At 44.3% G+C, this 72089-nt stretch overlaps 2 protein-coding genes across 2 annotated transcripts; both read right to left on the minus strand.

Moving 5' to 3' along the window:
• Positions 1-1152: 1152 nt before the first annotated feature.
• On the minus strand, positions 1153-25294 carry TMEM201 (transmembrane protein 201). Its single transcript, XM_042883378.1, has 11 exons — positions 25191-25294; positions 20165-20285; positions 19420-19614; positions 18724-18900; positions 17747-18138; positions 17064-17267; positions 6739-6956; positions 6357-6428; positions 5411-5701; positions 4818-4949; positions 1153-4384 (listed from the first exon to the last, which is right to left on the minus strand). Exons 1-11 carry the CDS (start codon positions 25292-25294, stop codon positions 4287-4289), a joined length of 2004 nt encoding a protein of 667 aa, XP_042739312.1. The 3' UTR covers positions 1153-4286.
• A 3731-nt stretch (positions 25295-29025) lies between these two features.
• SLC25A33 (solute carrier family 25 member 33) lies at positions 29026-48054 on the minus strand. Its single transcript, XM_042883379.1, has 7 exons — positions 47977-48054; positions 39516-39695; positions 35381-35458; positions 34400-34500; positions 32522-32588; positions 30894-31177; positions 29026-30100 (listed from the first exon to the last, which is right to left on the minus strand). Exons 1-7 carry the CDS (start codon positions 48024-48026, stop codon positions 29898-29900), a joined length of 963 nt encoding a protein of 320 aa, XP_042739313.1. The 5' UTR covers positions 48027-48054; the 3' UTR covers positions 29026-29897.
• Between the last annotated feature and the right edge of the window lie 24035 nt (positions 48055-72089).

Consider the following 72089-nt stretch of genomic DNA (forward strand, 5'->3'; position numbering starts at 1 on the left):
CTGAGAAGTTACAGCAGGAGATGACTTTGCTTTAGCTGAAGGAAAGCTTTCAAAGTGTAACACTTTTCATTTCAGATCTCATCAGAGCAAAGAGATCAAAGCCAATCTGACCACAGACACACACACGAGCCCAAATAGCATCTCCCTGCCCCCCAAAAAACACTCAGCTCCCCAAGAAATCAAATCATTATAAGGTGAAAATTTTTTCCATTTTTATTTTTTAAAGAAAAATATTCCTCTTTAAACACAAAGTATGAACTAAAAACCTCCGAGGAACAGTTTCTCCCCCTGGAGTACAATTTAACTAAACTGTACAGTGTCAGAGCTCCCCAAACAAGTACACATACAAGACATACAGCGTTTCTGTCACAGGAAATAAAGTTTAGGACTCAAAATTGTCCTCCACACCCTCTCTAGATACCAATTCCATTCAAAACAGTGATGATTACTCTCTGTTGCTTTGTGCATATATTCATGTACATATATACACACACACACACGTGTGTATGTATATATATATATAAATACAATTTAACTCTCATTGGCCAAACTGGCCCTTTGTAGCCTTCTAACAGATGTGTGTGATAGAGGTTAAGACCACAGTTATTTCCTGGAATGGTACTTGGAAGAAAAAGAACATAGCAGCATCCACAGGCAACGCAAGCCCTCCATTTCAGCTGCCTTGTTTAAAGGAACCCAGGCAGTTCAGCAGCATTTAAAGATGTTCCCACTACCCAAGAAGAGAGTGAGAACAAAACATTCACAAGCTGAATTTGTTGCTTGAGCAGACAGGCAAAATTCCAGTGAATCTGGCCTATGGATGCCAGCAATAAGTTTTACCACATTGCCACAGTGACCAACTTCATGTCTAAGCTTTTAGGTAAAAGATGTGATGACTTTCAGAAATCAGCAACTCGTTCCATCCATCCCATCAAATAGGTGTGTGGATAACATCTATGGCATCTGCCAAACCGAACCCAGGCTGCAGAACTGGAACGAGGTTCTAGAATCCAAATCCTTCCTAATTCAGAACAACAAAATCATTAAAAGTCTTCGCCAAGTCTCATAACATAACTAACAAGCCCACACCCAAAGAAGTACAATGTTCCGAGGAAGGCAGAGAATGGAAATGGAGCTCATTTATGTTCCACCTTAAGATTGATTGTGGTTTTTATTAAGTAGCACTAAAATCTTTATCAGACAGTCCATTTCATAACGATCTTTTCAGTTCCAAACACTCCAACAGTTTTTTACAGTAGGAAAAACATTAGAAAAATAAAATTTCACCCCCAAACAACACTGTATGAAGATCAGCATCACCAGTCAACAATATTTTACAGGGGAACCAGATGATCTTTCCTCTCCTCCAAACCAGCTTCATACAGAAAACAGCAGCAAGATAGACACAGTATCTAGGAGCTAGATTAAGGCCAACAATATAAAGACAAACGTGGGTTCAGATCTTTCAAAATGAAGAAACCCTCCAAATGTTGTCATACATATGCACACACACACATACACACATATACTCTTGTGTACTACTCAAGCAAAGGCTTCACATCTGTGAAAGCACCACTGGAGAGTATTCTAGCACCAGAATGAGAAAGTTGGTTGTCTTCCCTCTTCAGCAATAAAATCCAAAGTCTTTATATTGCTTTGGACAAGGTCTCCAAATGCTCATCTAAGAACAGCTTCAGTGAGTGGATTCAGAAGTGCAGTAACAGCTTAAAGCGTTCCTGCTCTGGGCAACAAGAGGTGCATTCAGAGGGTGCAGCTCCTTCGTTGCTGGAAAGGAGGGGAATTTCTATATTGCAATCTGGTAGAGACAGAGACCAACTTGGGCCCCAGGTGAGTGTGATGGTAAATGAACTCAGCGCAGACTGGGAGGTGAAAGTAGGAAGTTTGCATACATGAAGTCACAGTGCACTTCTGTCAGCATAATAAAAAGCAAAACCACTGTATTTTCTGGCAGGCTTGTCTCTGCATAGGCAGCCCCTGGGTATGCTGGAAGTCAGGACAAGGATCCACAAATGGGATGTCACACATTACACCTGGACAACATCAAATGCAAACAGCACAGGTCTAAGGAGAAGCTTCTATGTTGGTTTTCTAGCATCTTTCCTATACACATGCTTGTGTGAGCCTGCACAAGTCTATAAAGGGGATAAAAAGCTCATAACAGCAACGCTGTGGGTCAGGTTCAGCTATAAGTAACAATTCATGCAAGTTACAAAAGAATTAACCATCAACCCGCCGCACATCCAGTTATTTGTGCTGCAGGTATTCATCCTGGATCTACACCTCTGCACAGGGGTGCTGGCACTCAGGTCTCTGCAGTCTCTCAATGAGTGCATGGCCAGAGGTCTGTCCTCTGCATGTAAGATGCAGAGTAGGCAGCAACTAGCCTCACTAACAAGGGAGGATGGGGAGCAGTGGCTGGAAGTGGGCTGCTAAAACAGTGCAGGAAGAAATGGAAGAGACAAAGAGAGGTTTAATTTTGCAGAGCTTGAACCAGCAGCAGTAAAGCCCTGCTCACTTTGTTACATGGTAAGGGCCTGGCTCATGTGAGGGACTAAGTGAGGCTGTGGTAGGATCTCAATAAAACATGCAAGTAAAAAAATTAAGTGAAAGGAAGGGTGATCATCACTCCAGGGTGTGAATTTCAGGGTAGGGCAGAGAATTATCAGCAGAGGGATGCTGTGTTTCTGTGCACGTGCAAGAGTGCAATAAAGGGAACAAAATCAGGACCAAGAGGAAGACACAGGAAGGTTAACTGTAATTCAAGATGCAAACACAGGACAATGGGATGAAGAGAAAGGAAAGAGAAAGGATATTTGAGGTAAAGGAGACCAAAGGAAGAGACAATAAAAAAAAACCTCTTAACAGTGTGAGTCCTGTTTCAGAAAATACACAGCTAATATGCCAGTTGGCTGTCTTTTCACCAGGTATCCTTGGCATGTTGGTAGTTCTCTCTGTATTTGGGATTTAAGAATCAAGGCATAAAGATTGGTTTTTTTGTGTTTTTTTTGTATTAAACAATTTTGAGTGCTCAGCATGACGCTCTACATGGCCCCTGAACTCTAAGCCATGCTGATGACTCACCCAGAAGTGGAAGCACTCAAATTATAAGCTGCTTTTGAGAACCTAACACTACTTTCTTTGGGTTAGAAAAACTATCTTTCCAGAAAGCTGCACTGTCCAGAAGCAGCTCTGGCATCTCTCACTAAGAGCACCGTGGTATTTATTTATGAAATATCTTAAATAATTACTTTGCAAATCCCAGTATCAGATAGAGGAGCCAGTTTAACACAACACATACAGTCAGACAGCTCCTCAAGTACCTCCCAGCAGATACATGCAATTTACAGCAAGAACAAGCTATGCAACTCCTGCTTCAGTGAAAACACCACAGCTGGAGTTGGGAGCTAAAGCCCTTAAGTGGGGATCCCTTCTTATTACAACAGAATTAATGTCTCCTACATAAAATAAAATTTAGGTTTTGTCTTTCTAATGCAGACCACAAAAGGATGCCTGTTTTGGATTTGTACATCCCTACAACAGCACTGGTTGGAGGTATGCACCAGAGAAGTTTCTGGGAACAATGAGATCAGAATGGGAGTTGGTGAGAGTAGCCTCAGGGCAGAGCCTGGCTGGAAGCACACGGTCATATAAGATGCAAGAAATATGACAGAGCAGTCAGGGTAACCAATGTGATCAGGCAAGCTTAAGACAACCAAAGAAAAGTTCATGGATAATTGAGAAGAGAGTGTCAAAGGAAAGGGAAAAGAGGAACCACTGACCAAAGAGGCTGAGAATGCTGTTACTGTAGACAAAGCCCAGCACCAACTACTATGCCGTGTCCTCCTCAGCTCATTTGTTCTAATTCTAGTTTTAACAGCACCGTCAGCATGAGGTTAGTATGTCAGGACAACGAGCTGGGGGGACATTCCTTACAGTGCAGCTTACACCTTTTCAGGCTCATGACTCAGATCAGTTCATTTGAAAGAAAGCGTATGGAACATTTGAACAGCCTCTGGCTTTGAACTAGGGCTTTCTGAGAGTTCTGCTCACCTCCAGGGACAATCCTGGAAGTGATGGCAGCAGCCAATAGGGTTCCTTGTCATGACAGCTGACTAAACAGTCGTTATAAAAACACAAAACAAAGAAAACCAACAGCATGCACCAGTGGCACGGCCATTAGAGATGAAACCGTGGTTGAATTCATCTGGTCAAGGAGTCTTCTTGGAAGCAGGTGGGACCAGTAAGAAAGGAAGTGCTGGCACAAATCAGCGCAGGCTCCGGTAGACATAGGCTGATGTGAAGATAGCATTGAGAGTCAGACTCACTGCCAGCAGACCTCGGAGAGCGGAGTTACCAAAATGACCTTGGTGGAAAAGGAGAATACAAAGAGAGAAAGGAACAGTAGGAGGAGGTGTTAAAAGAACTGATGAGATAAATAACAGAGAACACATGCGGCATTCTCTCTTTGCCCAGTGTTTTCACTGCAAGCAGAAATTTCTGAAGCACTTTTCCTGTTAGGAAAGATTCCACTGCACTCCTTAGCTCTATTTTCATCTTGTCCCTCTTCTGAACACCCACATCCCCACCCCTTGCCCTCTGTCCCAGTTGAACACTCTGGCTGTCACTACTCTTCAAACGGCCCAAAGAATGGGAATAATCTTGTTAAGGGCTTAAAATAGCAGAGAGGAACTGCTTTTGCTACTTATTTCTTTCACCTTAAGATCAGATCACTACCACAGGAAAGATCTCAGTTGCCCTCATAGGCACAGTGAAGTGCCCATGAGACTTGCACTTACCTCTCCAGCCCACCAAATCTTCCCCTTTGGTAGTTGTATCTACCACACAGGTAGATGAGTGTGATGAGTGATCCTCCTTTCTGATGGAATTATTGCTGCAAACACTGCCTCCTTCCACGGCAGATCTCATATCTGCAAAAGGAGATAAAAAAATTCAGAAGGCACCAGCGGAAGTCAAAAGCAGTACAATTTAGCAGCCTAAAGGTGGTTGTGAGTAACGAACGCTTGCCTGGTAAAATCATGAGAAGATTGAGGATTGGAGCTGGGAACAAAGGCCAAATTTGTTTCATAAGTTGTCCATGTCAGCATCACCAGAACCGTGGTTAAAGGACTTACCAAACAAGGCTGAGGGCAGTGGCAGGGTATTCCTGTGGCACCACTCAGTGAGAACAGGACTTCTGCTCTGGCAGAATAGTGGTTCTCCAGGCCAGTGAATTCATAAGGGAGCTTTGGTAGCCTAATAATCATCACCACCTGAGTCTTCCCTAAGGGTTTCCCATCTACTGTACGGCCTAGATGATGCACGACTTTATTTGCAATCCAACTCTATCCTACAAATGCATTTCCAGGAGTGCAGCAGGCTGCCAGCATACCATGCATTCCCCGCTCGCTGAGGTTCTTTTTCGGAAACGAGGACAGCTCAGTTGTAAAGATGTTGCTGTCTGAGTGGGTGTGCGCCTCTGAGCTGGTTGGGGTGAGCAGGGCCTCATTCTGAGATGGGAAAAGCAGCAGCTTCTGTCCTTTCAGGTTCAGTCGGGCAGGGCTGATGAGTGGCCGGCGGTACCGCAAGGAACCTGAGCTGGAAGTCACAGAGCCAGCCACTGATGGTGCTGGAGAGGGGATGCGTGAGGGAGCACAGCTGGCTGACAGCAGGGAGAAGTGCTCTGAAATGGAAATAGCCCAGAAGAGAAAAGAGATCACAAGTCCGATAAAAGAGGCACAGTTTTCTTTAACAACTGTTAAGGAAGAGAGAACAGGAATCGCAAACAACCAACAAACCTTGTACTAAAATCCATAATTCATTCAGTTTCTCTCTCTCACACATTGCAAAACACAGAGAAATTCCACACACATTTGGTACATTCAAGGATAAGGTATACTAGTTTGCTGCATTTGCAGCAGCACTAACAGCCCATGATCCATCTGGGATCATGAGTGCAACAGACAGGTTCAAAAGGGCAGAGCAGACAGCGTAGCTAAATTACCAGCTCTGTGGGCTAGGGAAGGAAAGCAAAACAGAAGAGTTCCCCTAAGAATAATTTTAAGTCTCATTTCAAAGCAATCTCAGCTACATATAGAGTAGAAAAGGGATCCTTGCTTCATCTCACTGATTTCAGTGTGAGCTCTCCCACGGAGAAGAATACCCAGGTCTTATTTTAATGCAATCTCAATCTTAGTAGAAACTATCTCTGCAGTATTTTCATCAGTGCTTTCACTGGGATGTGAGCAGGGAGGAAAGAATTAAACTGGGATCCCATGTTTCAATCCATGCACTGCAAATCCTTCAGAGATGCTTGTTCAGAAGCCTCAGTGCATTACCTGATGTGGGAGATTCCTTGGACTGAGATGACTGCGAGGCCGGTCGACTTCCACTGAACAAGTAGCCAGAATCTAAAAAGCAAAAACAAAATAGCTTGAACCTACATGGCTCAGCTACCAGGGGTTTATCCTTGAAAAAGGTAACTGCTTCATCTTGTCATCAACCTCAGAAGGGGAGGGGTTTTAAGTTTAGGCAAGAAAAAAGTCTCCATTTTCCTAAGGAGGATATATAAATACCAGAGTCAGAATAATGACCTTTTCCCAGCTGCAGTGGAACAGATCTGCCCAACAGTCTCTAAAAATAAAATAAGTGACCCTCCCCCAGAATATTTGGAATGAAAAGAATCTAAATGTAACGGGTTCCTTCTTTCCCTTGCCTTACCTGCTCTGGCCAAGGAGGGGATGGTACCCAGAGAGAGTGCTCTGTTGAGACGTCCAGGAAGAGAGGAAGAAGAAGTTCTGCGTGGGGACCTGAAGAGCTGCTGGTTTGTCAGCTGGAGAATACTGGGTGGTGTTGGGACAAAGAGAGACGTAGTAGAGGAAGGGAAGCCAGCCCCAGTGCCATTGGGAAACAGAGTGAATGAATCCCCGGAGAAGTACCTGTAAATGACAGGCATGACAAGCATTTAGGAATGGATAGGTTCCAGTAACTCCCTCTCTCAGTTACAGCCAGGAGACCCAGAATGCAACAACCTAAATAGAACAGAAAAGAATTTGTGGGATTTTTTTGGACCAGAACTACAACGGTGGTTGTGTTCTAGCATAGGAAAACTTGGGTGTGTTCCTAAGTTTGCATTAATTTTTCGGTGCAGGAGTACAAGAATGCTTTGAGTTTATGGGCACATTTCTATACCTTTGCAACTGGGGAAGGAAGAAATGCTCAACCTTAAATTGTGCACTGACCTGTTCTGCAATACAGGCTGGAATAAATGGTGGGACAGTTTAGTATCTCAGGTGCTTAGACTTCTCCCCTGAGAAGATCACTCTGATATAAATCATCAGAATGTTTTACAAAGTCCTAATGCACAGAACACCAATAACAGAGTGTACTTGATATTTGCTATATGCATACGTAAAGTACATACTTAGAAATCTTGTGTCTGTGGGAAACAAGCAGTTATCTGCTTGTCTTTACAAACCAGAATCAGTATCTTACCTCTGACGCCAGCACAAAGGAGAGTGTTTTTATGAACAGTTAGATAAAGATTTAGGCACATTTCCATTTTAAAGCCAGCATTCAGGCCCCTTTGATACAATTGCCTTTGTTATATTTCTGTTGGACTCATCACCATCATCTTACAGATAGGAAGAAGCAAAAAGAAGCTAAGGAAATTGTCCAGGGTCACACAAAAACCCTACAATAGAACAGAGATACAAACCTGGCTTTCTCAACCCTAAACTGAGGCTGAAGCCATTAAATTTTCCTTTCTTCATATATCACAATTAACCACTAATATGTACCATTATAGTCATGCAGAGGGAACCGTGCTCCTGCAGCACACTCTCCAGACAGTGTCTCACTTCTAATGTACAAAACACCATCTCTATCACAGCCTCTGGGGAAATTTCAAATTGGCAATAGTAATGGCAACTGTATTCCTAGATCTTTGTTTCCAATAGGTTCTTTGCAAGTGAAAGGAGGGAGCTGTAAAACAGTGATACCAACCTGAGAACACAAGATGAGAGACAAAATGCACTTAAAGATACCTGCATCAGTCAGCTTGGTTTTTAAGTACCTCTAACTTCTACTGGCAATACAACCATCTGACAGGACTGGGCATTTTATGCCGTTGTTGCAGTCAGACTGCCACAGCATATAGTTAACATGCAAATAAATCTGCAATTAACTTCTGATACTCAGATTTTGTGCTGTACCTTTGCGGCGGTTCACGATTTAAGGATCAGCCCAAAGTGAACCATCTCACAAAATGACACCAATTTCTACCTTCTTCCCATTCCTCCTCGCAGACACATCAGTACCCATGAGTGCGGTTCCATTCATCACATTACCCCAGCAGAATCTGCTTTGGAGTCTCACTTGTGTTCTCATAGCCTCTAAATTATTGTTTTAAGAAGGGTGAAATGCTGAAAGCATGGGAACTTTGTTTTACTTTTTAACAACTGAGTGACATACATGAAAAAGAACCTCCCCTTGAAATTCTTTAATTAGAAACAGGCAATACTCTTGTCAAATAAGCAATGACCAAGTACTAACAGAATATGAAGGGAATATACAGGTACATTTTTAAATGGAGATACCAGACTTTGCAGCCTGTAATCAAACAGCAACATTTGGAGGTTTAATCTCACTTCTGATGAAAACACTGAGACAGATGAGAATAGAAACCTGGTTTTTCATCTGTCAGAGAAAAGCCAGTAGTAAGACAGGGAGTGGAGGAATACATCTCAGTGCTGTCAGATGATTTACGCACGTGCCACTCTCATGGAGATGAGAGATGTGATGCAGCGATGTTACACAGTGCTAGTGCACGCAGAAGCAGTTCAGATTTAAGATCGTAATTTAAAATACCTTATAAAACTACTTATCTGCTAGTATGAGGCAGACATCAACAATCCCGACCAGCTTAATCAGGCTGAACAACATTTGAGCCAATCAGCCTCTGGTGCTTGCAAGCAGGCCATGCCTTTAACAGCAGTTAGGAACTCGTCAATCTTGCAGCAGAAAGTGCCCAACCTCTTCAGGTTCCAGAGGACCTGGGAAGGGTGTCACGCTTCGCAAACGTGCAGAGTCCTTGGGTGCACATCCAGAGACATTTGCCTCACCACACACACAGACATGAACAGCACATGGACACACTGACCTCCAAGAGGGAAAGCGGATTTGAAAGGAAATAAGAAGTGCAGGTCAGAACGGACACAGCTCATCTCAGCAATATCTGCCACTCAGTGTCTATGAAAGGTCAAATCAGAGCATCACTTGTGAACATCACTCTTTTTTCCTAACTTTGTGCCTTTCCTACTCCTGTGCAAAAGGATCCAACTTTACACAGCTCCCTGCTGCACAGAACAGCATTTCTGACTTACTGACTTTTGGCTGCTTTTCACTGAAAGAGAGTGGGATACATTACAGTCTTTCATCACTTCCAACTACAATCTTGTCAGTAGCATTTTTACTTTTTTGGATTGGACTTCCAAAGCCTCTTCTACTCAACAACCCCAAATCTCAACCTCAGCATGTTAGTGCCGTCCAATCCTCTGGGCAGCCAATTAATCATCCAGAAAACTACTTTTCTATTTACCAAGGAAGAGTTGGACAGTCTTAAGGATAGCACAATACCTTAGGATTAAAGGCTGACCAGGAATGGCTTACGTGTAGCTCTACTCTGAATAAATTCTTGCAACATGCACAAAACTCTCATCCTTCTCTATGCACTCTTCTCTAGTGTTTGCTACTGTTGTGCCAAGAGAACTAGATGCTGCTAAGAGGCAGGGGTGCTGTCATGGGATGGATGAGATTGGTCAGGAGAACTAAAACTTCCAGAAGAAAATGGAATAAAGCAAGAAAATCAAGAGGGTCAATAAGGCAGGAACAGTCAGATCACAGTCCTTTGCTCTCAGATGACTGCATTTCTCCAAGCCATTTGTGTACATGATAAAAGTGGCTCTGGCAAGTGGAAAAAGTAACCAAGTAAGGAAGAGGGGGAAAAAAAAGGCTCTGGAGTCAGATGATTTGTGGAAATAGGGCCCGGAAGCCATTTATTTCAGAACTTAGTATTGAGAACATCAAAAATCGGTATCTTAATTAGTGTTTACAATGATCACAGCGTTACTAGACAGTTGGGCACAATTCCTCTACACAGATACTTGAGAAAAAGAAAAAAAAACAACAGAAAATTAAAGAAGTGCATTACATGGCATGGGACAGTACACTGCCCTGAAGAAGCACCTCCTGCCTGTACAGCCTCCTCTCTCCCAGTATCTCCCCCTCCTACCAAAGTTAGCATGTGTTTTTAATTCACATTTTAACTGCAGATATGCTGCACCACCCACAGGATAGAGAGAGAGACAGGGAGAGAGCATGGATCAGGTCAGACTACAGACTATAAATGGGTCCCTTCACGCTAACAGGTAATGTGAAGAGTCAGGCAGCTTGCTGTACGTATCCAGGCTTGTTTGCCTGGAATCAGTCAGGGTACCACTTGTCAATCATTAGGTAAAATGTTTCCTTTGCAATCAAGTTCCCGCCATAATTTACCTACAAGCTGTCCCTGTGTAACTGCACTACCTACTGCAGACAGCAAGACTGCTGCTGCACAGACTGCAGAAGCAGCTCACTGCTGCCTTGCTCATTGCTAGCTGCAAAACAAGCAAGTTTCTGTAAGCTGATGCACAGCCACTTGTCTGTTCTGCTGCATTACATCAGGCCACCAGCCAGTTCCATGTCCTGTGCCTCTGGTCAAAGCGATAGAATCAGGAGTAAAGAGCGATATGGCAAATAAAAAACAGGCACGCAGGGACAATAATGTTGAGAAAGCACAGGTCCCAAATACATTAAGATTTTGATGCCAGAACAGAGCTAGGAATTTCATCTGCTCAGTCTAAGAATTGTTTTCTCCTACTTGTCACTCTGCTTTAGGTGAAAAGGGAGGGATGAACTGCAGCTGAAAAGGCTCCAGCTGCCAGGTCCTGCACTGATACCTTTTGGAATACAGATGTGATGTTTGGCATCAATTTGAGCCCCCCCCCATCTGGTGGCACGAAGGTGTGTGCACATTCCATGTCTGCAAAACACAGACATTGGCAAAATTAGAAGGTTCAGAGGACCTCTTCCCTGCCTGAGTACTCGATAGCTTTGGTCCCATATGAGGCTTTACAGGGTACTCCTGGTACGCTTCAGGACTGAGTACTGCCCCTTTCACGTGAGAGCATTTGCTGAGTCTCAAAGGAGCTTTAGGTGCACATGCAGGTGATGGCACACCTGGAAAGAACTGACAAGTTTACACGCGAGATCACACAAGTTCAACGGCAGCTATTTAAAACCTGAAAGCCATGTTCTGCAGCTCCCCACTTTCACAAGCAGAGTCAGTCTGGAGTAATGAAACCAGCTATTAATTTGATCAGTTTATATAAGTATAAATAATTTGACCACAATACATCCATACATGACTTCTACAGTATTTAAGCATGATTATTAGCTTCACATCATTTCAGCTTACTCAAAAAATACTGAAGTTAAAATAAAACACTACTACACCATTTCTACATTCCTCTCCTGTCCTCACCCTTTGACACACCCAAGCTCAGTTCACTAGGGCATGCAAAACACAGACGTAGGAAAGGAGAAGTCATTAGAAAGAAAGGAATATAAATATAGGGTACCTAAAATTGTAAAAGGTCAGGAAGGGGTCAGTTGGCATGCACAGATATCAGGGAGGGCTTCAGGAAGACCAAAAGCAGCAGCAGCAGAGATACTTACTCAGGTGCTAGCTTTGGGTTCTCACTTCAACCCTCATAGTGTCTGCAGAGTCAATGAAAATCCAAGAGTATAGTCCAAGTACCCTCATATTCCCACCCACACTCACTGGTGGTAAATGCAGGACAAAAGCATGAGCCTGCCAGACGTGCAGGCATTGCTGTCCCAAGCTGCAGCTGCAACAGTTCCACTGAAGCAGAGCAATGTAGTGTTGTCAGAAAGTTCATCCAGAGAAAGGCACTTAATAAAATCACCTTGAGCCCTTTATGCATCTCACTCTGCTGAGCAGGGCACGAGGTGTTTTGGAGCTGGAAGGCCAGGCATGGCTGCCATACGAGCTAAGAGAGTCAGCCATGTTGGGCTGGAGCAGGCTTGATTTTAAGTGAGGCACATACTAAGAGTTCCTCACCAGCTCAGCTCCACTCTGTAGTCCCCATCCTCTGGTTCAGACAACAGCATAAGGCCAGGGTCAAAAAGCAGCACCTAAAATGAGAGGCTTTGGGGGCCCAATACCCCCTGATTCTGCTGAGTTATGGTGTTGGCATCCTCTAGCCTGCATGGCTGGGAGAACCCTTAGGCAACAGAGCTGTATCTGGTGACCACAGGTTACTTACCACCTGTTTCTCTGTAGCTCGAAATATAAATACCTCCAAGTGAACACAAGAGGCTCAAAGCACCAACCAAGTGGTTCTGGATGATTTCTTATCAGTGGTTTCTTTGTATGTTACCAGCCCTTTGGTAGCTATTATTTCCCTCAGCAGAAGGAAATGTGTCATGCAAATCAACATCTCAGACTTGCAAGGACAGTGACACCATGCTCAGATGTGGGGCTTGCACCAGAATGACTGAGCTGCTGGCATGCACTTCCTTCTGCTGGAGCCTGAAGGGGAAAGAAATCTGCCACAGTCAGATGGCATTTCTAACTGCTGAGCTATTTCTTAACAGAACCCCAAGGCCAGGACATGAGATTGGTAAAGCACCTTCCTTACAGAAGCTACAGCATGGCATATTGTTTAGAAGAGTCTATTTGGCATTGAAATCAGGTACTATAGGAACAGTGTCAGAAAAGGCAGCAATAGTTTCCTTAACTAGAGTTCTATTTTTTCCAGAAAGAGTCAACAGTAAAACACTGATAACTGAAAATCATCTTCTTCAGACCTAAATGTCTCAGGAGGAGCTCCAAGGACACAATTGGTACAGATCTAATATTAGCAGTTTATAAACCACTGGGAAAACAAACATCCTTTTCTTTCTTGCTTCCCTCTCCTCCTATTCCATCAGCCCAACAAAACATGTAAGCAAGGCAAAAAGAGAACTTCTAAGAGACCAGAAATGCAATTGCTGCATATTTGTTCCTAACGCTTTGAGGTTTTTCGTTTTTAGAAGCAGCAGCTGCACCAACTTGCTCAGGCACCAAATACTGGGAAAATAAGCTCAAGTCTGAAGCAAAGACAGCTTCTTTGGCATGAGGAGTCACACTCCAACATCTGCTTTGTTATTTTGTTTTGCTTTAAAAGTTTTTCCAATTAAGAGTCCAACAATTCTTCAACTGTAAGGTGAAGAAAGCACCGCAGAGACCAAGGCTTCAGTTGTACAGGCTGGCCAGAGAACGAAGCAGTTTTCTGGTGTTCTGACATGCAACATTACTGCAACCTGTAAGCATACTTCACTTGTATTAATTTGAATAAAGTGAAGACAAAGAGTTCTTGCTTCAAATATTCTTTTAGTAACATTATTTGGGCTTCACGGTACAAACCCCACTCCTTCCCCCAGTTCCACTGCCTGCTCAAGAGATTTTGGGCACAGCTCCCCCCCCCGTTCCATCATACCACTGCGTGGGAAAAAAGGCAAGAGAGTAAGAGAAAGGATCAGGCACAGAAGAATGATGTAAAACAACAGAATAAGTGTAAAAAGTGCCAGAGCTCAGAGCGCAAATACAGAGCATATTTAAATTGAAAGAAAAAAATTACATTCTGCTAAAAAGAAGAGAACAGCTTCTCAGACTTATGGGGCCACAAGAAATAGGACCTGACACAGCCCTTTCAGCTCCTGAAAGTAAAATTTCTGAAGAGCCTGACCAGCACCTTTGGGTGCTGCCACCAAGTTTCCCTGCTACAGGGCAAGAAGATTCAGATTAATTTTATTCCTTCTAAAGAAAAGGACCTTGCCATTAGAAACCAGGCATGATGTTACTGAGACCATTCCCACATACCTCAGCAACTTGTCAGCTGCTTTCCCTCACCTCACCCTTTTCTCCTCTTCTAAAAGCATGGTTCCTCCCACTATTTGGATATATCCAGCAGTAGAGCAGCAAGGGGAAACTTTACCTCTGCAAGACCAGCTGCTTGCAATCTCACATGCTAGAAGGATCCTTCAAGTTCTACATGCAAACGCACAAGACAATCACAACTTAATATAAATGAGTACCTTCCCACATTTCATTTCAAAAACTGGAAATACTGAAGACGAAGGGAGCAGAAAAAAGGCCAGAGGTCTTATTTCAGTAATGGACATAAGGTCATCTAGGTCTTTCATGCAGGTAGTTTAGAGAATGACAGAGCTGGCACTGGATTTGGTTCCACCATCCATTTCATTAGGTGGATTTGTCCACCTGAAGAGACTCTCAGAAGAGAAGATGACTGCAGGAAAATTGTGTTGGAAGGACAGCTGCAGTAAGGAGTTTTCAAGGTCTGAAAACACTGCAGTGATCACTGCACTGGAGGGAAGGCTGAGCAGACAGTGGTAAACCATCTATCTACAAAAATATATGCAGTTGTTTGCTATTCCTATCTTTTCACCAGCTTACTGCTGTTTCTATTAATACTGCTCCCTTCTTCCACCAGCTGACAGGACAGAGGAGCCTGTGGTCTGGTACAGACACCAGATTTTTAAGGCACACTTCCTACTAAATCTCCTAATAGTGAGAAAAAGGAGCCAGAGTGACTACAGAAGTCTAAGTCAGTACTAAGGACTGTGCATATTCCAGGCTTTTTTTCCTGCTTTGATGAACTCCCATGGCTCCTTGTAAGTACTTACTTTAGAGGAACTCTAAACTCAATAAATATCCATTGCCCTCATGGAAAATAAGACACAGTAGTTGTTATTTAGCATTTTAGAAGCCTGAGACTGGAACAAGGAAAACTGGAGTTTGGAGTTGGAAGACAAAGCCTTTGGGTGGGGATTGCAAAGCACCAGGAAACAGAAGGGCAGAACCAGGCTCCAAAGATGCTGGTTCCCTTTTGTGCACATGTAAATAAGCAGCCACCTGAACAGCATCGTTTGTGAGCACCAGAATGGAGAAAGGTGTTGTGCTGGCTTGGAGGTGGATACAGCAGTTGTTTGAAGGCACCATTAAAACTATTTCTAAAGGAGAGCACACATGGGAAGTAGGTTCCCGTGTCCCCTTCCAATGCCAGCTGCTATGTTACAGGCACAAAGGCTTTCATCCAGGAGCTGTACCTGCCCATGACACACTCAGCTCACCTGGCTTACTGCCAATGGATCTCTACAGAGTTTTTTGTTAGTGCTACATTTGTGCTTTCACAGTGAGTATTGGCTTGAAGAACAATAACTATGAAAGCTATGAAACATATTTTGTTTCCTTAAATAGTGTTCTTAGCATTTCACCTGCATCTCCAGTATCCAGGAGCATCTGGATCTTTCAGTGGGAGATGCAGAAACTTCACAGTGAGAGCTCCATTCTGATTATTTTAGAGTTTATGCATAGGAAGATCAAGACATCCAGCTAACATATCAGACTATCACCATGGCATGTCCTGCCTGCTATTCTGAATATAATAGCAGATTTCCTGGGACAGTGCTGTTTTCTCTAGAAAGCCCACCTCCAACTGCAAGACCTGAATTTAGATGGGAAAAAAATCAGTGGAGTGCCTTACAAAAAAATGCACAAGATAATCAGACTGCTTACCCATCAAGGACCCAACAAGCTCAAGCTTCATTCTGTGAATGCAGTAACCCAACCATCCAAGCTTTCAGCAGAGGACTGCTAGGCTCTCAATTCAGAAGTTACAATTTCCAGGCCCCGTTCTTTCGGTGCATTAGTACCAATGCCAACTTCCACTAAGACACCCCACATTCCCTCCAGTAACAAACATAATCCATTTCTATTGCTATGGGTCCTGCAGCAGAAGCTCCCCCCCCCTTACTACAGCATATTCTCCTGTGTTCTCAAGAACTGTGCGTTTCTTTTAAGTAAAACATTAACTGGATAAGCAGTGACATACAGCAGAAGTCAGCCATATAGCACAGCACAGCATTGCAATACTGTATACCTTCTCTTTCTAAGGCCACAGGAGTAGAGGAACACAGCTTCATCCAGTTGTGCTTTCACAGAGGCTCCTCTTACAAAAAAGAAAACAACCCAAACAAAGAAGACTAGCACAGAAAACAACAGCCACTGGGAGAGCTGAAAATTAAGCCTAAAATATTTTCAGATATCTAACCAAGACACTCTGAGCTACATAACCTTTTAAAGCACCCTTTAAAATAAATTATTGGAGTTCCAGTCAAAAGGACTTCAAGACTCCTTTTCATTTAAGATAGGAATCCCAGAAGAATGGCAGAGCAAGACAGCATGCAGTTAAGTGATGCTACACAGTGGAAGGCAAGAAGAACAATGTTATGGACTACATGTCCCCTCCTTGCATGCCCACACACCATGCAGTGTTACTACAGCACACGCCAGGAGGACTCAGAATCCAGAGGCAAGTTTCCATCAGTTTGAAATTAAAGCGACCAGCACCATCAGAAATTGAATGTGGCCCAGGCCTCATTGAGTATCAAGGAAGAGGATTCCTCTGTGACTGGCTAAGGATGGACAGGCAGTGAGAAGAACCAGAAGGACAGGAGAAGCCAGAATCTCTTTGGCTGGAGAAGCAGGATGGGAAGGAGTCTGCATTTATGGAGCAGTTTGTGAAGCAGTTGCTGGAAGAACTGGCTTTGGGAAGGTTGGATATTTGCACTGCTGACGTAGGATTCAGAAGGAAGGGAGAAGGGATGCAGCAGGAGAAGCTTCCTTGGCTAGCACCAGCAGTGGGAATGCTCCAAGAAGCTAACACAGTGGGAAGCAAGGATGGCAGGAAAAAAAAATATATATAAATATATAAAAGAAGGAAAGATCTTCACTGCTTTTCTAATTAAAAAAATAATAATAAAAGGGAGAGAAAATAAAAGGAGGAGAGAGAAACACCAGTCGCACAGAGTTCATAAGGCTTTTTTCCTCCTTCCCCCAGCGTCACTGCTCTGGCTCTGACCTTCGGGGCCGGTATCTCCGCTGGCCCGTTGATTTCCGCGTTGCCACTGCTGCAGTGAAGCCCACCAAGCAGCATAGGGACGTGGTGCCAAATTTGGCCGTATCTAGCCAGCTGGGTGTTTCCATCTTCAGGTACCTCTCAGCTAAATGCAGGCTCATCACTATGAACCACAAGACTGAAGCAAATGCATCAATTCTTCGGAGCCTGCAATGTCAAAAAAAACAAAAACAAGCAGTGAAGATACAAGGTAAGAGCTGAAACTTCAACAAACCCCATCCCATAGCTGTGAGGAAGGGGTGGGAAGGGAAAAGCTGGGGAAAGAATGGGGAAAGTTCAAAGGCTGAGCAGGCCATGTGCTGTGGGATGTATCACCACCAGCCTTTCCCACTGCTGTGCTAAGTACCCCCAACAGATTAGTTTTACTCTCCAACAGATGGCACAGTTGCACTGGGAACTTTCCATTCACTGTAATTCCAGCTTAAATGGAATGAATCAAGGCATAGAAAAGAAGTAAGCTCTGCTGTTAAACTTGCTAGAAACCCAAAGAAGAACACGGAGAACAGTGCCAACCAGTACTATTGCTACATTTGCCATTCTGGGGCTGCCCCATGTCTCACTGAGTCAAGACAAAACTGCCAATGCAGTTTTTCTTGAGTTGGAACAGAAGTAAAGAGCACACCCACCTGATCCGCCCAGCCAAGAACATTGCTAGCAGGCAGGTGAACAACCCAAGAACAGCAACTGCCATCTGATGATTCTTCCCGTAATCCCATGCAGCGCTCAGGTTCTCCACCATCTGTTCTGGGAGCATGTGGAGCAGCTCCTGCCAGCCTGCCACCGTTATGGAAGTGTCATTTCCCAAGTCTGCATGTGAGCTGGTGCCAGTCCTGTTCTGAACAGATGCTGGACTAGAAGAGACAGGAGCAGGGACTGCAGCATTGAGCGAGAAGGGGTCGCCTGATCCATACAAGGCCAACAGAACCAGGAATGCACAGCTGAGGAAGGCCAAGAACCGCAGAAATATCACCTGAGCTGGTGTAGTTATGGAAGTAGAGGAGGAAGATGAACACAAATTCTGCAGAGGAAGGGAAAAACTTCTTGTTAGAAGCTGAAAAAAAAATGCAGTAAGGTTTTGAAATGGTGCTTTACTTAGACTGTATGGTTTACTGAACAGTTCTGTCCTTGTCCATCTCTGTACTGGACTGATGCTGGATGGGATGTGGTAGGGTAGCAAAGAGCAGAACTACAAGCAGAAGCCAAGGTCTGCTGGGCACTGAGCCAAAGAGGTCATAGATCACCTTCCATCATACTTATTTCTTTTTTCCTGAACCCCGTAGTTTCCTGCACTGTGCTCATGACTTAGCTTCCCTATCTCCCCTTTTCTGCCTGTCCCACCGTTCCAATTCCACTCTTTCATGATTGCATTTCAGGCAATCTCCTAAATGACACCAACAAGACAGAAAGATCAAATTAACATCAGGGAGTATCTGTGCAAACTATTCCATATCTTTCTAAACTTCTGCTAAGCACCCATGGTCCAATTTGGAAAGTCCCATGGCAGCCACCAGCACTGATATATCCCCCAGCTATAAATTCAGGTGCAGAGGCACTGAGTTTTCTGTACTTTCCCCTAAATTCCCTCCTCTCTCCTGCCACATACCTGAGTATAGGTCTTGTCTGTCTCACGGCGTTTGAAGTGGTGGCTGAGCAGCAGAGCCCGCAGCTGCCGATTCTGATGCTTTATGTAATATTCCACAGCAGCCTGGCATGGACGACACAGTTTGTAGGTCTGCTCCAGATGGTGCTTATACACCTCAATCTCCTCATCATATTTGCCCTGACGATAGGAAAAAACAAACAGGTAGGTGAGCGCTGCAGATCCCTTATCAGTCATTATGCTCACTTGTGACACATGAATGAGGCATGTTTCCAGACTCCAGAAAAAGTCCTGAAACTAGATCTGAAGAATGACTAAGCTGGAGGCAAGCCATACAGTCAGCTTCCCATATAGCTCACCAAGCCTCCATATACCAGAAGAGACACATACAGCACTCACAGAAAGCTTCTGCTGTTCTTATGGGAATCCCCAACTTGTGGCCAATTTTTCTATAGCCAGTTCTGCTGTTTTTGTTCACATCTCATGAACACAGATGATAAGACAGAAAACTAGACTAGCCTTTGCCCCCAGCAAAGCACATGGCAGAGGGGCTGGAACTGGATGGTCCTTTGGGTCCCTTCCAACCCAAGCCACTCTATGACTCTGTAGATGAAGGGCCACAAAAGACACACAGCCCTGCCACGTGGAAAGCAAAGGATGAATGTTCTTCCATGATGCCAGTCCCTAACCAAGACTCACCTCCTCCCTCGGTGAGAATGAAGCGAGCTGTTTGATCTTTGTAGTTTGATGGTTGTTGCATTTCTTGCAAAGCAGAATTTGGCTGCTCACCCACTGCTGTGGTTTGGTGGGATCACAGAAAGTTGTAGCACCTGAAACAACATGGTTAAGGTGTTCCATGTACTGAGCGGGGATGGGCTTGTTGTAGTCTCCATTCTGAAAAGAATCAAGAAGAAACCAGGAGGAAAAACAAAAGTGAGATCGTATAAAACAAAGCTAGGTGTTCTCTAGCTGACAACAAAATCCTCCAAGCTCTGTACTCCATAACTAAGTAACAAAAATAAAAGTGAAAAAGAGATAAAAACACTTCAGATCTTCTCCTCATCCACTGTTCTATACATCCAATGTGAGCAGTTGTTGGCTTTTGGTTTAAGAAAGGCCTTGTAATTTGACACCCTATGTGACACAATTCATCTATTCCAAAATACAAAAGAATAATCATTCCATATTAAAAAAAAAAAATAAAAATCTTCAGAGATACAGGTGAAAATGACAAACTTTTTTCCCCTGTTTCAAAAGGCAAAGGCCTTGCCATCACCACTCCATGTCAGCACATCCCCGTGCACGCAGATGCTCTCTCAAATGTGAACAAGTGTACTGAGCAGCTGATTGTAGGTGCTCAGCACAGAGCCACCAGCTGTCAATCTGCTGGATACTCAGCCAAGAGCACCTCCCCAGCCACCCTCCAGGCAGCTCATCACTGTACCTCCTGGAAGCCGTTGTACTGCTCGCAGTTGGGGCAGTCCCAGCAGTTGCGATTCCCATACGGCACCACTGTGTCCTGATTACAAAACCAGCAGTTCACTGTCACATGTGTGGGCTTCTTCCTGTTAGGAACAGAAACGTGTCAGGCATCATCATCAGACCTGATGTGAAGGAAAGCAAAGGCTTTCAAACAGGGAACCGTAAGAGAGCCTGGAATAACAGCCAACCTTCCCATTCAGTATGTTTGACTGTCTGACTCACAGTAGTTATTTTAGCAATGAAAAGAAGAACAATTAGAGTAGAAATAAATTCCTGCCTGATGCTAATATCTCTTTGTGCTAGTACTGTGGACATGCCAGAACTTTAATAACAACCTTGTGAATAAACCACTTCACTAGCTTTTCCAGAGGTACATTTGGGAATACAAGTTGTGTTCATAATCACCAGCATTCATATTCACAAAGAGCTCAGTAGAGTATCTGCTCAACATACAAGATCCTGGGAACATCATACACATAAAAACTGTGTATGATGGTATTCAGAAACCCAGGAAGTGAGCTCACTGCTACGGTGCTACCTGCCTTGATTATGATGGAATTTTTCAAGGACAAGTGCTTATCAAATTAGCCCAAGGTGCAGGCACTGTAATTAGCTGTTTCTTCTAACAGCTCAAGCTAAAAAGAAGGAAATGAGGAATCATCAGGCCTTCCCCAGTTTTTACATTCTGGAACTGAAAAGATGAAGATCAATCTAATCATCTGGACCATAAATCCCTTGTTTTGTTGTTGTTGTTTTTAAACAGTTACTGCAAGAGAAACAGCTGTGACATAGTGCCATTAGAGGTTTTGACAAATGTTTGAACAAAAAACCTCAGTACGTTGGCCCTTGAGCCTGTCTGCTCAAGAAGCTCTGCATTTGTCTTCAAGTCTGGAGCAATATCCAAGGGGAAGCTTCACATCAACACAGCTCAGCTGTCTGGACTTGATCATAACCTGCCACAATCACACCTCCAAGAGAGGGCAGCTGCTCAGGCAGAGCCCAAGCAGGGACTGGCCTTGGTGGCCGTGCAGACAGACAGGTCCAGCTGCTGCCTGCCCCATTTGCTGCCCAGCTTCGTGAAGCTGTGAGAGCCAGACAGCTTTTACAGGAGAGTGTCCATATAGGGCACATACATAAATACACCGCTGTGACAGATGCATGTTTGCTAAAAGTTGGCCCAGTCAGAAAAAAAAACCAACAGGACCCCACACAGTGATCTGTGCCCAAAGGGACAGGGCTGCTGGCAAACATCAAACATCTAGAGCAGCACTAAAATCAGCAGAGCAAGGCAACTCAGTGAGAACCTAGAGAGCAAACAGCAGGAGCTGAAATGCCCAGGTTGGGAGTAGCTTCCTTTCTCTTTGCCCTCTAAAACATTCCCTGCTCTTGCAGTGTTCTGTACAGAAACACTTGAATGCTGAAGAAATGTGATGTGGAACCCTGCAACCAAACAGGCAGGTGGCTCTCCCTTAGTTACACAGGCTTTTATCACAGCAATCACCCTTGCGGCTGGATGCCTATCATTAAGGTTCTTCCCAGCTCCCATTTCCATAGACCTCGTCTTGAAATTTGGTTTGTAAAACATCAAATCCTTGAGCATCCTGTTTAAGTATGAATTACAAGGATAAACTTGAAACAAAGCACCAAAAAGAAGCCTGCAAAGTCACAAAGAGTGCACAGAGGATTCCCTGCCAGATGCTGAAAGGAAATGGCTGGAGCTACTAGGGTGACAGATTCTCTTCTCAAAATAGATGTACACTCCCACGCCCCTCCTAAGATCAATGTTCTCCACTTAATTCTTTGCTTGATTGCCAACAGGGTTCAAAACAGTAAGCAATCTCAGATAAAAATACAACCACTGAAGCTGACAGGCATGAGAAAGAAGAAAAAGAAAAGAAGCACAGAAAATTAAGTGGCTAGTCCACATTACCCTTGAGCTGTCACTACTGAAGATCCAGGTAAAAAAGCCAGGCAATGGATGGACTGCAACACCTCGTGGTGCCAGTTTCATCCCACTACCTTAAGTTAAAAGCTGTCAACGTATAATGCAAAGGATTTAGCATGCTAGCCTAGTACAAATCCTACTGTGCCTTGAGCATAGACTTTGACAGCAAGCACAACCTAAATTCCACCCTCAGATGTAGGTCACAGCACAGCTCCTTGAACTAATAGAGGCACTGGAGCAAAGTGCCTCAGTCCCTTGTTGAGCCATCCTCTGGCACTGGTGAAAAGAAGAGATGCTGTACTTCAGCCTCTATCTACTTCCCTCTTCTGTGACACGATGGAACAGACAGAAGCACTAAATTCATGGATAACAAAGGTGGAAAGCAGAAAAAAGTAGCAAAGCAGGATTTGAACTGTTAATACACTCAAGACCCTTCCATCTTTACCAAAGAGGATTCCTCTTCTCATGCTTGGAGTTAAGGATGTGCTACCAAGGGTTAAATAGCTGCCATTCACTCACACAATGTATGCAAAAGAAATTGCTACATCCTAGATTATTTAGGATAAAAAGCAATAATCCTTCCTTTTGTAAGGCTGTAATCTGTTGCCATAGAAACGTGAGGCAAAAAATAAAAATAATTTTAAAAGTCTGGTTACAGAAAGAAGAAAAAAAGGTCATCTGAGGCAAGAACACATAGGTGGGGTGCTAATTTTCTAGCAACTGGGCAGGACTTGAACAACAGCAACAAAAAAAAACACGACTCTCAAATACAGACTGAAAGATGTTCAACTACCCACACCTTCACTGAATCCACACAGCGACTGACCATCATAAACCAGAGCTTCTGAAGTCAGACATCGTTATGAGAAGACAGGCAGTGCAAAACCTATATAAAAATCTACCTGTGCTCAATTCTTTACAGAGCAGTAGGAAAACCACCTGCCAGGAGTTTATATTCTAACACTGCATTAGCGTGAATCAGCTTCCCTGGACAAAAGAGCCACCCTGCAAAGTTAAATGTGAGCAGCAAACAGCAATTGAAGTACTGCACGTTTGCTGTACCAGCTTTAAATCTAGTAGCACACACACCCTAACAAGGTGGAAAAATTGCCAGGTTTGGACTGTTTTCTATGCATAGGGTTTTCACATCGATGAACCTGATGCTGAGTTCAGCTCAGTCAGGGAAGCTCAGCTTCTGGGTGGCACTCACTGACCTGCTGCAATTCCAATCTGTGCTGTCAAAAGGGGTCTTCCAGGGCTGACCCATTGTGAAAAAAGCATCCCAGCTGTCTGGATTCCAGCAGGCATCCAAGTGATGGTTCCTATGAGCAGCTTCTGCCACCACTGACCAGAACAGTCCCAGAAAAGAGTCCCTCACAAGGTACTCTCTATTGGTCCTGGCAATAAGTCAGTAGCCAACAATCAGGAGGGGCACAAAAAATGAAAGAAAAATGACTACAGTTGCAGGTCTGAACTCAGCAAAGGACTTCCAAGAACCCCTAAGAAGCCAGTAGCAACGCTGTGATCTCAAAGGAAGACCACAAACACATCAGAGTTTTTCTTTCAGGCCCAAACTTGTAAACCTTAAGGAGCTGCCCTGCTTATCTGAGTATACATCAACTCCTTTCCTGCCTTGGTAAAAAAAGCAACCCTGTAGGATGCTGCCACAGTTACTGCAGTGTAACTCTACACGTTAACAGTTATGGCAGCACTGCTTTGCACTAAATTGTTCAGATTTATTTTATTTCCCTTTCTATGGGAGCAGAAGCAGTTGCAGAAAAGTCACCTTGTGCTTACCTGTATAGTATTTACTTGCTCTGAAAATGGAACCAAACTGCACTAACAGCAAAAGCAACATCACATCTCCTACGAAGCTGCTACCTTACTGACTCAGGAGAACTCATTTAACTAAGGCAAAAAAGTAACTCTGGAATGGGATTGAAAAACAAATGCAGAGCCCTAAAGAATTATCAGCATCACATGACAGAACTATTTACAGCTCGACAAGGACTTGGTAAGAAATGCTTCCCATTCCAGAGACATTTTGACAAACTTAAGCACAAATTCCACCTCTTGCCTCGAAGGCACATCAGAGTCAACAGGCTCAAAACCAGCTACCTGCTTCACTTCGGATTGCTTTAGGCCACTCTTTACCAAATACACCAATACCTGCGTACAGGCTGACAGACCGCTGATGCTGTATATGGTCATATAAACTGAAAACACAATGGAGCAGACCTGAAGGGTTTTGCTGTGGATATAGAAGCACGCTTCTGCTTTGAAGCATAAACCTGACAGGATCTTTCACACCACGAGCCTGTGAGGCCTTCTTTTACCCCAGCACTCAGCTGATGAACAGCCCGTTCTGTTACAGTCTAACATGCCTCTTGTTCTGTATATTCCCATATTCCGACCATGCCAAATTACAGTCTGCAAAATTAAGCTCTACACCTTTCATGCAACCCGCACCCTGAACTCTCTCCAGATGCTTTTCAAACTTCGGCTTTAACAGATCTGTTTAATTTTGTCCTAAGGTCAGAAACACTGCACGCACATCAGAACAAAATGCCTACAGAACTGCGGTCGCTAAATAATTCTGACTTCCCAACTCGCAGCACGGCACAGCGCTCTGCTCCCTACAGCGATCACACCTTCCCCCAGGAAGCAAACCGCTCTCCTCGTCCCGAGCACCAGAAGCACGTTAACAACCAAACCCAACGCCGAGACTCCGGCGATCCTTGCGACACATCCTACGTCCCGCAGGAAGGAAAGACGTTCGGAGTATTTTTTAAAGTGCGGCTCCCACCCAGCCGACTCCTCGGGACACAAAGACACGGAGCGATTCCCAGGAACGCGGGAAACACGCCCAGCCCCTCACCGGGCAGAGCCTCGGGTACGCGGAACCTCTTTCCCTCTTCCCAGCTCCCCCTCCCGCCGCCTCCCCGGCCCACGAGGCCCTCGCGCCGCCGCCCCGCGCGGATCCTTCCCGCCGCCGGGCCCTCATCCGGCCGCCGCCCGCCGCTCCCTCCGATCCGGCCCGTACCTTCGCGCTATGCGGTACAGCAGCAGCCCGGCGGCGGCGGCGCACACCGTGACGCCCAGCCCGGCGGCGGGGCAGCGGGCCAGCAGCGCCCCGGCTCCGTCCATGCCGCTCCCCCGCCGCCGCCGCCGCCGCCGCCACCACCGGCGCCGTGACCTCGGCGGCGCCGCTTTGTACGCGGTTCGGCCGCCCCCCCGCCGCCGCCGCTCCGCCCCTCCTGCCGCCCGGGGGCGGGAGCCGTGACTCACGGCGCGGCGTGAAAGGCCGGAGTCGTGCGGCGGCGGCTCCGTGAGTCAGCGCCGCAAAGGCCGAGATCGTGGCCGCGGAGGCGGGGGCGGCCGCCGGGCTGCCGGCCGTTCCGGGGGGCGGAGGGGCCGTCGTGCCTGGCCCGGCGCCAGGGCTGCGCGCTGCCTGCTCTGCTCTGCTCTGCTCTTTTTTCTCTTCCTACGTTGACACGCGGTGCTGCCGAGGCGCCGGGCGTGCCGCAGCGAGCACCCTCTGCAGGGAGGCTCTGGCAGCAGCAGCTCGGCCCGGCTGCAGGCCCAGGCCTGGAGAAAGGCTTCCAAAAGGAACATCGTCTCTCCCAGGGCCTCTCGCGCACGGTGGAAAGCAGGGAGCTTACGGGAACGTTGCCATTTACGTCGACACGTGGTTTTGAGGGGGGCAAGGAAAGTAAAATAGTGGCTGAGAGAATTATGAAAGCGAAACCGATAGAAAAATTGAAAGGGCTGATAGCTGCAGGACAAGGGGAAATGGTTTAAGTTAAAGGAGGGAGGATTTAGGTTGGATGTCAGGGGGAAATTCTTTACAGAGAGCAGTGAGGTGCTGGAACAGCTGCGCACAGAGGCTGTGGATGCCCCATCCATCTCTGGAGGTGTTCAAGGCCAGGTTGGATGGAGCCCTGGGCAGCCTGGGCTGGTGTGAAATGGGGAGGTTGATGGCCCTGCATGTGACAGTGGGTTGGAGATTTGTGATCCTTGAGGTCCCTTCCAACCCTGGCCATTCTGTGAATAAGCTCTTTATGAGACGGAGCCGCCCCCTTCAGGAAAACACAAAGCCCTTCCACTCTCTCCCCTTCCTGCCGATCTGAGCTCCCTTCCGTGCTACCCTGCAAGCAACACGCTGCAAATCACAGCTCCCTTCAGCCAAGGCACACTGTGGCAAGTCGAGCAGCAGCTGGAGGGGCTGTGCAAGCAGTTTGCTGCCTGTAAGCCAGCAGTTGAGAACTGCTACTGTAGGCTTTCCTCTGTCTTGTTAGACAGGTACTATGGCTTCATGGGAAGACCCTGAGTCTGATGCGAGCAGTTTTCCAGTCAGGCTCACCCAGCTCTCCCCTAGAAAGCAAAGTAACCCATACCTGTTTCAGCTCTGCCCCTCTCAGCACATCCAGATGGGAGTCACTGTTCTTACAGAACTAGAAGATGCCTTGACAATCATGCCCTGCTTTTACATGAAGGTAAGAGGTATGAGATTGATCCTGCCTCAGACTGCACAGCTGTTTTCCTGGTTAAAGAAAACAAACAAAAAAAACCCCTTCAGTGCAACCAATAAAAAAGCTTAAAATGTGGGCAAACCAAGTTGTGCCAACATTGTTTTTAAAAAGCTGAAACTGAGCAGAAGTTTAGAACTGAGTTCAGCTGTTTAATTGCAAAGGAAAAGCTCATCACAGACAAATGCTGTGCTGCAAATAACCTCTACTTCTAAGCTTAAGTGTGGTTGGGATCTTAACCTCATTTCTATCTCCACACAGTTATGCATGGGAATGAATTATATGGAATATGGGATAAACAGTGACTATTTCCTCTTGATAAATGGGAGAGGGATGCAATCTTTGTCATCTCTCTTCCATTGTTTAGCTGAATTATTTAGGGACTGTTTTATAAGACCAAATGAAGGAGGAAGTGCAACCCAGTCATTTGGCCCATCAAGTCTTTCTGCAGGAACTCCAAGCCTTCTGCACTCAAAGGCTTGTCTATTCTTTCTGCAGAAGGCCCTCCCTTCCTACTGACTGTATCTGTATTATCAGTCCAACCATAGATGCATTGTTTACCAAGAGTTTCCTTCTTAAAGGAACTAATAAAGAACTTCTGCAAAAATAATTATAAATGCTGACAAGGGGCACAATCACAATACAAGAAGCATCACAACAGTCAGTGAACAGATAATTTTGAGGAATGTCCAGGCAACCATGGTTGGCCAAAGGAAGGCACTAAGTCTTTTAGCATAAGGTTTTTGGGAAGATTGTCTACAGCTTCAAAAAACAAAGGAATGTTTCCAAAGTTAAAATAACCAACCTGAGGAGCTCATTATTGCAGCAACATGCTTTCAATTTCAATTTAACTGCTCGTTTATGAACAGGAACTGACTTAGTCCTGGTTGCCTGCTCTGCTCCAGCAAATTAAGACTAATTTTGTCACAGCTAGCAGTACAGCTTAAAGAACAACTACAAAAATCCAGAATTCCTCTTTTCCCACCAGAACGAGCTGAAGCAAAACCCTACTCAATTTCTCTAAGTCCCAAACCCCTCTGCAGTATCATTTAGTTCCCCCATTCTTGGATAATAGCAGTCTACACATGTGACTAACTCTAAGAGAGCCAGAGTGCTGTGACTGCACAGGAATACTAATTCAAGAAAGCAAATCTCAGAAGTTTCAGAGCAGCAGCACAAGTGTCCTGGTTCTTAAAAATAGAAACAGTACTGTGTGACAGTTTTGACATCTAGAGAGAGACTAAAGCTTTCACTGCTCATCATCTCCATTAAAGATGGCATCATCTCCATGTCAGTTTTTAGTTACTCAACTGTTTCTTATTTTAGCTTAAGGGTAACATGATATGTTCTTTTCAGTGAAACATAATAGAAACCAGCTATTTTTGCACTGTTTTGCCTCATAATGAGGCACACACACATTCTATCACTTGTACTGTGCTCCTCCATCACACTGATGTCAAATATGACATCAAGTACCAGTCACCAGCTAGGTTTGAATCCATTGTATTTCTGCAATCAAATATTAACCTGAAAGCTTTCTCTTACAAAAGACAACCCTACTCACTAACAGGCTGTTTCTTAATGCTTTGCATGATCCTTCCAAGTCCGAAAAACATCTCTGCTGTATGTGCTCCTTGAAGTCAAAGATGTCCATGAACATTTGCTTATGCTCAAGAGCTCAACACCTGCTCAGATCATGAGAAGCTTATTGTTCTGTTCAGCAGCAGGGAAGACTGAAGCTGGGCTCAAATGCTGCAGTGTTTGTTTCAGCTGTCAAAGCAAATGACACTAATGAATAGGAGAGCACAGAGTAACCAAAGCAAAACACAGATCTTATTTAAGTTCTAAAATATTTTATCCTGCTGTCTCGGGAATTATTATGCAGACTATCTTTTAATCACAAGTTACTACTGCAACACAAGCAGTAAAGGTATTACTGAAATTAAATTACTGAAATTAATGTTCATGAGAGGGCCAATCAGATCAACTCTAGGATATTTTATTTATAACTGAAAGGTAAGAACTATATCATGAGTAGTGTTGAAGAGTTCCCCTTCAATATTGTGTTTTTGGAGGGGGATGGATAGATACTGTATTAATGTGAAACGTAGCACTGTTGCACAAGTCTGGCAGATCCTTCTTATTTCATTCTCTAAGAAATCAAACAGTGATAAAGGAAATATCTACACAGGCTTTGTGGCTTTTTGGTGCTAACTCCAGCGACATGACCATGAGATAACAGACTATCTCAGTTCCACTACTGCTGCTCTACAAAGACATCAAATAAAGAGGGATTTATTCCTGAATGTCGTACTGTATAGCAGAATCCAGAACTGCATTCAAAGATTGTCGTACTTGAGACCTATCTTATCCTCTCTTCTACTTTCCAGGTCCCCAGCATTGAAAAACACAAAAAACAGCTCTGCAGTAGAAAAAGGCTTAGGTCAGGATACACGACCAAGGTAGCACATCTCATGGAATTTCTACAAGGTGGCCATGCCTCAAACGCTGACTGTCCTTATGCTCTCAGCCATTCACAAAAGCAAGGTCTAAAAGCAGTTAGGACAGGTCAGTCTGCAAACACTGGTGCACAGATGCACAGTGCTGTAACTAAGGACATTTTACTGAAGTGCTTCCCACTTCAAAATCTTATTTTGCAAATGTTACCAGTGTAAGTGGCTTTTTTTAACAGATTCTGGTGTGCCTCTTGAACGCTGCAGAATGTTTGCACAGCAAGAGCTGATGTACCACAAATAAACTAGAAGACCTGTCAAAGTTATCTGGACATAAGCTTACTTTAGTGCTAAAAGATGATACAACTGCAGTGGTAGGAAGACTAAGTTTCAAAATTCCAAGCCAGTTCTTCAGTTTTAATACAGTTTAATGAACATCAGTCCAAGAGACCACTTGATGGTATGAGGTACATTCCTTGACCACAATGGCTGTGCTTAAGGAAAAAGGACAAACATATACTTAAATTAAATAGTGTAATTTAATTTAGTAGCTGCTTAATTATCATTAAGTTAAAAAAAAGTTATAATTAACTATTAACGTTAATGACTCAAAACCTTTCAGAAAGCATGAATCCAAAAGGAAAACATTCAGCAGGTGATCACAGACTTGCAGTTCTTCCACCAACAATGCAACCTGCGTCAGTCATTAAGGACTGTTTGTTCAACGAAGACATTGGTCTACAGTCAGTAACAGCAGTCTTGGCTCTGCTACTTCGCACGGTCTTCTAACAGATACACAATTAACTCGTAAGTGGACAACACAATGGCTGTGTTTGGTATCTGCCGGATGAGCTGGGCAAAAAGTCCTCTATAGAAGGCGAGGTAGCCTTCCTCACGTGCTACCAGCCGTGCTGTCTGAATGAAGGCCTTGTACTTAGTGCCTTCTTCTCGCAGCCGTGTCCGTATGACCTCTGCAGAAAAGTAGAACAAGAGCCCAAGGTTAACAAGACTTACACATCCCTGAAACGTGCCAAGATCAAAAAAGAAGTTAAAACTTCCCTGCACCCATTGCCTGCTAGCCAGGGCTTTCAGATGTGAAATCCCGCCTGCTTTGTCCTTTAGGCAAGAAGGATGTTAAAGAGGGGTGCCCTTCCATCTAGAAAAAATGGATTATTTGCTTGGTCAAGTTGCTACAAAATGAAACACTTCACTGATACTCACGTAGCCAGTACTGCTCTATAAAACCACAATGACACTCACTCCTTTCTCCAGAAACACCACTCTTTACCCACTGAGTGCTTCCCACCCCCCGATTTGCATGCATGCACCCTCTTCTGAGTTTGTATTACTTCAGATGCAAATTCAGATAATCAGAAACCTTCACTTATTTATTCACCTATTTATTCTTCTAAATACTTAATTACTTCCAAATACCACACAACACTATTATTCAGTCTGCATATTACTAAATGTATAAAAGCTTCTAAAAGCAGTTGGGACTCATATAGATGAGGCTACTAGTGAGAATGGATGCAACAGGCACTCAGCTTTTTTTGGAGTAGCTTTGAAACGAGGAAATGCTAGTCACTACATAGCTAGGCAGGAATAAGAACAGTACTAAAAATCTCAGTGCATATGCACATGCCACAGTAACACGCACAGGCCGTTCAAACAGACAGGAATTCCACAAGCATAAAACTAATTATTTGCCTCGCATTGGAGGCAACAGCTGTTCTGCAGTCACAAATGGAAAAGTTAACATACCATGTGGATAAGCAATACAAGAGGCACAGCCCTTGGAAACAGCAGCAGCAAACATCAGTCTAAAGAAGTTTGTGGAGCTCCTTTCGGTTCCGTTAGAAGAAGAGGAGGGCAGCTGGACTTCTTTTAAGTGCTTTTTTAAACTTTCATAAATAGCAAAGCAGATAATGGTCTCAGAAATCCCAGCATAGGAGGCAGTCAATCCTCTATAAAAACCACGCATACCTTCCATCTGGTAAACGTATCTAGCACACTGCAGAGCATTCATTGGTTTTGAACCTCTGACTCTACAAACAACAACAAAACAGAAAACATAATGAGCCCAGAATGAGAATAAAGGTTGAAACAAACAAACAACAAAAAAACCTGATGGCTTTCAATACTTTTCAGAACTACAGAATGGTTCTCTAACAAGTTTTACTTCAAAAATCTTCTAAGAAAGCTGTGTGGAGCAGGACTGTTATGCTGAGAATCCACACTTGGCTCTGCAAATTCATACATACATGTAATAATTCTTACAGCTCCAGCTCTAACTAGTCTGTGACAGTTCACATCAGTGCTTTAAAAGACAATAAGTATTGAAGAGACACTGCTTTACATTACACTACTAATTCCACTTAAAGCAACCTTCAGCAGGCCAAGATACATAAGTCTCCTACACGAGAAACAGTCTTTCATTTTAACAAGGCAGCATTCTGCTCAAAGGTGACACCCTGTGAAGTGCTGGAATCGAGGCTTATAAATTATTTATAAGGGATGGTGTCTTAAAGGATCTTGCTTATTTCACATAAGACATCCTTGCAGGAAAGAATTTCCATTCTAACGAGTCACTTTATTACCTGAATCCCTCATTGCTTCAATATCCACCAGTGACCATGAATCACCCAACTGGAAGACATTAGTGCCCAATTCCCCCTCTGCCTTCAGGAGCTATGGTTAACCATGATACAATGCTGAAGGGAGTATGAGAACATTAAACCATTGCAACAGATTCTTGCTGCCTCTGGAACGTTTTATGAAATTAAACAAATCCTGCTTCATTAGAATTTAAAAAACATCACTCTTTCTGCTTACAGCTACTTCACTGTGTATCAGCAGCCTCAGTGTGTTGCTGTAATACATGTGTCTGTATGATCTAGGGCCAGCACAAGGGGTGTTGCCAAGTGGGACAAGGACTGTGAGCCACGTTTGGCTCCCCACGTGGGCTCCCCTGACCTTTCCATAGTCTCTATTACTGCTCATTCAGAGCACTTCAGTCACTGATGTATTGAGCCTCAACACCAACCCCTGAGGTTCAGAAGACTTTTTAAAGCAGGATCTGAGGGCAAATTAATGCTGTATCTAAATTTACTGGAATTTTACAGTGGAACCAAAACCTGAATCTAACTCAGGCTGGAGGCAAATTCCACATCCCTGTATAGAAGCTGTGAATCAGATTAACCCAACACCCAAAACCTAAACATCCAGCATGACCAGGATGGGAGCTTCCAAGATGAAAGTGAGAACTGGGGAAATAGGGCAAGATCTACCAAAGTCTAAACAGCTATCAGAAAAAAACATCTAAGATTTTCAGAGTTTTCCAGAGGCTCCCTTAGCCATTTAGCAGCATCCCATCTCCTTCAGTTACTTACTTCCGTTCCAGTTGCATTCTGGTTTTCACCATCCATATAGGATTCATCAGGGTATTTGTGATAAAGGCTGAAAAAGTGGAAAGAAAAACAGAAGTATAGCTGAATTCAGGCAGTCCACACTGTTCAAGCAAGTGAACTATATGAAATGAACTGTATAAATGAACTATACACACTGTGCAGTGACAGTTCTAGTTACCAGCTGCAGGGTTTCAGACAACATACAGGTGTGTAGCTTCTAATCTGTCTCTGGCCAGAGAACTATCTTATATTAAGAAAGCTCCAGAAGGCATCAGTCAATGGCCTTAAGGGCTCTTTTCTTTCTGCACCTACGTACTTCATGTTTCTAAACAATGCTGTAGGCAAGACAGCTTACTTACTGACTGGGTTTTAGAAAAAATAGACAGGGAAAACATGCATTTATTAGTGTCTTGTTTTCCCCAAGGCTCTAGGTGGTGCCATTGAGCTACCTCATCAACTGAATCCACCCACAGCTATGGGGTCAGTTTGGCAAACATTTTTAATGATCACTCTGCTGACTGACACTTGAATTAGTGAAGCTGTTCTGCAGTATTCTTCCAATAAGAACAGGCTATTTCCTTATCCTGGGAGGAAAAAAAATACAACACGCCAAAATAATTTGGCTAAAGCAGTACCAAAGGTTTGCTGATGTCTATTAACTTTTGCTTTAAACTGTTCAGAAATATTCTTATAGCATTTTGATTGGAATAATTTGCAAAGAAGAATTCAGAAACATTACGAAGCATCCAACAGTAAAACAGCTCCTCTGCAAACAAGGTAAGCCAAGAGCTAGCAAACTCCTGGGATCGAGCTCTGTGGAGTCTATCTCTGGCTTCCCCCAAAAGCTGATGTTAGAATATTTCACTAGCACTGAAAGGGTCCCTGTCCTTTAGAGGTGAGCATCAGGTCATGCCACTACTCACAGTTCTGTAGCTGTAGCACCTGGCACATGGTTCTACAATGTTCTTACTGAAAGTCTTCAATCAGAAAGACATTCAAGCATGTGTTTCTATCAGTTTCATTGGCTCCAGCAGTTCCTAAAACCCTTCCTCAATGCTAAACTTGGCCAAACCACACAAGTTTAAATCAATAAATAACACTGCCATAACTTATTCACAAGGGCACTTTACCTACAGAAAGCACTGTGCCAACAGAGTAGGACTGTATGACTGCATTGGCAATTGGTGGGTTGGCACAAACACGTGCAACAACTTTGCTACAAACTTTAGATTGCAGAGATAGGTGGTTATTCAAACTAGGTGCTAAGAACAAATTTACCCCTTTTTAGTAGTGTTATGAAACACCAATTTAAACTCCTCAGAGTGTTCCTTAACAGTCTCCAAAGCAATCCTGCCAAGCACTCCTGTCTGTTTGTGAGAGAACGAGATGTTTCCAGACTCACAGATTTTATTTATAGTCTCTGAACTTTGGCTCATTAAGAACACCTTATACATACTGTTGTTCCACAATCTCAGTTACATCTCCTGATCTCACCCTTGTATGGAGATGATTGCTGGATATATTTCCTAGAAAGTAGATCCTCTATACCAATGTTTTCTGGATCTATAAGCTTGTACTTGTACAGATGTCACAATTATTCACAGACCCCAGTCAGGAATTATCTATTAGCCTGTACTGACAGACTGAAAGTCCAGGCCCTACCTTATGATAACCTTCATTCATTTTCTAGCTACTGAGAACAAGTCTTGTATTGATAACAGCTTGGAATACATACTTCAAAAAATTAAGGTGCATCTCAGAGCCATGCAGACACCAACACAAGCATGGCAGGTACTGCTAAGGGACCAGATGCTGGAGTATTGCTGCAGACCATATGGAAAGTGAACTGCAAACACGTACCTGCAGAACCTGCAGAACAGACATGCACAATGTTGCTGTTGGGTACAAAAATGCCATTAAATCGCTCTTTGGCTTTGGAGTAGCACGCAAAGTAGACAGCTCTGTGGAAAAACAAAGAACAGAAGAAAAGCAATAATACACATGACATCAAGTTAGGTACATTACAGTATTACCTCCTCTAGAAAAAACAGGACTCTCTAAAAAGGGGCCTCTGTATGATGTGTCCATCTGCAGGAATACAAGCTTTTTTCCTCTAAGGTGCCACTATCTGACTCGACACCCACAGGGTAGAAATATCTTACTTTCATACCAAGCCTGTGATGCGAAGCAACATGGTCTTGTTAAAGCAAGTTAGACTGGGTACTAATGCCAACCCTGGCATTTAATACATTTTGTACCCTTGGGACTGTAACATCCCACTACGAGCCTCTGTTTTCCCTACATTTGGTCAGAGCTGTAGTTGCCTTGGCAGCACTTAACCCTGGATTTAACTAAAAGCAGTTTCACACACTTGTAGTAATACATTAAAATATTCCCCCCTCCTAATTATTTCTTTGAGGATAGCATCATGAACAAAGTTCCACTGATAACAGAAAGCACAGATCACAACAAGCAGCTAAGACACACATACAGAAGTTTACAGAAGTCAAAAACTGACAAATTGAGGTTTCATTGTTAGAAAAAACAGTACTGACTTCCATAGTATTCCATCCTTTGAAGAAGAGAATATGAACATTGACTAGAAACAGGTACTAAATGCATTAGTTACTTATATATGTAAGTGAAAGTCAGTGCTATACAAGCGTAAGGATGATTTTTAGAATTAGTTGCTGACATGAAAGCTGTGCAGTCTGATGCTTTGCAAAGCAGTTTATGGATGGGATAATTTTATGACCTTCTATGACTTCTATATTGCAAATGGGCTGCAATGTTTGGGTTGATGCTTTAAATGTGCTTTTTGGCAACAGCTTAACTATTTACCTCGATGGTGCAACTCCAACCAAGTTTGGACCCAGACCTCGGAAGAGTGACCTTGGTCCTTCTTTTTCCAGAATTGACCTTAAAATAAAAGCAAACAGAGAAAAAAAGGGTAGTATTTAGGTTAAAAGTTACGCTTCTTATTCTGGCAGACAATCAGTCAAAAGAACTGTGCTGAAGAAATCAATGTTGGTTTGAAAACTACTAAGTTCACAACTGCACAAAAGAATTATAAGAAAATTAGCAGAATTATACACTGCTGAATAAAGACCACTGTGCTGTAAGACTTCAGTGCACTGCAGGCGAATGCGTGTCGTATGACAGAAGGTTACAATTTCCATTTTTGAAAGCTGAAAGGAATTGAACTTCATAGTTTCACAGAGAATCCAATTCTAATTGACTGAAGAACAAAGAATACTTTTGTCATTCTCTGTATCCAGGAAACTTAAGCAGTTTAGGAGTCTGTTGCCTCAATAGAGGCACAAAAAATTTAAAACCACCAGCACTCTTTCCCCTTTCACAATTAGTCACTTTTTCCCAGTGGAAATTGAATGCTGCACCCTTCTACAAGCTGTTCCCCCACGTAGTTCAGAGTAACTGTTCTGGTTTTGAGGGCATCCAAAAGAGTTCATAGCAAGACTCCAAAGGATGCCACAAACTACAGAACTACCCTTGTGTGTCACCAGATTTCATGACCAGGTGTAAAGCAGGATAATAATCCAATAGTGTTTTCCCGTAGTTCTGCAATTGCTACAGCCCAAGTTTCCAAAGCCATTTTCATCCATTTTTCCCCACATCTTGGAAGGCATGTTCAGCTAGAGCTTCTGTGATAGTCCAGCTGTCAAGCTCCACGCTTGCTCAGGTGAAAAAGACTTACTTTTACACAATTATTTGCCCTATTAACAGAGCACATATTCAGAAGGATTGAATTAACACCCAAACACTGGTAAATAGCCAACTATTCACCAGCGAGAGCCAGATATGGTCCAGTAATCACTGGGGCTGAGTGCACAGTCTGCTGCAGTAGACCTCAACTGAAATAAAGGCTCATCACGTGAAAACCATGCAATAAAATCCAGATAACACCAGGTCCCAGGGGAAGTTCACGTGCATCTGTTTGTACTGTCCAATTCTCTGTTTGCTTTCTAGGTCATTAGCACTGTTGGGAATGTCCCCTGCGGATTCCAAAAACAAGCTCATTAGGCAGAAGATACATAGGAGCTCCTGAAATGTTTTTTGTTTTTTATTTCTGCAGTGGAGTAGAACTTTCTGTGTAAACTCCAGAGCTGAGTGTCTCCAAGGAGACAGATCCACCAACTACTCCTTCTTTGTCATTTAGCAGTCACGACTGCAGCTTCCAGCTGGGGTGACTCATGAGAATCTTAAAGGGATTAGACAAAAACAGCCCGACCTTCTGCAGTGCTTTCTATACAGCAGCAGGCTTAACCTGCCCTCCTGAGTACCTACTTTTCTTCTATTTACAGCAGCTAAGGAGCTTTCATATTCAGCATCTTTAAGTCTTCTAGAACGATTTTATTTGCAGGGCTCTGAAGGGCTGCTTCCTCAGCCATACAGTTTTCCTAAAACAGAGGATCCAAGTCACATCCAGTTCAGCCATGTATGTATGGTCAGGATTCTGAAAGGGGTGTAAGGATATAAGAGATCTAACTTACTCCTCTTTCTTCATATGTCTGTGTTTCATCAGAAAGATCACAATCAATAGCATTATCTGTGCTTCAATAGCATTATCTGTGCTTCACAGACACTGTCAGCAAGGGAATGACAGACTGCATGATTATTTCATTCTTACTTCTTAATCCTCTGGACTAAATAGGTCAAAAACATGGTGTGATACATGCAGCTGAGCAATTCCTCAAGTAAAATGAAATCAAGATCATAGTCACCACAGAAATTCTGGGGTGAAATGAAATCAAGATTTGTCAACCAAATTTAATGAGCTTAATAAATACATTAAAAGGTTGACCTAATTTTAACCCATTTCTTCTTTCCCTAAAAGGGAGATCTTAGAGAAAGATGGGAAAAGGAAATAAATTAACAGCCTCATATGTTTAAGTTATTACTTCCTTTAGTAACAGCTGTCTTTAGACCAGTGCTGCAAGGTGAAAAAGTAGAAAGGGAAAGAAGAAAACCGAAGGCAATTGGCATTGAGTTATACTTTTGGTCACGAATTGCTGTAGATTCACCTCTGAATACAAAGTGTTTGGCATGGGAAAGAAGCTCTGTTTATAACAGAAACTCAAGTCCCAGAATGACTCTAAGCATCTAGTTCTGCAGAGAATTTGAGTTAGCACTGTACTGTTACATAACTGTGCAGCTTCTCCTCAGGCAACCTGCCAAGTGTGCTGGCCTTACATAAATCATTCAACTTGTTTTGCTAGTCAGTATTTTCTTTGGCATTTCTATTACCTGATCTAAGCAGGACCATCCTGCATTACCCTGTGACGTGCTCAATGATCCAAATAAACTCGATGCACTGCATGATGTCTGAACCATAACTTTGGGTTGTGATCAATGGCTCTGGGTCCAGGTGGAGGCTGGTGGCAAGTGCTGTCCCCCGGGGTCTGTCTTTGGACTGGTACTTTTAAACATCTTTATCAGACACAGATGATGTGATTGAGTGCACCCTCAGCAGGTCTGTGGATGACACCAGGCTGAGGCACAGCTGATACAGAAGGAAGGCATTCCATCTAAAGGGACCTGAACAAGCTCGAGAGATGAATCCTTGTGATCTTAATGAGGTTCAAGGAAGCCAAAGTGCTGCACTTGAGTCAGGGCAATTCCACATACGCATACTATGGGAACTCTCTGAGCAGCCCTGCTAAAAAGGACTTGGGGTTCCTGACAGACGATAAATCGAACACGAGTCAGCAGTGTGCACTGTGGCACAGAAGGCCAACTGCAGCATGCAGCCAACTCCTGGGCTGCATCAAGAGGGGTGCCCAACAGGTCGAGGGGGATGGTTGTCCCTCTCTACCCTTGTGAGGCCCTGTTTGAAGTACTGTGCCCTCTGAACAAAAAAAGATGTATAAAATCTTTTGGAGCAGCTCCACAGGAGGGCTGGAGCACCTCTCCTACAAAGACAGGCTGGGCTTTTTCAGCCTGGAGAAAGAAGGCTCCAGAGAAACCACACTGTGGCCTTCCAATACTGTATGTATAGACAGGGCTGCCCCTTCTTATGTGCTGAATTCAGCACTCGCTCTTTTTAAACTTCCTGTGGTTGGTGATTGCCCAGCTCTCTGATTTCAGCAAGGCCTCCCCACTCTCAATGGAGTCAACAGCTCCTCCCAGTAATATAAGGGATCAGAGAATTCTGGGGGTCATCTAGTTCAAATTAGCACTCAAGTAGAATCAATTTTGAAAATGGATCAGTGACTGACATGCATCACAAAACACAGAGAATCAGAAATCTCATTACAACACTGGCCCATTAAGGAGGAGGAAAGACTACAGACTCTCACCTTTAAATGGAGCTCTAAAGAGAGAGAAATCAAAACTTTACTTCATCAACCTGTTAAATAGCATGGGCAGCAATAGTAAAAGTATCATTCCAGCTACTTAGAGAAGACTGGGAATGGCTCCAGGAAAGACAGAGTGCATAGTTCATTCAGTCCTTCAACCACTGTGCCAAGAATTGGCCTCAGCTAGAAAGGATTACCTGTTCTGTAGCTCAAAGTCTTCCTGTTATTGGAAGAAAAAATAAAAAGAAAAAGGAAACAAAAAAAAGGCTTTTTTCCCCCAGAATATTTTCTGGTAGTTCCTGCAAGCTAAAGCACATTGAGCACAAAGCTTGGAGTACGCAATGTGCATTGACTCCTAGAATATAATAACTACAAAAGTCTCAAAAGCAGATTAAAAATAATACTCCCATACACCCAAATCAATGTGCTTCTGAGTGCTAGCAATAAAATTCTGTGGAAGCTTAAAGGAACACTCAGGAACTTCATGTATTTTTAAAAGAATAATTTATCTTTCTACTGCCGAATCCAAAAGCCTAACTGACATGTATCCCTGCAGTGCAAGTCTGGAGCAAAATCTGCATTCCTTGTTTGAACCAAGGAATTGAAACTCAGATCACTGGTGTCAATTAACACTGAAGGACCAGAGGAACAGTACTCACTTAAGAACGCTAAGGAGCCCAGGTGAAACAGATGTTGGCCTGACCATTCCTTCACCACTGATGGTCCCCAGCTGGACTTGCGGGTAATAGACAGTCCGAAAGGCCAGTTTTGAAGATTGGAGCCTAGTCTTTATTACTTCTAAGGGACAAGTAAAGATGGCACCAACCGTTCCTCCACATCTGTAAAACACAATTTAAATAGAAGACAGTCAGTAAAATGTAGCTGCACAGATATAGCAAGTCACAAGAGCACAGAGCATAAATAAAAAACTGCATAACTGACTCCAATTGCTCCACACTGTGGATAAACTAACAGAAGCAGAGCTGTTTCCACATCAGGCAAGGGAGACTGTTCCCAAGCCCTGTGGGAGGGGAAAGAAGGCTGAGAAACACTTATGATGATCCCATGTAGTGATGAGGTTGGAAGGGTGAAACGCAAAAACAATTCCCAACTCCAACAAAAATCCATGGCTGATCATCTGCTGGAATCCTGCCTGTAAAAACTTCAGACGCACCCATGTTTCAGAGGTGGCTGTCCTAATACTGACATATCCTTGGATGGATTTTTCCTATGGGAAGCAGGAAGCTGGCAGCTGAGAACAAGCAACTGGGGATTAAGAAACTGTACACAGCAAATATAATCCTCCACCATTTCAATAATTACGATTACAACAGCTCTCTACTGCAAGTTAGGTTCCCTTAAAAACAATGGCTATCAACTTCTCTGGCGTGGGGAAGCTGCAAGGATGCGAGGGAGGGTGGGAACAAGGGAGGCTGCTGTTCTTTAGGCTACTAAAGAGAATTAATTAGAATTCCCATGGCCTGATAACAGAAGCACAGGAATATTACACATGCACGCTGATTACAGAATCGTAAAATCATTAAGGTTGAAAAAGACCAACTGCCAACTACCACCAATACTGCCCAGTGCATCAGGTCCCTCAGGGCCAAATCTACCCTTTCCTTACACACCTCCAGGGATGGTGACCCCACCACCTGTCTGGGCAGCCTGTTCCAGCACCTCCCATTCTTTCTGAGACATCCAAGCTGAGAAACTGAGTGAGAAACTAGGATGTCTGTGGGCAAGGGGATGGAAAGGCAGAGGAGATGGCTCAGGATGCACTCTAAGCAGCAGCCAGACATTTTCCAAGGCAACTTCTGAAAGGAAGGTCAAATTTCTCCAAGATAAGGAGAGTCAGTGATCTGGAGTGCATCACACCCACCTTGCCCAGCCTGCCCTATGATAACAGCTGTTGTGTTGGAAACTTAATGCTGAGGAGTTACAAGGCTGGTTGATGGCAGTATCAGTGACACACCTCTGAACTGAGCATACTCCTGGAGACTGCAGCCCGTGACTCAGTGAATGGAGGCCACTCCAAGGGAGGTTTTCCTTGAACAGAAGGTGGTCAGGGAGCCACTGTGCTACATCCACGTTATTTCATATATACAAAAGAAAAGAAGAAAAAAATCCCACCTGGCATAAAGTCCTCTTACTTGAAAGGCATCCACCTGAAAATAAACTCAGTAGATGGCAGAAACAATTCAAATCATGGTTTTAATAAGGGCATTTAACTCGGTTTGCCCACATTTCCAAAGATATAGTTTTTAACTGTTGTTATCCTGCTCTTAGCACTGTCTCACTCCATGTTTTTCTTGTTCTAGGGCTTTTTCAACATCTTTCTTTAACCCATGATTTCTCTCTGTAACCAGATAATACAGAAACTGCTGGTGGCTGGAAGCTTGGTTTTCAATCTGTTGCTACAAACTCACCTAGTTCACACTCCTGACACAGAGCTCTATCATAAAAAATAGATTTCAAGGCATATTAGGAAATAAACAAACCTGAATCAGGATTGAGGATTTCCAGACACACTCTTTTTACATTACCCAGGGCTGACTATTTTTTACTGCAGAGTTTCACACAATGAATTCAATGTTCTGTACCACACTGCACAAAAAAGAAGGCTCCAAGCCCTCCTGTAACACCTTTCCTAGGACAGCAGGCTAAGGTTGCCACTGAGGATCACACATCAGTTTCTTACTGAGACTGGGATGATATCTGAATGTTCCAGTACAGTGATGGAAAACCACCAGCAGCCATTACTTCTATCACCTATCAAAGGTGATACCAAAGAAGCATCAAAGAGCTATAAAAATCCCCAGTATGAAACTAGTCCTGAATATAATTGCTGCTCATCACTATTGCCACGCAATAGGAAACAGGGCAGCTAAAGTTGGAAATTCCCCAAGCTAGCAAACAGGCTGAATGAAAGAGTTCTAAGGTTGTTACACCAAAACAACACATTGAGCTTCATATTATGCTACAACAGCCTGGGGAGCCACGTTAGAGCTGCCTGTTCTGCTGCAGAGGCCGTGCTCATCTTAATGCAGCGTGGCTCACAGAAAGCACACCAAGAACACAGCAGTGCACAACACCCAACTCTCATCAGTGCTCCTGGTCAAACACCTCGCTCTGTCACTGCTCCTCAATCATGTTTGAATGCCTCTTCTTTGAAACCTGACAGCTAAAAATAATTCTGAGGATGACTAAAAAGAACACTTAGTTTTATTAAACTAACATGTTCAGATTTAGGAAGACTTAAGAGGTTTTTGTTGGCTTTTTTCTTTTCCAAAGGCATTTCCTACAACTGAACAGATTGACAAGGAATTTTCTTTGTTTGTACAAGCATCTAAGCACGTTATTCCTTCAAAAACCTGTGCTTAGACTTCCCTTGGAAAGCAGCACAAATCTACAACTTAACTTTCTTTGATGTTAATGTCAATTTGTGATTTAAGTAATTCTCCATGAGAGGGAAAGGAAGAAAAAACCTAATCCCATCCTTTGATTTGCATGTAAAGAATTCCTTGGTAGAGCAGCAAGAACTCTGTGTGCATGGTTTGGGAACAGAGAACTACAAAAGGACGTTAACAGATGTACTAACATGTATTTTCTGTATGTGAACTACTTTAACAGGAGAATCACTTTTAAGCACGAAAATGGTAAAGACTGGCAAAAAAAAATGCAGCAAAAAAATACATACCAGTTTACAAAGGCATTACCTGGTGCTTGCTCAATGCCTTATATTAAACACTAACGATTGTTGGCCAATACTGTTGAGGCTCCTGGATTCCAAGCACTGTGCATTTCAGACACAGTTATCCAAAAGAATAAACTGACATGACCAAGCCTGGCATTCTGATCTAACAGATGAGTTTGATGAGTTTCTCCTTTAAAGAAACTTGCTTCTTCCTTTTCCCTGATTAAGGGAAGGAAAACGTAGCCAAATTGAGAAAATCCTTACATTCAGAGTGACGAATCCTGTAAGAAAGAGCTTTGCCTTCATCTCTTTCAGACCACTAAGATTTGATGGTTGAATAAAGTCAGAGTTGTTTACAGAACTAGGTGTGTGCCATGGGATCAAGAATGACGTTGTTCACACAGACCTCGCTGGGTCTCTGATTGTCCTGTGCACTGAAGGAGAGCTTGGACACAAGCCTTTTGTTGGTGGGCGTCACTTCTGTTTCTCCTGCCTTTTTAGATGCTTCTCATGTCACTCACATGCCTCAGCCCACATTTGGGAGAAACAGGCCAGGAATGGTTCCTCCAGCAAAACCTTTCATGTCCCCAGAGCTCAGACCTTTAAATGCAAGGACAAAGTGTTTTGAGAGTTCCTCTTGCAGATCCATGCCTCCACTCACCCCACTACATATAGTCAGTACATAAATGTATATAATTAACACTCGAATAACAGCAAGTCTGAGTGAATTCCATGAAAATAATTTCATTTCCTTAATAGCTAATTCATCTACCAACACCACGCTGCTGTGTTTTCTATCATCATTTATGAACACCAGAACAACACTTTTATAGTAACACCCCATAAATTCACAACACTGAAATTCCATTTGCCTTTTCTGACCCACCAGCTGCTCAGACTACAGCGACATCTTGCCATAACGTTTTTGAGCCTCTCTGGCATGGTCCCTCCCGCATCAGCTGTCTTCTTTCTTCATGGCTCACTTCTGGAATTTCATCCTTTTAGTCTGATAATCCAGTTAATTTATGCAGACTTGAATATTTGAGTACTTCTGGGAACGTGTATGTAATTCCTTGGTATTCAACACAGGGAATGAGTATCTGCATCGTCACTTTTAACAGATCAGAGTGAATGTTGCCTGCATGCCATTGAAGAAAAAAAGCATTATCTAAAGGAGCAATTCTCAGAATGCCAATAGGATGCATAAACCATGCCCCAAATATAAATAAGCAGCAGACAGTTCTACTAGGGACTCTGACGTGTTGGACATCTTGTTCAGATGAGCAGATTTTCCTCCACATGGGAATTTGTTTCCATTAAATCCTGGCGTTGCTCTATTCCCACAAAGATGGCTGAATAACATGCTGTGCATAAAAGAAACACTTTGTATTCCCACAGTGTTCCAAATACCTTCATCTGGGAAGGAAAAACAACCACCAGCCTCTCTCAGCTACATAAACAGCCCTAACCCTGAAAGATTCAGCTGCGAATATGCAGCCAAATCCATTTGATTTGGGAAGATGGAGGTGTTGCCTCGATTGCAGATTAAAGCCTTAATTCCGATCAGGATGAGGTTTTTAATGAGACACCATGCAGAACTGCAGTTCCGGAGATGTGAGCGGTGTTCACCACCATTACTCTCTTAAGGCCAACAATCTCTAAACCTGCCTTCAGTCAAAAGGCAGAGACCTGCTCAGAAACAAACGCAGAGCACGCTACCTTTGACAAGTCACACAGCAAGCGCATGAGGGGTTCCCAGCCCTGCTCTGCATGCATCACACACACAGATCCCTTCAGTGCGAGACACCCAACAATGCACCAGCTTGGGCCCATTGCAAACTGCCAGAAAAAGTGTTTGTACTTCAGGCTACAAACACTCCCTCTGGATACACATTAGCCAGGCATACATTACCACTGGAGCAGTAAAACACATTTCTGAGTTGTGACGTCCAAACACAGGAGCACGTTTCATACCCTCAAGCCAAGGGCTGAGTGCTTACGGAGATACAACGTGCTGTGCATTATGAGTTGCAGAAAAATTATTTCCCTCCATAAAAAGAAAACATTCTGTGTAAAAGCCACGCCAAGAATGTAAATCTCAAAATTCAATTTGAACTTTTCTCTCGCTGGCAGCTTTCTATTTTTACAAAGTCCACCCCCAATACACCAATGACTTGCATTTGAAATAAACTCTCAGCACCCACTAGCACAACTGATATAGATGATGCCAAGTAACTTAATTAAAAGCAGAGATTATTGCATTTGGTGCTACTGACTGGGCTCCTATGATGGATGCAGGACTCTGTTCAGCTAAATTCAGTGGCACTATCAGCACAAAGCACAGCACTGCAGCACCAGTGCATCTGCTTTCCTTGAAGGCAAACTGAGATGAGCCATTTTCCCCATGATTTTGTTTGTGATAGGGATTTCATTCTGTTTTTCTGACGTGTGCCACATGGCCTAGCATGAAACGCACAGCATAAGCAGTGAAGCAGGCTGCATGTTTGATATTCAGTACTGCTTCATCAAGAGCGCAAACGTGAGGTGCTGCATTCCCAGAAACCATAGGAAAGTCATCTTCAAAACAATACAGACTGTTCTTCATGGTTTTGAGATACAAAGCATTCACAGCACCTCCAGCAAATAAAGCTGTCATCAGGTGCATGTATTGCTGCCAGCACTTGGTGTTCCTCAGTGAGCACTGTTACTGAATTACATCAAGCAGATGAGAACCTAAACTAGATAAGGGGCTGAAAGACAGCAAATCTCATTATCAGCTTAAGGGCTATAACATACACAGCATAACAGAAATACATACTTCAGGTCAAGGTTGCTTCTCTCCATTCTACAAACATATTATAAGCTGTGCAAGATGCTGAGCTTTGTTCCATGATAAAATACTTTTTTGCAGGTGAAGCTAGAGGAGCTCATTCACTTCAGTAATTTTGTTTGAGATTTACTGGTATTGTCAGCCTTACCAAATCACTTCACAATCCTTTCCAAAGTATGCTTCCAGTCCCTTCCAGGTGGCTTAAGGAAGCTTTGCTTGGTGTCTCAGTTTGCCTTTCACAGCAGTAGCAGAAAGGAGTTACAGAGTTAAGCCTCAATAACAAACAGAAAAAAAGTCACAAATGTGATTTTATTCATAGAAACAGTTCCTTTAGTTTCAGTAAAAAAACCTCTTCTTGAGGTTCAGGAATAGACACCACTCAGTACCTATACAAAATAAATCACAGTAAGGAGTTCGTTCCGTTTTTGCTCTGCCTTTAAAGATCACTTCTTTGCAAATCCCTGTAGCAAATAATATTATTACAGCTGGAAAGACAAAATGAAGTCACCTCTGTTGAAGCCTGAGCCAAAGTTTTCCCCAAACAAAAATAAGCAAGAACTCCACTGACTTCAGCAGGGAAGGAAGAACCCAGATTGAAAGCAGCTTGCATTTGTTGTACAACATAAGCATCATTCTGTTTGTTGCTTCTGAAACCTTCTCTGCCCTCACAGTCCTCTTTCCATCAATATCCCAAGAGCTTTTGGCCTGCTATTATTACTGTAAATCTTAAAATGAAAAACAAGCAAGAGGAAGTCAATGACTGTTTCTATCTGTAAGTACGCTGACTTGCCTTTTTTGTGCACACATAAGAAATTGCATTGCATTTCCTTGAGATCTGACACACCACCCCATACTCATTTTTGCAAGAAGCTACTGTAATACCACCAGTAAATCTCAAACAAAGTTACTTAAATGAATGAGCTCCTCTAGCTTCACCTGCAAAAATGTATTTTACCATGGAACAAAGCTCAGCATCTTGCACAACTTATAATGCAGTCTGAGCTTCCTGGTTCTGCAGGTTCTGTATGACAGTTTGAAGCTGACGTTCAGTTTGTTGTTCCATCCAGTGAGCCCTAAGAAGTCTGCATTTCTGACTTGAACAGCAGAGGTAACAGCATTATTAAATGTGGGCAACCGATCAGAACTGTGTTGGGATAGCAGGTGGGCACAGACACTCATACCCTTATCTGCACAGGGCAAACACCTTAGCATCAGCTGATGCACAATGAAAACTACATTTGCTATCTCACTGTCCTTTCTGTAACATCACAGCCAAACAAATGATGGTGCATTTTTCTGCACCTCCTGAACACACTCAGAACAAGAATCAGCTTCACCAATTAACCTGTAAAGGCCTGTATGCCCAAAAGACCATCTCTCTCCTCCATGCCACACTTTCAGAACTGTTTTAAAAATAGATCAATCTTATTATAACTAAGAGGCCAGGATGATATTCTCTGTTGTGCTTCTATTCTTTCCGTCCACGCTCTATCGAAACCAGTCTGAACCTAATGATTTCCCAGCTGCAGCACATAAAATGTTTATTAAGATCTTAAGGGAAAGCAGAGACTGTTACAAAATAAATAAGGAAGAGGTGGAACATTCAGTGCTAATTTAAAACCCCAATGAGTTTACAATTCCAATTTATTTATTGTGCAAGGAGTTACATGAGGACACCTGGAGTTCTGCAGAGGCATTGTTTCTGTCCCAAATGGCTGCATGGGCACATCCAGGTCCAGTTTCTGGCACAGGATCCAGCAGAGAATGGAAAAACAACAGGGAGAGACTACTTACAACAATGCAACCATTTTAGCCAGCAAAAGAAAGGCTGTGTGTCTGAAAAACTTGGCTTTGTTGGCTTTAATATTTGTATTAAATGAACTTACTGCTTCACAGCCAACCTCCTCTCTCCATTTAGCAACAGAAGCAGCAATGTCTGCAATTAAGCAGATTAACAATAGGCTTCATGTGGGCTTCTGAACTTTGTCAGCTGGCAAACACTACAGCTATCCCACTGCTCAGTGAGCCTAAACCATTAAAAAAAAGATTTTTGACACGGACAGACCTACTACATACGCTCCTAGTAGGTGGGTGGGTGGGATTTTCTTGCTGGACTTTTTATTTTTTATTTTTAATTTACACATCATAACGATTTCACTAGACTTCGGCTAAAATCACCGTGATAGGCCATCTCACAGGGTGTTTTTTTGTCTATTCCATCCCAGGCTCTCGACACACCAAACTCACAACCCCTTGAAAGAGCAAAGACAAAGCAGCAGCAGCATCCCGGCACGCCAGGTCCGTCGTGCAGTAACACCAAGGCCTTCTCTATCTCTTTCTTTCTTTCTCACCGAACAGGCCCTTTTCGGGTCCGGAAAAGGCAGAGCCCAGGGGCCGCAGCTCCCACACCCAGCCCTCCATTCGAGCGCCCGCAGCGCATCACAGCGCGCCGCCCGCTGCCGGCAGAGCAGCCCAGCAGCCCAGCGAGGTTTTGAATTAAAAGCAGCCGACCGCCGCGGCACCGCGCCCTCAGAGCGCGCCGGGAGTTCTTACAGCCGCCGAGCTCCCCTCGGGAGCAGCCCTCCACACTCACCCGCCGGCGAAGAGATGCAGCAGCGTGTTCTCCTGCGGGCCGCCCGCCATAGCGCCGCCGCCTCGGGCTCCGGCTGCCCGGCCGGCCGCTGCCAGCAGAGCCGGGTCGCGGCGCGCGCACGTGACGCCAGCGGGCGGCGCTCGACGCGTCACACGAGCGCGCGCGACACGTCGGGCGGGAAACAGTTTCTACCGGCGGCCGCGAGGCGGTTCTTCACAGCGCCCCCACGCCGCTCTGCGCGCGCGCAGCTGTGGTGGCTGCGGCCGCTGATGCAAACGGCTCTTCTGGTTTTACAGTCAGTGAGAACATAGGAAACACCTCCACCGTTTCACTGATCCAAGAGCAGAAAACACTTCGGTGTTCAAAACCTGCAGCTTCCCACAGCCCTTGGCACACCTGGATCCGCTCCGGGGCTATTTGTGCCCTGGCGGTGATGGTTAGCACATTCAAGGGCACACGACACAAGGCTTTTTCAATTCTCGTTCCCTGCAGTCAGTGGAAGAACTCCGGCCCAGTGCAGTGATTTATGCTCCTCTACAGGAGCCATCAATTTATGCGCTGTGGGTGAATTTCACAGCCAGGACATTTAGGAATGTCTGGCTTTTTACATTAAAGCTAAAATCCTGGAGAAAAGATTAAAATCTACAAAAAGACCCCAAGTCTGCACATTTTTCCGTATACACAAATGTTCTATTATCCGTGACAACGAGCTGAACACGCAGCCTAACTGCAATTGAGATCCACACATGAACTTCACGCCTCTGGCTTGGCACAAGCTGAACTTCCAGCCCCAACGCTGAGAGATGCAGGAGTTCAAAGTCTCTGTGTGCACATCCTCAGGCTTTCCTAATCGGAGGAAAAAACGGCTTAAAACCAAGAGATGGAGCAGACCACAGTCCACAGTAGGGGCAGTGCTTTTTGGGAGGACCCCAGTCTCCAAAGACAGTCCTTCAGACCTTCCTGTGTCTTTGTGAGGTGATGGTGATGAACACCGAGGTGCCCAAAAAGAACATCTACCTCTGAGATCTTGTGTGGTGGATGAAGGGTGACGGTGCACTGAAGTAGAATTAATCTAGTGGGCTGTGTAAGGGTTTGCTGAGACTAAGGAATGAACACAGCATTAAGCATCTGAAGCCAAGTCACTGCTCAGGATATCTGGCCCCGGCACAACCTGGAATCCTGAGGATCCTAAGCTGCCATCAAGCTCCTGTAAAGCTACTCTTTGTGATAATGTAGAACATAGACCAGAGCTCCAGACAGTGGCATGGATTTGCTGTCAGTATTTCAAGCAGCCAGGCCTGTCAAAGGGTGAGATAAGAGCTTTCTTTAAAGTATAATCCTAGCAGATCAGGCAAATTCATCTAAGAATAGAAAAATCTGGTAAGCAGATGATTCAGAAGAGAGCTGGCAACCTTGGCAGGATCATCAGGAGGCAGATGAGTCCATTAACATCTCTCTTTTGTTTGGTGGAAGTATTCATTTGGCTGCCACATGATATTTGGAGGTCCACATAGTTTGAAATGCCTTTTTCCAGCCAACAAAACCACTGACCTCATCACACTGACAAAAGCATGCAGGTAGGCATACACATTAAGATTACATATCCATGGCACCTGAAAACATCAGTGCCACCACAACTGGCTCTGTGTACTTCTTTGCTAAGGCTTCCTATCAAACAGAAGTGGTGCGTATTCACATACAAATAACTAAGGAGTCGCATAAGCACACATATATACACAGTGAAAGCTGGGGTGTTATTTTCTTTACGTGTACCCATAAATGTCAAAGGTGCAGTTGTGGGAGCACTGGCCTCTCATATTCACACACATGGAGCACTCACACATACAAACATACGCATGGACACAACTTGGCCAACCATTTCCCCACACGCCCAACCAAGAAAAGCTCTCCCCGCATTAAAACCAGTCTCAAGCCGCAATTTTATGTTCCTAGTCCCACAGAAACAAAGCAGCCCTTCTCACAGTGTGCACATGTGCACAAACACCCATCTGTGGAGAGTTGTGATGTGGCAGGAGGTTATTTCCAACCCACCAGCACACATGGGAAAACAGCTCCTAGATCAAATGGGTTGGTTAAGCCTGAGCAGGTTTACAGCATGGAAACAGGACGCCAGACCTGAGGGACAGAAGAAAATCTGTTTGACTTAAGGGGCAAAGAGGAAGGAGAGGGAAATCAGTGTTTGTGAAGAGCAGTGAATGGGACATATGAGAGGTCTGGTCAGCTGCTTCACAGGCACAGAGAAATGGGGAAATCTGATCCTGAAGAATGTGCGCGTGCAATAGGTGCCCTTTCCCTCAGCTTGTTTTCTTCTGTTGCTATTCCTGTTCCTTTCTTCTTTCCCTGCCCTTATGCTGTGTATGTTATGCAAATGTCACTCGGTAGCTGGGCAGTGGGCCTGTCTGCAAGGCAGAGGGCCGAACAAGAGCAAGAGCAGCTGCCAGACAGGAGGGAAGAGCCAGAGCTCTTTGTCTTGGGCAGCAGCCCACACAGGGAGGTGTGAGGGAGGCGTAGCTCAAGACAGCCACTCGTCGAACAGCTTCCCAGAAAACTGCCTGGACAAGGACTTCTAGCAGGGCTGCCTGAGCCCTGAGACCTGGGGAAGGGTATGTGCAGAGCTGAGCTGTTTTTGAGTTGGATCACTGACTGGCATGGTGGGGCTACGTATGCAGGAGGCACATCAGGTTGTACCTCCTAATATTAAAGCTGTAGGAACAGATTTCCATTTCCTTTGTCCCTGTGTGAGCTAGGCTAAAGTAGGACAGACAAAGGTCAGCAAACCTTATACTGTATATAGCCTTTGGTCCAAAGTGTGCTTTGCATCCTATAACGTCTTACAAATGTTAAGAGAATCAGCAATAGAAAATATCCATAAGGGAAGCCAGCCTCACAGCATCTCCCATTCACCTTCTGTGTGAGATTTATCAGGCCTATAAGGACTTTTTAAAATACTCAGCTCTTGCATGCATCTAATCTGAGTTTAGCAGGTCTTTTGCTAGCTTATTGAGCAACAACTTATGCTATTGCATGGTATTCCACTAGGTGGCAAATTATCATTATGAAATTTACTGCTTACCCTGTTTACCATTGCCAGCAGCAAAGCGGTAGAAAAGACCAATCTAATTGTGTTGTCAAGCTCAGTGACGAGTTTGTTACACACAGTTCCAGCCAGGTGCCTTGACCTAGCAACCTGAATATGCACAAAGGTGTAAGAGAAGCTTGTTTGCCTGGAGACTGCTGCCACCCAACGTAACAGCTGCTTTACTGAGCACGGTTAAAGGCTCCAAACATTTCTGTCATACGTTTCTGCATCGGTTAGAAACATTCCTGGAGAACTGTTAATTCACATTTATACCAGTGGGCCAGAGGAGGTAGAAAAAATTTCCTGGAGAAATATATAAGCTAAATTTGCACTGAGGTGCCTGACTTCCAGATGAAATACTTGCAGCTGTGCTTTTCTCTACCTCTTGCTCCCCAGCAGAGAGCACTGTAAGACCAAAGTTAGAAGCAAAACCACCTTGGGGCAGTGAGGCACTAGGCACATAAGATTGGTCTTTACCAGATCCTGTACATTTTTTCTGCCTGCAACTTGTTTTGCCTATATTTGACTATCAACCTCTCTGGACACTTTGAAAGTACCCTGTCTTGTGGCTCCTGTTCCTGTCCATGAAACACATCTCAAAGGAGAGATGATTTCTAAAAAAGCATAGGTGGCAATAATTTTTTTTTTCTGAAGCTCAGGAAAATAAAGCCATCAACACTGTTTGAGCACCTCACTGGTTTAAGCTGGACAGCAAAAATATCACTTGCTTTTTTGCTGCCATCACCTTTACTCTCATTTTCCTTTTCTAGGTGGAATGAAGAGGTATGTCGGCTTGTATCTGCTCACCCCAAGTGAGTGGGCTGGCTTTCCTTCCTTCTCATCATTTTACAGAATAGCTCTGAAAACAGGACAAATATTTATTTGTTATGTGCATGTCATCCAATCTCTCACACCGTTTCACATGCTGTGGGATATTGTTAGAAAGTCAATCTCTTTCTTGGTTGAGCAGTCTGCTGAATTTGAGGTTTTGGCACACTAAGAGGTGTCTGCTCTTTCATCACACAGAGCCTTTCACCTATGGGAGCTGAAATAAAGAGCGCTGCAGAGTGCAGGTATTCACTCCAGGAGCTGCGACAACATGCAGGGAAACCAAGGAGGAAGACCGGTTTTGTGGTTATGCTATGACTGTATCAAAGCAGCAGGAGAGATGTGGGAAAGCACTGTGTTCCAGACACTGTTTTTATAGCATGCAGAATATTTCTAGGGAATTTCATGACGATAAATGTGCACAGAAGCACTGTGGCCTCAGCACATCAGACACCACAGGAGCCACATCAGGGTAAGTTCCTGAAGTACTCTTTTGCCAGTACAGCATGAACCCAACCAGGAAAGGGTTGAGCTGGCTGTTCACGGGACTTGTTTTGTCTGGTGGCTTCCTACAAACTGGAGCGAGGACTCACCAACTTGTTCCACATCATTAGCAGCTGGCAGGTTCCCAACCATTACCAGCCTAGTCTGGATTCCACCCAGCAGCTCTGAGATGAAAGACACCGCAGCACCACTGCACTCACTGTTTTAGGTTCTAATCCAGCTCCCACTGCAGTCAGTTACTCTTTTTCCACTGACTGCAGCTGGAGCTGGGTCAGACATTTCTGTAGCAGTTTTGTCTCAAGTCCTCAGCCTGATGAAACACTGCTAAAAAAGTCCAACACAACAGATAGACGCCTGCAATTTTGCTATTTTCTGGCATTCAGTTTAAAACCAGCAACACAGATGAGCAAGATCACAAGGAATTATGTTTCTTCCCTGAAGATACTAAATGTTTGAACTTAAAGCTGTCAGAGCACCTGGTGAAAGGAATCTGGAAGGGTGCAGTAAGTGGGTGTCTATCACAAGGCGGATACATATCTGAAACTCCGCTCTATTCCGAAGTGCATCCCTGCCAGGAGCACCATCAAAGAAATACCTCTGGTGGTGATGAAGACAGTAATAGCACTCAGCTGCCCTAGGAATGGCTGAGGTCATTGCTCATAATTTGAGGGGTGCTTTGGGAGAAGCATATTTCTAAAAGAGTATCCAAGCCCAGGGCTGAAGGAGCACGCAGGACATGTATTTTTATAAACACAATAAGGAAACATTTCACCTGGCTATTCACTCTGTCATCAAAACTGTGTCAAGAGTCTTTTGAGTGATTTAAGTAGCATCCTGAAGGCCCTAAGTGTACACAAACAATTTGAATTCCTTCTACCTGCTGTATGGTGCAATTGTTGCTCTTGTGTTATGTGGGGAAAGCTAAAACACAAAGGCAGCCAGCACAAAGTGAGCAAGCAGGGATGAGGCCAGGGCACAGACTGGCTTGCTCAAAGGTCAGCTGTCCGTCGTAACGTGTGTTTCCCAGTCAGCAGTGCTTAGACACTACAAACAGAGAAGCCTGGGCTGCTGCAAGTCTTGGCTGCTGTTCCTAAACATCTTGTCACTGCTAAGACAGACTCAGTTCCACTTTCAGGACCCTGAGGACAGACAGACTCGAAGCAGCTGCTACCATTTTAAATACTGTCATGCAACCACTGCAGGGCTGACCCAATACCAGGAGCGTCAGACTGTCAGCACAGGAACAAGAAGAGCATTTAAGAGAATGAGAAACTGGGTAAAATTAAAAACGACAAAAGAAAACCATTTTTTTTCCACATAACATGGAACTGGATTTAGGAGCTTGTGGTAAGAGGATGCCACTGAAGCCAAGAATTTACAGTCTTTTGTTTTCTCTCTCTGGAAGAATAGGAGGTTTAATTGGCTGGAATGAGTGACTGAGGGCTGGGAGAATCCTGAGTTAACTGGGAGACTGAAAAAACTTCCTGTGTACCACCTGGCTCAGTGCTGGAGGAGAGTGCCAGCCACTGGCTGCGGGAGGAACACCTCCATGTCTGCCATCAGCATAAGGGAATTCCTGGGGTCTTGCAGCTACGCTTATGCTGTGGGCGAGAAAAACCCGTAGCACCTCAGAAATTTTCCATTTAAAGGCCAAATGAAATTCCTAGAGGCATACCAGGAGACCATGAGAGCCTCTTCCCAAGAACAAGCTTCACAGAAATGCAGTAGGTGAACACAGTTCCTCCACCCATGGTGTTGCAGTGCAAACTTAACCAATAGAGCCAAATAAAGGCAGAAAGAATCCCGAATTCTGGGGAAATGACATGGAGAGCAAAGGAAAAGAGGAACATCATCCCTCTCTAAGAGCCCGCTTCCCTTCATCCCCATAGTCAGTATCTCTGCAGGCAAGACTAGGCCTAATAGGAAACATATGGGAGGACAGCCTGTGATCCAGGGCTCCAGGACAAGCAGCTGAACCACTGAGGAGCTACCTGGACTCCATTCAGCAGTGAGCTCAGCAATCAAACATCTCATGAATGGGGAGTGGGCTGGGTGGGAGAATTAAAAGGTACAGGGTTCTAATTCAGTGATTCCCACCCTCCCAGGGCAACACGCCAATCTGAGAGGAACTTTCCAGCTCCAGCACAGCAAAGTGTGAGAGTCACTAACCCTGCACAGCATCTTCCAGGCAACATCTCTCCTTTTACCTCCCCACCCAAACTGTGTAAGGTGGACTCATACTGAGCCACCAAGGCACCAGTGTCCTAGTCCAGTCCATTCTCAAGCCCTGAAGCCTTAAGGTGCTTCCATGGAGTGAATCTGCAAGCAACAAATCAACAGCAAAACCAAACGCCCTTGAACTTTCATGGAACTGAGGCTGAGTTTAGGGGGTAAAGCTCAACCCTTCTACAGAATTTGCTGGAGGCAGATTCTCCTTCCTCCCCGAGGACAGCAACTACCTTCAAATAAACCCTTCATCATCCTTTTCACTCCATCTTTTTTCATCTCTTTCCTTCTCTTTGGATTTTATCCTTTTTGTCCAACCCAAATACAAAACAATTGTTATCAAACCCAGCACTCTACAATTAAATTAAATACAGCTAAATATGTGATTTAACAGGCCACAGCATCGTGGTGATAGACTGCATCACCTACATGCTCTCTCTGTTCTCGATGTGGAATTACAGCAGACACAAAGTGGGGAAATTTTCCAATATGACAGTGATCTACATATCCTTTTTTTTCCTGTGTTTGTGCTTCTCTGCAATTTAACTAACAAAATATTTATAAGAATGCAATAAAATATGCTTCATCTCAACAATACCTCTCACATCCCAGAATTTGCACATCATCACTTGATTGAATCTTTCCCTTAGAAATAAAAAGGTTGGAGAGGAAAAAAATAATATAAGTAAGGGTGGAATGCACAGAGGAGATGACCTCAGTTACCAAACACTCTGCTGTTTTATTAGCTAACATCAGCAAAGTGCCTAGCAAAATGGCTGCCCATCCCATCAGATTTATTACCTTCCACATATGCTTTTTTATTATCATTAGCTTAGCTTTAAATGATCCTTTCCAACCTTTCCTGTCTCTTGATTTTTGCTGTCTTCACTCCAGAATTAAGCAACAAATTTGCAAACAAGCATTTTCCAAGCCTTACCATGCAAGGTTCCTTGAGTAATTCCAGGGCTCCTTCCTTTACCTCTTCCTTGGACTAATAGCCCAGGATTTGGATTAAGTTTTATAGAAATGAGAGCTATGGTTCAAACATATGTTTTCCTGCATCTTTTTTATTATTCAGTGGATGAAGGTTTTCATTTAAATATGCTCTGAAATGTGGATACAAGAGCAATGAGCCAATACAGATCTTAGGGTATAGCAATAAATCCCACGAAGACTGGGTGTCCTGTTGTTATAGCTTTATCAGCCTTGCGTCTTTTCCCATAAATCTGACACTGCTGATCACCAGATCCTTCCAGAAATCCCCCTTCCAACTCCAGAATAAGTTGTCATGCCCTGAAATATCTCAGGATTTCTCCTGAGACCAAATCCAAGAAGAATATACAGGTCAATGAGTTTCCAAAGCCGATTTTTTATCCCTTTGTCCTGATGCTGAAGGGCTCCATTGGTGTCACTGCTGTAATGAGCCACCTCAGTCACATCACCTCCATGTAGTGATATTTGCACAGTCAACCTTGTTAATCTTTACTGATTATGGCACCCTCTGAGAGATGGGACTCTGCTCACCATCAGTGAGAGGTTGCAGTGTTGTGTGCGGTGCCTGCAAGACTTTGGAGCTCTTGAATGTTAATGATGTACACCATTATTACAACTCCACACATCTGCACAGACACTGGAAGAGCTGGTGAGCCACCAAAGCCTGAGGTGCCCACAGCACAGAGACATCACCTGGCTCCATTTCTCCTTGCCAATAAGCCACAATAAATGACATGGAAGGGGTGGGCTGCCACGGACCACAGGGGTTCTGTCGGCAGATTTATGCCGTGGCTGCAGACAGCCTGGATCAAGCTCTGTCCTGCATGTGGTTAAGAGAAAAGCAAGGGAAGGAGAGAGGAAATGAACACAATAGAGAACTTGAAGTAAAAGCATTTTATATCATCTCCTATAAAACAACCCATAAATCCCTGCCCTCCTGCTCCACCCCTCACATGTTTTTCATTTTACTGGCTGGCTGAATAGCAGAGAAGTATAGGGTACAAAGCACATATTCTTGGTGGGAGAGGCTCCCCCCTTTTCTCCACACTTCCCATTTATACCTTGTCTCTATGCCTACAGCACAGCATTCTCTTCTGGTGAGTAATCAAAACATAGAGGAATCCAACATCTCTCTGCCATCTGCATTTCTCTAATTCCTCCCGCTTAGGGACCTCGCTCCTATCAGCATCCTGACATGCCTGTGCCCAGTGAGGCGAAAGGCCTTTGGGCAGAAGAGCTGGAACTTCTTAACCACCAGGGTAAACCCCTGGTGACTGGAGCCCAGCAACAGCAGCAAGGCCCCCAGGCATGCAGGTGCGTCCTTACTGTGATGGTGTGGAAGAGCACTACAGACAGCTGCTTACAGAACAAACTGGGCTTAGTCAGGGCCTTCCTCTGCTCAGTGGGCTCACAGCTCTTTGCAGACATTCACTCCCTGGTTGATGCAGCTGCCACTGAGGTTTTCTGCAGAGCATCAGAACATTTCCTTCTGTCCTGGAACTGACTTATTTAAGTAGCTTTTCTGCATAGTGAGTCTCTAATGCCTCAACAGAACCTGACCGCTCAAAGCTCTGTATATATGCTATTCATTACTTTTAGAAAAGTTTTATAAACAAAGATTCAATTCCAGCATTTTCAGCTATTCTAGTTTTGCCACTAGAAAGAAACTCTCTGAGAGATGTGCAGCTCAAGAATCCCCTTTTCCATAGAGGCACAGCACTCTGACATGCTCACGGAGTTGCAATGCTGTCATTGCAAGCACAGTCTTTAAGGGAAGCTTTCCTCCTTGTCAACAGAAGTCACAGGCAGCAATTAACTTCCAAGATCACCTAGGCTTTATTCCTCGTTTCCAACCTCCACCCCAAGCATTCCTCATTAGAAACAATGACTCAGTGTAATTCCAGGAGTCATCCGAACAGAGAGGAGTGAAAACACCTGCCTGACTTACACAGCAACATAGCCATGGGTTTTTTTAAACATGCGGTAGTACAAGTCCAGAACATGTTGTTCAGAGACAGAAATCTGGGGTGGGTTTATCCCAGCGTCCTCTGCCTCACTGGGTGGGGAGTGACACCAGCTGATACTCATCTTCTCCAACCTGCTGATGAGATACACCATCAGCCCTGGGCTGTGTCAGACTTCAGTTCCAGCCCTTCTGGGAAGAGAGCTGGATTTTGTTACCATGGCAGTCTGGCATGCAGCAGACCTGGTCTTGACTTTGTGTGTCTGCAGGAGCTACTCAGGCAAACACAGTTCAAAGCTGGGTGCAGGTGGAGGGATTGTTCTTTAGCATCTCACTGTACAATGGATTTTGCATTTTCCACTTCTCTTGGTGCTGCTGGGTGCCATTCCAGCTTTGACACAGCTATCCAAACCAAACCATCTGTCACTGCACTGTGCTAACTGCCATCCTAACACCCAGCTTTTGTTGGCCTAGCAAGTAACAACCTGCTGGTGTTTCCCCTCAGAACCACTTACACATTTACTAATCTTAGACCTTGCCATAAATGGATTCTGCACATGGACCTGTTGGCAAACTAGGGAGTTCTCTAGCCTCTTCTTGTACCTCACGCCTGTCATCTCCAGATGTGGTCCTTCAGCCCACGCTGTTTTCTAACACGTTGGCCAAGAATCCCCAACGGAAATGCTGGATGGGCTCTATCTGCCACCACAGTTGTGATAACTTTTCTTCTGACTCTCAGATTGCCAACGCAGTTTTAATCTCACAGTGCTGGGTACCCTTTGAGTACCCAGCCCATGATGTACGTGGCTCACAGCCTAAGGGGATGAATTATATAAAAGACGATAATTATTCCTATATTATAGATGGGAAGAGATGTGTGGGAGGAGCTGGCAATCGGCTGACTGCAGTGTCAGGCAGCGTCCGATCTTAGGGTACGTTGGCTGTTGTGAGAACACGCGTTGGCAAAATGTTACCCCGCAGCAAATGCCATTATTTGATACAGCTCATACTTCTTTGTTATCTCTGACTGAAACCGTGACAAAAGGCAAAAGATGAGAATGAGTTAACTGGGAAGCAGCAGTGGCATAAATGGGTTTTAAAAAGAAATTAGTCACTGCATGCAAGGCAAATGGCAGCCTGTTGATATATCCCACCCAAAGGGGACTGAAAGAAAGTGACATCATGCTGCTTGTCAAAAACAATCCAATCCCTCCCATGACTACCTAATGCTACATCTCCATCTGTCTGGAAGCAAGTCCTCATTTCACCATGGCCAGCTTTACTATAGAGAAAGAACAGTGCTGGTAATTTTAATACTATATGTTATACAATCTACCTTGGCCAAGTCATTTTCCAGTAAATCTAGGAGCAGCAAGCAAACACAAAGTCCTGCCCTGTAACATGTCTGTGATACAGAAAGGCTGGGTGCTTAGGAACAAGTTTATGCGACTCTAAACACACTGCAGAAGAACTTAATTCATCATGATAATGCTCTTGTGTCTTAAGACCTAGTCAGGGACCTGGATCCCCAGTGATGATATCTGCCTCAGATGTGCTGTTTGGCTTGTGTGTAACACCTTCAACTAACACAGTTCAGACAGGCAGGGAAAACTGCAGCAGTGGTCCCAGCAGTACCTGCTGCATCCTGTGCATCTGATGAACCGTGCTAACACCACAATTATCACCTGGGCAGGAAGGGCTGCAGATTTCTGTCTTTCTTTACCTGGAACACAGGCACAGAAGATAAGGAAGAGAAGCAGCCACTCCCCCACAGACTGCTGCTCTTTTCTCCCTCTCATTTCTCCAGCATCTAAAAATCCAGGGTCAGCCTTTTTGCTTCCCCTCTGAGTTAAACTTTTGCCACTGAAAATACAAACGCAAGCCATGACAGAGCCATGCCTGGTAGCACCAAGGCTACTTCCATGCAGAAGGTTGTACTCTGTTCCTAGCTACCAGCATTTATACCTACATCCCCAAGCACAGCACTAAACCAACATGTGATACTTGCAACCTACCCCAGCATTTCCCATTTCTTTTGCTGTTCATTTCAAGGATGAACTCAAAAATTAACCTGTCACTGATTAAAGCTCTGCAAATCTCTTGGGTGCAAGGGACTCAGATTTCAGCTCAGAGACTGGAAGCAGTGTGCTCAGAGGCTCTACTGCCTCCAGAACAATTGGGAAACAGTCTGTGTGCAAAGTTTTACTCCTCCATGTATTCTGTGGAGCCTCCTGGAGCCTGGTAAAAGCCACAGACAATACAGAGATGTGGCAGTCAGGAGCAGGTGGCTGGGTGTGATGCTGCAGAAGGCCATCTGAAATGACCAGGGCACCATGGTGCCTCTGTCTGGGTGTAGTTTGTCAAGAGCTCTGAGCACAGGTTGAGCTTCAGCCAATTTGGCTTGTACAAGTAGGTTTTCACTGAGGATTTTATGGGGCTCCCTGGGACAATGGGCAGTGGCAGCCCCCTCTCCCCTGCCTCATCGCTCCAACGTTAAGTTATTTTACAATTATTATTTGAAGTCAATGTTTAGCTGTTGCCCAGGTAACAGCTCAAACATGCCTCACCTCATGGCCTCCCTGCAGCTTCGCGTGGCTGCTGGAGAGCTGGGAAGCAGACTTAGTGCCAGGCGCAGAGGAAATGAGCTCTGAAGCCTCCCCAGGACATCCCAAAATATTGGAAAGCTTGGAGGAGAAACATTCCCAGCCAGATTCCTGGGCAGGCACCTCATTCAGCACACAGCGCCTGACACAAAACCCACAGCACACCCCACACCCTTCAGTTTCCCCAAACACATACAAGTCCACAAGGCGAACCCAGTCCAGCTCTCAGCACTCCCCTACCTGCTGAGGCAGCCTCCATGATGAATCCTTTAGAAAGTACGTGTCATTTGACATGCACCAGCCATAATCCTGCAGTACATACACTAACCTTCAGAGCTACAGCCTGAACTGAGATGGATGAACTTGAACACACAGCCTTCCAGTCCATGCAAAGGGTTAAAGAAGCTGGAATAAAAGCTGTGGGAGGCACTCAGCAATCCTTCACTGCTAGCACAGACAGCTCACTCACTGGAGCCAGAGGCATCAGAACATATTCTGCATAAACCAGACTGCATTGAGCCTGCTGTTCCTGCTGCAGCCTTCCTATCAAATGTGCTCAGCTTCCAAGTCAAAACACTTCTTGCAGTGTCACGGGCTCAACGTGCTATCAGAACTAAAAACATTTGCATGTTTCTTTGTATACCATGAGCAAAATGAGGGTGAATGGGACTTGAAGCGATGAGGCCTTGCATGGGTTTCTGCCTTAATGCATGAGGAAAGTCAAGTTACAAGCAGTAGCATGCAGGAGGCTCTTAGGTGTTGTGCCCCTGGTGTTGGTGGTCACTGATGGAATAGGGGACAGGGAACAAGAACAAAACAGGGAAACCATGCCATTTTAGCAGTATGAATTCTTCCATGCCCATAACTACACAGACACTTTTTGGTTTTTGTAATCTCTGTGGCAGTAGTTGCACTGTAGCTCACATTTTAACTGGTGTCTGCAAACAGAGATGCTTCCTGCCTGCGTGTGTTGTTGCAGTTCAGTTGTGTGCTGGCTGTGCACTTCCAGCACACCAAATAACCTTTCTTATTCTACTCCTCCTGCCCTGCACCCCACACCAGTAAGTGAGCGATCAGTCCCTCAGTAACTCAAAACATTCCTCCCTGGCATCCTACAGACAAGGCAAGGCCACAGGATAGCCACATCAGATCAAGACTTGCCACCCGGCCACACTGAGATCTGCAATTTTGTGTGGTAACACTTCTGTAACAGATCACATCTGATGTGTGCCAGATCTCACACCTTCTGTGCATCAAAAGCTCCTCTCAGCTACTTTGGAGAAAAGTACACAGGAATCCAAGGTGAGGCCTTTTGTACTGAACGGATGGAAATCTTTCCCCACCAGAAATAATTACTGCTTGGATGCTTGCTCTCAGTCAGGCACTGGCAAAGTAATCCCTGGGAATTCTTCAAGTTTTGAATACCGTGAGATGATGGTGGGGTTCCAAAATACATCTTTTTTAAACTGTTATTCAATTTTTTTTACCGTCCCCCTGCTGGGATTCTCGCTATGAGGGAATGTTTGACTCCATGAATGGGAATTATGGAAGAGCTGAGTGATATTTGCCAGTACAACAGCAACCAAGTTTGCAGCAGATTTTTCTTTGCTTTTTAAGACTAATCTCAGAGTAGTCATGCAAGCTCTGTGGGCACATGCGCAGTGGGGGAAGAAAAGTACCAGCATTTGCTGCAGTTTTTCATGAAAGGGAACATTTCTCATGCATGTTTTTGTTTTTTCTTTCTCCCTCCCAAAAGCAAAAGAAGCACTGAGTCAAGATCTCTGGAACTTTTGCAACTTAACAACACAAAAGGAGCCAGAAAAGCTGTCAGAAAGCTCAACTGCTGGAGCTGAAAAGTAAATTAAATTTTGCACAGTCCTCTCTATGCATCATGTCAGGGACAGAATCTGCTCTTATTTCCTACTGATGATAGCCAAACAACCTCATACCTAAGCAACCATAGGCAGGCAGCAGCAGCAACAGGGGGATCCCTCTGCTATGGCAAAGTACAAGTTGGCTTTGTCTGGATCCACGCAAGATGCCAGGTAGATGTGATATGGCATTAAGTCAAGGAGCAGCAGTGCTCCCCATTATGGGTGCATGCTTGCTTTACCTTTCTGATGTTTGTAAAAGGTTAACTGTTTCCAATACTCTGTCAGGGACTTCTCAGCGACTGATTAGTAGTCCTGCTTTCTCTGTTGGGAGCCAGATTTGCCCACACAGCACACAGTTAAGGTGCAGCACAGGAGCATTCAGAATATGTTTGCCCAATGTGCTCAACAGTAGCAAATAAAGGTGCAAATATTTGTCAACAGAGGGAGAGTTCTTGGTTCTTTGTAGCTTAAAAGGTGCAGTGAACAAGCTGCCAGGAAGGATGTTGAGGTAGTTGTTCCCCTCTTTGTGTAGGAGAATGAACTGGGTGACCTCTCAAAGGCTTATTCTGGGATGAGATGATTCAGCACTCTCACGCTGACACTTCCCCCTCACTGTTGCATTTGTGGCTCTCAGATGTGGGATTTGGCCCACTGAGACATGCTGTGGCTTGCTGCACTACCGACGTCTTTCTCTGTCTAAATCCAGTTCAGTTTCCTGGGCTGACATCATTTCTCACAGCTCAGATGAGCAGGAGAGGGACCATGCTATTCTGACAAATCACGGTGCTGACTGCTGATAAATAGCCTTCTCACCAGGAAGCTTCCAAGATCTGCAAGTGCTCCTGGACTGTGTTGTCTGCCTCTCTCCCTCCAAAGACGAGATGCTGCAGGAAGCAATCTGTGCTGAGACCTCCCTTCGTATTACTGAGAAGGCAGCAGATACTGAAAAGCAGAATTCTCTGGGGAACATAGCAGTGTGAAATCAGATTCAGCGTGGGGAGTTGGCGTGTTCGTGCAACACGGGAAAATTGTCTCTTGCTGAAGTTCTTCTTACTGCATATAATGGAGGATGGCCTCTCACTTTGGACCTTTGCAAAGCTGATGTAAAAACTACAGCTTTAAGTAGGAGCTGTTTGTACTCCACTTTGTCTAAGTGTTTAACTGCAGAGAAGTAGAGGCCCAGTTTTAAAGCTATACAGAAATCAAGCAAGGTTAATCTCATGGGATAGAAAAATAGCTTCCTTAAAACCCTGCAGGGGAGAAGGGACATTTTGGTAGTGAAAGCACCAAAGGATTCAGTTCTTTGATCTTTCTCTGACTTGCAGGTTGAGCTAACATTTGAGCAATATACTTTCCACTTGGATAATCTGTCTTCATCTACGAGTGACAGTGACATGTCTGCATTGAGGGCAGAAGTTTGTAGGACTTGACAGATGTTTGCCCAGTGTGTAGGATTTTCAGGGGAAAGTACTGCGTTTGTGCAAGCTATTATTAAAGCCAATTATGACTGTGAAGTTTCTTTCCAGGATGGAAGGCTGAGGTGTCTCATGACATGCAAGTCACAGGACACAGCTGGATATTTATTGCCACACGAATGCAATCTCACTCTTTCCCTTCTGCTTCCCCATCATCACCTGCAGAACTGGTTCTCCCCACCTAGAGGCAGTAACCTAAATCTCTTTGTAACAAAATGAAGAGAGGAAAAAGCAGTCATGTCCAGCTCTTGATGTGACACTCCTCTTCCTGAAGGGCAAAACCTGAGGAAGACTTGACATGGGGACTTCATTCATCTTTTCATTCATTGATTGATTCTGTCACTTTGTCTGGCTTGCTCAGGCAGCCTGTCTCACAGGGTCTCCATGTCCCGAGAGGCTTCAGACATGACTGAGCCACACTACACAACATGCCCAAAAGCTACTGTCTGATGAAATGTATAAGGGGTTCAACCTCTATCTCATTCCTGCATCGAAGCCAACATGGAATTAAAATCACCTTGTGAACTTGCTCTAAGGGTGCAGGTTCCACAGGAAGTCAAGAGAGCTGGCTGAAAACTCAGACTCCTGGGCAAATAACTACAGTTTGTGCTTCCATCCCATTTCAGTCCAAGAGCCCAAAGAGGTTCACAGATATTAACCTTCCATTCAATCCATTTTTATCAATTATTAGGCTAAAATTCTGGAACGAATCACTCTGTCACTCTCCTCTCAACTAGATTTTTACTCAACATTACTCAGGGCTGTGTCACTTAAACCTCGCTTGACTGGATCTACGTAACATAAAATTGAATTAATTGTAAGGAGCTCCTAAGACTGTATGGCCAGTAATGCCTCACTCCCTCACAGCCTGAGCAGCCTACAGGTTCATTGTACTAATGTTCTCTCATATTCAAGATGTGCTATAGATGCTGACTTCTGCTACTGCCATGAACTCAGTTCTTAGACTTGTTGAGCTGCAGCTACTCAATCCATTGGACAGAGTCAAACTGTCAGCAGGGTATCCTTGTCCATATAACCTACTGAACCTGGACATTTTTGCTGTTGTGACTGAATGGACATTTGCCTAAATCTCAAGCGATGGCTGAGCCATTTACAACCTCCTCACCCATTTGTCTCTTATAGGAGGAGGATTTATTCTTCAGGAAAAACCTATTGCAGCTCGAAATTATTAGCAAGTTGTGCTTGGTCTGTGTCTTGCTAAAGCAAAAGTATGGGATTTGACAGTGATCTTAATGGTTATGTCCAATTCTCAAAAGTCCCCACTGTCACCATTCAGGCAGCTTCCTACCTCAAGCCAGCTGTGACCTCTGCCCTTGGGGCTGTGGTACCCTACATTCAGCACCCTGATGTATAAATAACTCCACTTCTCATCGTGTTTGAATGCTGTTTATACCCCACTGCCTGTCACGTCATGCGCCAAGGTTATAAATAAACTACTGTGTCTAGACTGCATCTAAACTTGGCAATGGGTACCCAAGTTCATGAGAGGAGCATTTTCATCTGCTAGCACAAAGAAGGTGCCCCAGTGTGTTTGATCAGGGGTCCAGAGTGGACTTGGCAGGAGAACTCTCTCCTTCTGCCATGCCAGAGCAGCACTAGCGCTGCTTTCTGAAGGGGCCTTGGAAATCCTCCCCCTGCTCCAAAGCTACTGGGCACTCAGCCCAAAGGAAATACCTGATCTTATCCTTTCCTGATGTGCTTCAATGCACCATTGAGTGCAAGAGGCCCGAAACATCACAGACTCACCTTCACTAGTATGGACAGATTCGAGCTGAGGTTGTGCTGGGGCTGGCAAAGCAGACAGAGGCATGGGTCAGGGAAATGCTGAAAGATCAATCTGGAAAGGAAGAATAAACAGGCATTAGCTTCCTGTTAAAGCCAAACCAATACAGCTGTAGCAGTAACCTCTGCTACTGAAGAGAGGGTTACAAGTAAAATCAGTGCTTTCCCCATGCAGCACGTGAGTGGTGGCATGTATTCTGGCTAAAGGACAGTGAACCCTTACAGCCAAATTGCCTGTACCTGTGCAAGGGAGGCTGCATGAACTCCTTCCCTCTTCTGGGTTTTATGTGGAGGCCAAGAGTACTCCTGGCATATTGCGGGGCTGTTATGTGATGGATGAATGACAGAAGAGAGGATCACACATCACATCAGGGTACCGGCTGTAAATATACTGTGTGCCAACATTGGCCAGGCCCGTGTGAAAGCTCACTGGCCCATAACCTTAGGAAGCAGCAAGCTAAAGCCTGGTTGATTCCATAGGCCGGCCCAGCGCTGTACAGCGTAACTCCAAAGTCTAACCTCCAAAGGCTGCCGCACTCCCTGAAAGAGCAGGGAATGAAGACAGAGTTTTGCCACTTGAATGTGAGCGTGAAACACCTCAGTGTGGTTCAGTCTTTTGAGGTGGGACAGACAGACAAACAAGCGGAAACATTTCTTCTAGTTATATTCAATTACTGGAGAAAGAAAGAGAAGGAAAGATAAGCAGAAAAAAATAGATGGGGGATTTTTTTATTTGGTTATTACACAGCAGCTGCTTAAAATGAACACATCAATGAATAAACAGATCAGTCATTTCAACTTTTTTTGCTTTAAGGATGCCCTAAAGATTTCCCAGCGGATGTACTGTCTCCTGACAAGTGGAAGTAATCCTCCTAACTGTTATCTTTTCTTCTGAGCTCATCTGGCAGGTGCCTCAGAAATAAATAACAGATTTATGGATTTCAGGTTAAAAAATGCTGGTGAAGACCTTAAATTCATCAGCTTGGATAACATTTTGCGTACTGTCTAAAACTGAAAACCCATCTTACAGCTCAGATCGTATTACGTCTATATCTATTAAGCCAGATATATTTGGGAATATCCTCCCACCCTAAACCAGCAACTGCTTCTGAGTTTATACAAAACTAACATCAGGTAGGAGGGAGAATGAGTTCACTGTATTCAACGTGTCCATTTTCCATTACTGTGAAACTCTAAGCAGTTGCAAACATCTGAGAGAGACCCAGTCAAGCTACAACCCATCTGTACTTCTACACACGAAGGTCAGAAGGTACTGTGGCCTTTATCTGACACAGCCATCTGTATGGCACAGATCATTGCTTTTCTGACTTCCAGCGTAAAATCAAAGTACTGAGGCTTTACAGGCATGAAAAATAGGAAAGAGAGAAACATGTGAGAGAGACAGAGACAAGGGGAAACAATAAAGAAGGAGATCAATTATCCACGTACCCTCTCTTCTTCCTCTCTTTCCCCTTTTCTATCCTTTTCAAGCAGCTGCAGGGAACTACTTGGTTTGTGTTGGACTAAGAGGATGCTGCCAGGTCAGCAGGATATATTGTCCATTGAGACACAGGGAGCATTATTTAGTCTAGAGGCTCTCAAAGGAAATATCCATTTGCACGTGAAAAATCTCTGGAATTCCATTTGCTCTCTTCAGTGTTCCCATATCTCTGCAACCTCCAAATGCAATTACTGCTTTCTCCATCCTCTGCTGGTTCTGGGTTTCAGCAATGGGTTTTTCCTTGCCCCAGCCATGTTAAGTAGAAGGCTGAAATACATTTCTCTGTTTCTATAACTTCTGAAACCTTTTTCCTGTTTCTTTCTGGATTCACTTTTGAGTTCTTTAGCTGTGGTCCAGTCCTGCTTCATTTTCATTTCTTCCACTACAAGAATAGTTTTAAAGTATCTGAGAAACCGAAGTGGCCTGCAACACCATAGCAGCAGAGAGTCCAAGTATTTTACTTGTAGCGCCTATGTGAGGTGAGCCAGTGCACCATTCCTAGGTGTATGTAGAGAGCAAAGGTATTTGTGTAAGGCCAGATACAACATCTATGAAGGTGAAAGCGACTGAATCCAGGTCTCTTCAGAAACAGAGAAAAAAACAGCCAAGGAGGGAGCAGATTGGGTGAAAGATTCCAACAAGCAAGGCACATTTGCTCATTTGCTCAGTGAAATATTTCTCGGTGACAGTTAGCAAAACGGCAAATGTACCACTTTGCCTTTATTTTTGGGGGATGAAAAGGACTAAAAAAGAGGACTAAATGGACTAAGGAGGACTAAAGGGACTAAAAGAACTAAAAAGGACTAAAAAAGAATTGCTCAAAATACCAGATTTCCAAACTGTCACCCCTCAAAAATTCCACGCTCCTATCTCACCTCACTCCTGCCCATCGCACCCACAGTGACCTGCTGGATGGCTGAGCATAATTCCCTGCTCTGCCAAGGAAACGAACACCTCGTCTTGCAGTGATCTTTGTCTGCCCTGTTTTTAACTGGCAGAGTGGAGCTCAGTGGCCTCTAGAAATACAAGGCAAGAGGGCCGCCCAGATAGCCAAGGAAAAGTCATGCTAAGTCATGCTCTTTCATGCATTTTTTTTCCTCTTACGTTAGTAAGGAGGGCTGAGTAGGTATGGGCAGCTTTGTGTACTGCAGCTCATCTGTAGAGGCTGCACAGTTGAGGGAACCAGGCAGTCTTGCAAGAAAGATGATTTCTCTCTGGACCAGCCTGTAGCTTTGACTCCTCACAGTTCAAAGAAGAAGGGTACTCTGAAAGCCAGAAGGCAGACAGTTAAAGAACATAAAGGATATGATGGCAAAGCTGCAGCAGCCTCCCTCCAGCTGTCTATTACACAAATTTTCCAGCCAGTTGGCTGTAGGCTTTCCCTTTCTCCATTACTTGGGCATCCCAAGTTTTCCCTGGAAACCCCGAGTAATGGACACCTGCTTCTATGTTGGTTCCACTCTGCCATCAGTACCAGATGAACAGCTCAGTATAAAAGAGCCCAGGAAGTCTGGGAGCATGTCAAACATATTTTCTCTGTCCAGCAAACTGGGCAAGTTGTTAAACAGGTAGAGACAAAGACACCTGAGCTCTTTCATGAATGCAAGCCACATCTGTATAAACACAATTCAAGGCTTTAAAGATAAGACTGATAAAAGTACCCAGCTTCTTTGCATGGGGGGACAGACAGTTGGCTAGGACAGACAGTCCTAGCAGCTGAAGAAGACCATGATGCCATGATCAGATAAATTTCAGGGAGGTCTGCACTGAACTATACAGGCTCCACTTGGCTTTGCAACTGTGCTCAGGTTTCCTTACTCCCCTTCCAAGAAAATCAGTGACAAAGACAGATCTCTCTGGGCTGTAAAATGTCCTTTCACCATCTACTGTAATGGTAAACCCTTACCTGCAAAGTAATGAGTCCTCCCTCCAGGGCCATCCCTCAATGGCATCAGCTCATGTGAAGGACATGCCTGAAGTAGTCAAGGCTTGCCCAAGAGCATCACAGCCAGAACTTGTTTGTGCCCAAACATGCTTTCCCTCTATCCCTTCCCAAAGCCCTCTCACTTCCCCACACTCACGGCTGGAGATTTGCATCATTGTATTCCCTGTCTCGTTATTAAGATTTATCTTTTAATGAGCCCACTGAGATCACTGTAGTGACGCACTTGCCCAGTGATGTCATCACCCACACCAACTTCCAAGGCATTTTTGAGTCATTCTCTTGCCACACAGGCAGAGCTGTTTGGCTTAATAACAAAAACACCTTCCCCTCCCAGAACAGCAGATGCTCAAGGGCTGGGAGTGAGCAGGCTCACATGCACTGAGCTGGTACTGGGAATGACGGAGCCTGGTGGAACTGCAGCCATCTCTTACCCACTCTGGGCCAGCAAAACTTGACCAAGTCCTTTCCTTCAATTCCTTGGTGTACATTAAACTCTTGTTCCACAGTCTTACTCTACTGATGGGGTCAAGTGCTGTTGCTATCTGAGCAGAAGCTACACTTTGCAGCAAGACAACATTTCCTCATACTCTGTCACTACCTAAGTTTGGCAAAAGTGAGCAATACCCTCCCAGTTTCTGGGGAGTACTATCTTGGCTGGTACCTAAGCCTCACTGATGTTATCTTCTCCTTACTACTGGATCCCAGCCTGCATCCTGGTTCTTCCACGCTGCCTTCTCCTCACCTCCTAATTGCTCCTAGATCTGGACAAATTCTAACAAAACATTCTAACCAATACATTAAGCACAGAAGCACTTATTAGTTTGAACAATGCTCCACGCCCAATATTGAAAGTGCTTCCTGTATTTTGCCAGGAGGGAAGAGCAGCCTTAGAGAGACTACCAGAGAGGTCTTTATTTCTCTCCTGTTCCTTCTAGCCCATTTGTTTGCATATAGTTTTTTCCTGACATCTGTGCTGTTTTTCTCTCTCCAGCATGGCTTCTTTTCTCCCATTCTCTCTTTACTTGTTTTTCAAACTGGGACAAATGAAGGAGGGCTGGAAGTCAATCAAGAACATGTACCTGCATCCCCAGCTGCAGCAGTCACCCTGAGCAAGAGGATCACTCTGGATCCTAGGATGTTTAGATGAAATAATAATGCCTGTCAACCAGAGCAGCTCCCTGAAGTAAGCTACAGATGGTCAAAACAGCTGTGTGACAATGGAGAACTGGATGGTGCTGAGGCTGGTCTGTGCAACTCAGTTCTTCTGCTAAGACTCCAGCTGATAGAATCACATCATCCATGAGGTAAATAGTGATGGACCAAACCCAGCCTCTGTTCCTCTGGATGGAAACAGCCCCAGCATTTTGTATTGCAACGCTGCCAACCAGATTTTGGCTGGCCCAGAATCTTTGCCTATTCTCAGAACCAACCAACTAACCAAAGGACATGCAGTTTTTCCACTCATTTTCACCAGGCAGCTAATGGAAAGATGCAAGTTTCTTAATGTGCCCATTTAATTAATAGTGGAGCACAGAATTGGAAAGGACAAAAGCAAAAAAATCTTCAGATTTCTCCTAACTCAAAATGCAGCAACTTCAGAACTATGCTGGGAGTTATGACTTTTAGTGCATTTCACACCATGCCTCCCAGACAGCAGATTTCTCACCTCTGCATACTACAGTCCTGACATCTGGGCTGGGAAAAGCTCTTGGTTAACTGCTGCCATCATTAGATTTATTACACACAAAGACCAATGGCTCTGGCCAGAACCCCCTTTTGTCTCCCACAGTCTTTCTAGGAATTTAACATTAATGCTTTGTACAGTTCTCATTTTCAGTGCTAGAGGTTATCTAAATCCATAGACATACAGATAGTAAACTGCACAGTAAAGCAAGGTCACCTTTCAACATCACAATCTACCTATTTAGCCAGCCCTTGTGAACTCCAAGCCACATGTAGTGATGACGTACAACAGAGCAGCAATGTCCTAGTGAGACGTTTGCTGGCTATCTTCTCACCTTATGCTCTACTCCCATCGTAATTAAGGACTGCTTGCATTTAATTCCTTTCATTTGCTCAGTATGTGGGCAGCACAGGGTTCCTTTCTGTGATTCTGAGGATAGGTATTTGGCTGAACCATGGCCTCATTCACAAATGAGAATCGAGTTCTTGGTGATTCACTTATTCTTGTTGCAAAAACATCACTTCTGGTTTGGTTCCCCCCCCTCCTTGGTGTGCATACATTGACCGTGGCCTCGTGATAATATTATTGTTGAGAAGTTATAAATAGCTATCAGACAGGGGTCACTAAGTCTGTGCTACAGCAAACATGTTAGCCAACATTATCCTATCAGGAAATGGCATTTCCCACTCTTGGTCTGTCTCACTCTCTCCTTCCTTCCTAGAGGTGTCTGCACCACAGGGTATTAACACCTCTCTTTCCAAGTTTTCTTCCTTTCCAGTTCCCATTCTCTTTCTTTATTTCAGTGTCACAGGGTGAGAGACACACAGACACTCACTACAGCAACACCACTGCCCATTGGGATTCTCTCTGACACCGTGGTTTGGAAAGCATATTCTGAGATAAAATTGAGAGGTGCCTAACTACTGCTGCCCTTGTGACAGTAATTAAAGTAGTGATGAGCTCATTAAAGAGTCAAGTCATAGCAGAGTCATAGTAGAGATAACATGTCAACTTATAGCAGAGATAAATGACTGAGGACTGGAAAGTCACAACACTGAGCTGCTCAAGACAAACAGGAACAGATATGCCAGAAGCACCAGTGAACCCACTGAGGAAAGGGCAGTGCTGCACGTCAAGTAGCCCTTTTCTCACAGCCTATGGGAACCTCAACAAGGAAGCCAAAATTGAGAGCAGACTGTTTTTAGGTAGTAGAAAAAAAGCTGGGAGGTAGCAGTGCTGGTTCCAAGGATGTAGCTGGAATTACAGAGGAATTAGTCTTACACAATTGTCTTTTATGGAGACCCAGGTGCAGGTGAAAGGGAGAAGTCTCTGTACTAGCTTTTCTCAGAAGTTACTGAGCAGAAGACTTGATTACAAGAGTTCTTAATATAGCATGTTATATGATCACAGGCTATTCTGCTTTTAAATTTTGACTCACTCACTTGTACCCTTCTAGTGGTAAAGGTCTTGTCTTTGTGGAAACTCTTCCTACCAGAAGTTGAACCGACTCAAGGGAACATTTATTTTGGGAGACTGCTGTTTAGAAAGAAAACAGAAAAATCAAGCTGAGCACTTTTCACGTTTATTCATGACTTGAGTAAACTGCTTCCTGTG

The sequence above is a fragment of the Lagopus leucura genome, unplaced genomic scaffold (genome assembly GCF_019238085.1).
Source record: "Lagopus leucura isolate 7727_CA_CO unplaced genomic scaffold, USGS_WTPT01 Super-Scaffold_100037, whole genome shotgun sequence".
Lineage (NCBI taxonomy): Eukaryota > Metazoa > Chordata > Aves > Galliformes > Phasianidae > Lagopus > Lagopus leucura.

Bases quoted from the DNA above. Each gene is read 5' to 3' on its own strand.
- TMEM201 (XM_042883378.1), bottom strand. From the start codon at position 25,294: ATGGACGGAGCCGGGGCGCTGCTGGCCCGCTGCCCCGCCGCCGGGCTG. The intron at 18,901-19,419 runs GTGAGTCTTGGT...TCCTATCGTCAG, and splicing joins CATTCTCACCGAGGGAGGAG to GGCAAATATGATGAGGAGAT. The intron at 4,950-5,410 runs GTATGCTGGCAG...CTCCTTTTGCAG, and splicing joins CAGCGAGCGGGGAATGCATG to ATATGAGATCTGCCGTGGAA.
- SLC25A33 (XM_042883379.1), bottom strand. From the start codon at position 48,026: ATGGCGGGCGGCCCGCAGGAGAACACGCTGCTGCATCTCTTCGCCGGC. The intron at 35,459-39,515 runs GTGAGTACTGTT...TTTTATTTTAAG, and splicing joins GGGCTCCTTAGCGTTCTTAA to GTCAATTCTGGAAAAAGAAG. The intron at 30,101-30,893 runs GTATGTTAACTT...ACTTTTCTGCAG, and splicing joins TTGTATTGCTTATCCACATG to AGGTCATACGGACACGGCTG.